We start from the raw sequence: 68,860 nt of genomic DNA, 5'->3' as shown, positions 1-68,860 counted from the left end.
GTTAAGTTTTCAAAGTACTGCATTTACTGAGTTTAAGTAATTCGTTATAATAACATTATTTATGTCTTCTGCATTGAAACAAACAAAAAAGATGATGATACTAATAAACAAACAAAGACACATAATTAAATTGACCGAGCCAAGATAGCCTAAATCATGCTGAGGTTGCAAGCAACCCCATCTCTCAGTGATACAAGAACAAGTTTATTTCCAATCCTGCTACAAGGTTATATTTTTTATTTTTTTTATCTTCTTTAGGACCTTGACATCTGGGACATCTCATTTCTTGGCAGAGGAAAAAGCAGACATAGAAGAGCATGAGCAGCCTCTTAAAACTTCTATCCAAAGGGTCATGCATCATTTCCATCAACCAATTCTTTGGGGAAAGTGAGTTCATGGCTTCCGCCAAGTTCAACACGGTAAGGATGTACACACTTCCTGTAGGAAGAGGCAGCAGAGATTCTGACTGATATTTCAGCCTCTTGTTGCTATGGCTACCCAAAATTTAGGAATCACTGATTTATAGCCAGCAGATGGTAATTATCTTATAAAATTATTATATCAAACACATTCATTTTAATTCTAAAATTGTAAAATATTTCCAACACAGAATATTTCCAGTACAGAGATTGAAATAATCAAGACCTAAGTATTTATACCCCAGAACTAGCAACTATTAACATTTGTCATATTGACTTCAGATCCTTTTGTTAACAAAGAAAAAAAAAACATTATAAATGCATTTCAAGCATCCCTGCCAATCCCATCTCATTCCCTTTTTAAGCACCTCCCTTTCTAGAAGTAACCCTCTTTTGATGCTAGTGTATGTTCTTTCAGCCTATCCCTTAATATATTTATTAGAACTGTTTTAAAATTTACATGATAAAAGTTGTACATATCTTTGGATGTCTTATATTTTACAACCAATATTGTGTTTTAGACCTATCCATGTCAATGCTTACAGATGTAATTGTTTTACTTAGACAATTCAGTGTAGTATGTGATATGAATAGGTCACTCTTCATCCATGTTGTTGAAACTTTGAATTGTTTATAGCCTTTTGTTGTTACAAACAATGGGAATGATAAACACCATTAGAATCTTTGCATGTAAGAGTTTAAGATTTGCACCCTCAAAATGCTTGAAACACTTTACCATTGTGGACCTACGGGAATGAAAAAGTTAATTGTTTTTGCATAGCAAGTTGAGCTTTATCAGTGGTGGCTCCAGAGGCAGACTTAACAGGGATACGACTATGTCCTAGTCTTACCTGAAACCATATTCTTGGCAGAGAGAACCAAAAGCGATCTCATAAGGCTTTCCTTGGCTCCTGAGCTGAACACAAATCAGTTGAAAGATCAACATCCTAGAAAATTAGCTGTTTTCCTAGGCTCTGTGAAGGGTGTGGTGAACATGGGACTGAAAACTAGGAGATCTGGAGATGACTGCCTTGTGATCAAATGAGGAAGGCCCAGCCAGGGATACCAAGAGGGTGGACTCGATATTCAAGGAAGTCACAGTATATGTCAAAGTGATAATAGGGACTAAAGTGTGGAAGAAAAATTGTACATCTCAGCTGATGCCAGCTTGAAAGGTAAGGATTGAGACCCAGCTCTTCCTCATACCCTGATGTCATGTCTGCAGGGAGAGGGGGTAGCCTATAGTGAAATTGCTGTTCCTAGCTAGTGTCTGTTTCCTGCCTTTTCTTTTCTAACAGAACCTGAAGTTTTCCGATTGTATGTGTGTGTATATATATATTTATATATATTGTATAATATATAATATATTATATATAATATTATATAATTCTATTATATAATTGTATTATATTAAATAATTTAGTTATATTGTAATTATATTAAATTATAATTTATACATAAATTATATAAATATATAATTTATAATATAAATAAATTACATAAATAATATAATTATATTTATAAAAAATATAAGTTATATAAATAATTATATGAATATATAATTTATATATAAATTACATTCGATTATATTTATATATAATATATAATTATATATTATATATTTTATATATAATATGTTAATTAATATATTAAATATATATTAAAATTAAAGAGGTAAGACATTAAAATTAAAAGAGGTAATATATTAATACATATTAGTTATATATTTTTATATTAATATATAAATTAATATATTAATTATATATTATATAAACATATAATTATATATAACATATATATGTTATATAATTATATATTATATATTATACAACATATATGTTATATATAATTATATATATAAATGTTATATATGTTATATATAATTATATATTATATTTATATATAAATAAATATTTTATATTTATATATATATTTTTTAATTCAGGTAATGCCCATTTACACCACTGTGTGTGATTTAGGGCTATTGTGTGTACTGTAGCATGCCACATCCACCACAAAGCACCCATAGTCCTTCACCCTAGCCCATTGGGTCCTCTTCCACCTTATTCCCATCTGCACCCTCCTCCTCTGTTAGCCTCAATTCTCCACTCATATTTCTAGGGCAAAACCTGAGTTTTGTTGAGGTGCCAGCCCCTCACATATAGAGCTGTTGTGCTTCAGTTTGGGGATAGAAATGAAATGAAATGAAATGAAATAAAAATGAAATCACAGTAATTCTCTATCTCTTGACAACAACTGGTTTAGAAATGGACATGTAACCCAATCTGGGCCAATAAGAATTAAGGATAGATTTTTCAGGGAACTTTTGAGAAAGTTCTTCTTTTGCCTCTGGAAGAACTGGTGTTTTTCCTTCCTCTGAATTTGGCTTGTGTGGAGCTGTAGTTGGTGCTGACTGTGGATAAACTGATAACATGGAATAAGGCAGAACCCAAAGGAATTGGAGTGAAAATGAGCAGAAGCCATTGTCTTACCTCTTTAATTTTAGTGATGAAGTCAACAAGGTCCCATTTTTTAAATTTTATTTTTATATTCCCCATACAATTGCAACCCCCTTATTTTGACCCCAATTCCTCCTTTCCCTGCCGCCCCCCCCCCCATAGTGTGTCTCTGGTTCATAGTTGTTTGTTGATTTTGATTTTTTCTTTCTTATAGTTAGTCTTTATCCTGGTCCCTTATTTAGATTTTCTAGATTCCTGCTATGAGTGAGACCATCTGGTATTTTTCTTTTTCGCTGTCTTATTTCGCCGATCATGATCCCTTCCAGCTCCACCCATGTTGTTGCGAATGGCATGTGTTTATCTTTCTTGATTGCTGAGTAATATTCCATGGTGTATATGTACCACATCTTCTTGATCCAGTCATCCATTTTTGGGCATTTGGGTTGTTTCCAAAGCTTAGCTATTGTAAATAGTGCTGCTATAAACATAGGGGTGCAGGTGCTCTTTGGAATTGATGTTTCTGTGTCCTTTGGGTAAATACCTAGGAGTGGAATTGCTGGATCATATGGAAGCTCTATCTTTAGTAGGTTGAGGAGTCTCCACACAGCTTTCCATAGTGGTTGGAAGGTCCCTTATTTTTGAAGCCTGTTTGAATTATGCTTTTAAATACTTGGCACTAAAAGTATTGCGTGTCGATAGTGGCAGGAAGTGTATGTGTGTGTCGGGGGGGACTGAATTGATGGATGATATTATGAATAATTAATTAATATTATTCTGTATTGAATAAGATTAATTTCTACCATAACAAGACTGAAGGCTTAAATAGAAATTAATTTCAATCAGACTATATGTAAGCAGTTTCCTTGATTTGCACTGTTCTGATATGTGTGCATATCAGTTACCATGGTTTAGCTAAATATCACCATCCACCAATATCAGAGGTCAAATTTGAATTACTATGATACATGAACTGTTAGCAGTTCCACGAAGTGCAAACTTCACTGCTTCACTCTACAAATCAGGACATAAATAACAGATGCCCTTTGTTACCAATGACCAATGACATTGCTTCTTTCAAAGCAATTCATGGGTATTCATGCAGACAGCAAAGCATGTAGTTCTGTTGCTTCCCTATTTCTCAGTGATGAAAGCACATAGAATTTTGATAAAAACAAATACTCAAAAGAGAGAATTGACCAAAAAGAGATGAAAGTGAAGAAAAGAAACAAAAAGTGATTATGCTGGAAGGGAAATATACATGGAACATTAATTCAGTTAGGAAAAAACAGCTGATAGTGAGGGTATTGACACTGGCTCGATTTGGGAAAGTCTAGAAATGCAGTTAGAGGACCTTAATGAAGGCAAATTTATCTATCTTTGAGTGAGAAAATGAGTTGTGATGAAAAGGGTGAAGATGCCCTCGAGAGCATAAAGGCTGCAAAAATGTTGCATTGATGTTGCTTACAGTTCCAGCTCACATGGCCTTTTTACAGACTCACATTTCTGTGCAAAGACAGACTGCCTGTTTATAAACTCATAACTTTCTGTGTATTCAAGTTTGTGGTCTATAAAATTCATACATCCTGAAAATTGGGTAGGATGACTCCAACATTTTGTTCAAATGTCTTTGCTTTAGCTTGCTAAATGGTGTGGCATAAGGACAAGTGTGTTGGGCAGGGATATTGGAGAGTCTCATGTTCTGGTCTTGGATTTGCTGTTAAGTGCAATTGAGCACAAGCCACTCAACCTTGGGTCTTTGTAAAACAGGAAAATAAATAAAATAGGTTTCAAGTTTCCTTTGGGCACTACATTTCTATAATTCTCAAAGGGGTAGAATGTTCCCCACTCCATTTGCATAATAACAGTAAGTGTTTATTGAGTGACTGAATGACTGACATGACAGGCTAGAACTATGCATGATTTCATTCTGGTGAACATCAATAAATATTTGATTATGGTGAGAAGCTGTTGCTTGCTGTACTCATTAGTTTCAAGCTGCTGCTGTATATTAAACTACAGCTTCCTTGAAAACTTAAGAGTACACTATTACGTATCCTTCTTCTTAGTTGACTATTCACAAACTCATTGAGCACTGTGTTAGTTCCTACATGGAAACAACTTAATTTCTGCCTTGAAGGGTCTTATGGTGTGGTGGAGAAAAAAAACTCATTCTTCCTAAGTAAGGGACATTTGAACTAGATTTTGAAAATGAACATGAAATGGCTTGATAAAAAGAAGTGGGAGTAGGCAGTAGGGGAATTGACTGGTGCAAAAATACATATGCATAAAAGAATATGAAGAATATGAACAATGAATGTGGAGTGATTGACAGAGGATAGAAGGAAAGAGATGGTGGAGTGGTGGAAAATAAGACCGCTGTTTTGTGTAGTAATTAGAAAACACAGATATTTCTATATGAAGGTGTTGATACAGAGAATTAGGTAGTAACTAAGTTCTAGAAGGGATGTAAAGTGGAAGTCAGGAGATCGTTGTGAAAGGTTTAGACCCTGTCACCACTGTTGCTATCTCGAGAAAGGAGCTGTATTGTGGTTGGGAATAGCATGAAACTACTGCCACTGTCAGAGGTGGTCCACAGTCCAAGACTGGATAACAGAGTGAAGGAAAGTTGGTATAAATCTTTCTACGGCTATCTGTATCAGTTGCTCCCACTGTAAGAGGAAGAACACCATGAGTTTCCTTTCTCTCTACCAAGTACTGTGCGAGTATATCTTACTGACAAAATCACTTCTAGAACCTCAAAGCCAGGAGATCTGGGAAAAATAGTTCTCAGGTTCCAGCCCCTGTGATAAGAGAACTTAGAAGGGTAGTGGAAATGAGTGCTGAAGGTCAGTAGACAGCAGCTAACATACCTGCTAGGTCAAGTCAGGACCAGACTGAAGGGACTGGAAAGCCATGCTAAAGGGGTTAAGCAAATGTTGCAAGGGATGCCACTGGAAGTTTAAAGCAGGATTGTGATGATGCATTTTGTTTTATAAGCATATAAAACAAATGTGTGGTGGCACTGGGAAGGCTAGTTTTCTAAACTAAAACAAACAAAATAAAACCAAACAGTATCACAATTATTTACTAAATAACTATTATGTATTTAACAATATTGCAATGAGAAAGCAGTTTTTTAGCAGGTGTACATTTTGTGGCAGGTATTGTGAACACAGTTATAAATCATTGATGGTTTCTACCTTGAAGAAGCTAATATAGAGCCCTTTTCTTTTCAGTGAAGACTAAAAAAGTTTGAAAGGGTTGCTTGGTGGTTTAATTTGTTGTTTTTCATAGTAGTTTCTGCCAAACCCTAGTCTTGTAAACTGTTCTAAGGAAAAGTGGTCCCTCTATCACATATCAGTTTTAAAAATTTGTATATATGCTATATTCTTCTTGCAAACTTAAATCTCCAATGAATCCTATAATAAGAAAAATCAACTGATTTTGTTTCACCAGGATTACCTATTTTTGATTGTATTAATAGTTGCATTCTTTAGAGCAGTTGGGGAAAGACTGGATGCTTGTAGAGAAGAGGCAATCAAACTGAAAACTATCAGTGGGTTATTTACAAAAAGAATTTAGATGTGAGAGAATGAAAAGAAGAAAGCCATTTTAGCTTTACATATTATTTCTTCATTTCAGATGCATTTCCCAAAGGGAAAAAACATAAAATTAATCAAACTGATCTTAACACTAAAAACAAATGAATAGTTTTTAGTTTAACACTAAAAACAAATGAATGAATATAAGAAATCAGTATTGTGAGGATGAGATATGACTGATCAATCACCTAAGAAAATGCAAATCATGGACAATGGACAAAATCAAGCCATTAATTTCTCTTACTACAGGATCAATTAGAGGCTTAAGTTTGCAAGAGGAAATATGGACAATAGACTATTGTAACAGGATGTTAAATAGTGTTCGGCTCCCCAACTTCTGGAACCAGGCCAACCTCCAGTGCAGTTGAACAAGGCCCTGTACTCAGAGCAACTCTGCTGGGTTTAATGCTGTAAGACCGTGTCTTATAGTTAATGCTGCATTCCAAAGAATTGACAGAGGTGTTATACAAACCAATTACACAGCTAGGGAATCCCTTCACCCACAAGACCTTGAAAGTATTTTCTTATAATGATTTATTTTTTTATTTACTTGTGCATACAAGAACTGGGGTATAGTTCAGGGGGGTGGTGTGGGGGCGGTAACAGGATTCACCAGAGACAGAGTGGGGAGCAGAACAGGCAGGTTGACTGAAATACATTGCTGAGGGAAGCAGCAGGCATGACAGGAGAGGTCTGCTGCCCCATGCGGGCTAGCTCCCTGGGGATAAACTCATGCTGCAGTGGCTGCTGATAGCCTGACAGCGCTGAAACTTTAACTCCTGCACCACCAGGGAGACCCAAGACCTTGAAAGTATTGAGCAAATGAAACCAGAAAGGATTTTGTGATGATTCCTTTTGAGTTAGGTGGTGATTCCTGATCTCTGCCACCCTAAAGTCATTAAGGGGAGGTGTTCTCTCTTCTCTCTCCTGCAGTTGGAGACATGTTCTGATATCTGATTCTGGCCTGAAGGATCTGGCAGATAAGGGTGCACTAGCAGCTTTAGCAGCAGAGGGAGAGGTTGTTGAGATTTTGCTGGTTCCTCACTTCAAAAATCAGAGCAACCACAGGTACCAGATGTGGGCTGTCAGCTTCTGACTATTCTAAATCTGGCCTATGAGTCTGTGTTCAGCAGCTGCAGGAAAAACTGGAGATGAGGGAGAATAGTAACAGGAGGAACATGCATTGCTTGCATCATAAGCTCAGGCAAAATGTTTCCAAGCTTCAAGGCTTGAAGTATTGTCCACATAATCAGTTCAAAATTTGCTAGGTCTACCGCATGAAAAGCCTACAGCCTTGACCTCTCCCACTGCCCTGCTTTGTCCTGGGGTTAGAAGTCCAGCCAAGCACATTAAGGGAGGAGAAATGCTCCACAGGAAAGACAAAGGACCATGCCCTCATCTCTCTAAATGACCAGGTTGTAGCAAGTCCAGCTGTATAAGTTTCAAATGCTCATTTTGCATAATGAATCAAGACTGTCTGCAACTTAAGATAACACGAACTTCTATTACTTACAGTAGCCAGAGAAGTCACAGCACTTAACATAATTTTCTTATGAGGGTGAGTGGGTCACCCCATTGGCCAGGCTTAAAGGGACATTAGGGAATAAAATTGCTTTTGTAATTACCCCATGAGTTCTGCTTGTCCAGTGTAATGTTTTCACTGCTATAACAACGAAGATGAAGTGAGTTGATATTGGTAAATGCCTACAATACAGCTGGATCCTGTCACAATGTGCCACTGGATATATGCTAGTAAAATCTTAATCCTGGTGTGTGCATAGAAGCAAGTTCATCCTGTATGGTTTTATGTCTTGTGAGAAGGCGAGAGATTGGGATGAGTGATGTGTTGGAAGAAGCCTCAATACAATTGAGAGGCACAAGTCAAATCAAACTCAAGACTGGCAAATGGGCAAGTCCTGATGGGGGAGGGTCTTACACTTCCTTTCTCTACTCTGGGGGATTCAACAGATACCAAGCACCAGCTTGATACTGGGGTTTTAAAAGCTATTGTTTTCCAGAAACTACCGCCTCACAATTTAGCAGGGGAGCCTGAGAATACAACAAATATATTTGGAGATTACAGCAATTGGGAAATATTAGAACAGTTTGTTAGGAGCTTCATTTAAAAGTGAAGATTAATGAGAATTTGGCTTTGAATTAAAGGTGGATACTTGCTAGACTGAGAGGTATTTAACCTTGCAGACATCATGAAATGTTGGGAAGGTGATCTGCATTCCCCTGTGATGCTCATAGTGGATAAACATCAGAATCTTCTAGAAGTTCCAAGCCCACAGGGATTCTTACTTAGAAATCAGGCTCTATAATATAATCTCTCAAACTTCCCAGAGCCCCCAGGTCTCAACAAAAAGATGACTTGGGTTGATTAGGGTCAGGTTGGCTATGCTGCAATTGTTAATGATGTTACTGAAAAGAACACACGAAGTCCACCAACAAACACAACCAATATCTCTTATTAAATGAATTAATTTTTATTGCTATTTTATAAAGCTTAAAATTTTTCTAAATGGGGCCTCCCCGGTGGCGCAGCGGTTGAGCGCTGGGTTGCGAACCTGCCCGCGGCCTCTGCGGCGCCGGTTCGATCCCCGGCTGCTCCCCGGCCACCGGAGGAGGGTCCCGCATGGCGCGCAGACCTCTCCTGCCGCCCGCTGCTCCCCTCAGCAGTGTACTTCGGTCCTTCTGCCTGCTCTGCTCCCCGCTCTGGCTCTGGTGAATTCTCTCACCCTCCCGCGCTTCTGACTGTACCCAGTGCATGTATAAACAAAAACAAACAAACAAACAGATAAATAAATAAACATGCCTATATAAAAAAAAAAAAATATAAAATAAAAAAAAAAAAAAAAAAAAAAAAAAAAAAAAAAAAAAAATTTTTTAAATGAAAAAAAAAAAACCAACTTATATGTAGTAAAGTTACAAGTAGACACCCATAGAAAATATAGCCATTAGGAAAAAAAAAGAGAACTAAGTAATATGAAAATGAAAGCAGAAAGCAGCAATAAAATTAAAACCTACATAAAACTAGCAGTGCAATAAGATAAACAGAAAGCAGCTTTATATTGGGGAAGAAAATTTATTTAAATTACAGAAATAGCACCTTAAAAAGGAAATGAGAAATGTAAACTTGGTAGGTAGATTCAAGTATAAAAGTTATACCCCCAACTCTTGTACCAGAATGAAAGGGTTTCCGAAACCCTGGAATAGTGTGGGGTACACACACATCCTCAGTGCCAACTCAAAGCTGCATTTCCTTAGCAGGCTAGCTGACAATTACTGTTTTCTTTTACTAAAATTATACAATGATAGACTCAAGATTGCCATTGCTGCTTCACTACCCAAATATCCAAGTCTAGCTCAGCAGCTTCATTCTGTAAAAAAAAGATTCATTTTCGTGACAGAAACAACCACTGCATTATTTATTTTTCACATATCAAAAATCTACATTAAGAAGTGGGTACTGATACAAAGCATTTTGTGTTTTGTTTTCTTACTGCTCAGTATGGTCCCAGAGACATAATATTCTTATTTATGGGGTTGCTTCTTAACAGCCCTCAAGAACCGTGAATTCTCTGAGGTTTATATGGTCATATGAGCAGGATAAAAAGGGACATCAAAGATGGTAAAGTGGAGAGCATGCAAGAACAATGAGGGGAAATTCAGGTTGTGTTTTCATCTAAATATAGACCTCTTTGATGAAAATATTTTGTGGAAGGTCTTAAGCATGATGTATTTAAATTGCATGCGCTCCGTGTAGATTTATGTGCTGCATAGCTGTCATCTACCTGAAACACATATATTTTAATCATTTTCCATAGGGAACCCAGCATATGAATCAGGATAAGTATTACCATGCAATTATTGATAACTAGAAGTACATTTTAATCTTTTTTTACTCTAGAAAATACCTTAAAAAAGCAAAAAAAAAAATCTGGTAAACTTTAAAAGTTTAGTGTTGATAAAAATTTTATATAATAGAAAATTTATTTAATCTGAGTACTTACCTCAAGTTTTAAAAAATCTTGTGGGGGTAATAAGGCTAATATTATCCTGTAGCTTTACTTTAGTCAGACTCCCAGAGTCTCTTAAATTAATATTTTTATTCTTTTTCATATAACATTTCATGGGGTCTAAAAGTAAAAAAAAAACCTATACCAAGATTCCAAATTTAAGTGTTTTTTTAAAGAGAAATACAGAAAGAAAAGAAGAAAAGGAGTGGGGAAGGAAGGGAGAGGAAGTAGGAAGGGAAGGAGGTAGGAAACCATTTTCTTTGAAAGAGATAAGAGTGAGGTAAATACCAAGAAATCTAGGAATACATAGATCTAGTTCGGCTACTTAATGAAACCCTAAAGTAATAAGGTTTAACAGAAGGGTATTGCTTAACAGTTTCCAGAATTGTATTCATGATAGAAAATTGAACCCCTGCACACTCCTTATTTTACAGAAGTACCATTCTGGTTTGAATATTCTTGGTTACTGAGTATTGTCCATTTTCCCTCTGATCCTTCAAACATGAAGGAAAAAAGTAAAAGAAAAAAAAAAAAACCCACCTATTGTCCTATAGCGATTTCTACATCGTTACTCTTCAGAATTCTACAAAAAGGTTCCATCCAGGTTCCAATTTTCCATATAATTATTTTCTACCATCTTGATTTCTTCAATAACCAGCAATTGTCAGAAGGCATCCATACCTAATACTCTACAGTTAACATTTAAATAAAAAGCCACAGGGGCACGTAGTGAAGGGAATCGAGCATGGAAGGATTTTTTGCCAATGCATTGGAAAACTCATTGCTCACATAGGTATTGGAGAGGCAGCTGTTGGGCTGCTAGAATTCATCTTTGCTCTCATGCCCCAATAGGGTTAGCACAGTTCATTATAGCAGGTGTGTCTTTCACAGTTGTTTTGGTCTTGACATTTTGTCATGAATATATGTTTATCCACATTATTACTAGGTTGTAAAGTAAGTGCAAGGCAACTTCTAGAAAAAAGTATAAACATTCAACCCGTCATACCCTGAAAAATATGTGTTTTGCTGTAGCTGTAAACTTCTTGCACTAAATCCCATTTCAGGAACAAAATAAATAATACCATAGGATTCACAACTGAAGTTGGCTTCCTGATGAAGCCGAAGGAAGCAGTAGCTCTTTTAAACCTCAGAAAGGAAGTTTCTCTCACCACAGATGTACTCAGGGTGAGTGGAAATACATGTCAAGAATGCTCACCCTATTTAAGTGCTAGACAGGCCCTCGCCCCCTTCAGAAAAACTGCAAGGCTCCAGCAGCCTGTTCAGATCTACTTGTAGCAGTAAGAAGATTCTTGAAGGAAAACCTCAACAGTCAGTTGGTGCTTTCACTGTGACACCGTGCACGGGCTGGACTCTAACTGGGTTAAATGCACAATTAATAACAATTACTTTCAGGAAAATAGATGATTCATGATAATGGAAAGTTAACATTAGAAACAGTGGAAGACAGATATGGCGGATGTGTGTTGAAGACTGGATAGTGTGCTTTTTATTCTCTGTTGTTCAGTGTTAGGAGATGACCTGTGAAACAGGGAAATTCAGGTGGTTTAATCCCATCTCTGCCTGGCAAAATGTCAGGTTAATCAGCCCCGTTGCTGCTGGGTATTTCGAGTCTCCTCTGTGCTGAGCTGTTGTTTCGTGACTGATTCCTTTCTCTTCTCCTAAGGACAGGGTCTCCCAGGCTGCCAGGCGTCTTGAAAAATGTCTCACGATGTGAGCGTCGGATGCTCTTGGGAGTCACTGGAACTGGTGACTAAAAAAGGGAAAAGGAGTAAATAAAAACAAAAGTGATGCCAAATTATTCTCTGGCTCTCAAATGGAAGCTCTTTCTTGACTTGTATCCCTATGCACCTACGCAGGTGTTCCCTTTTCTTTGCTTTCTATCACATTCTTGCTATTTACCTCCTTTTGCACACCAGGGAATTAGCTTCTTAATTATTTTGTGTGCAGAAGAGCATTTCCAAGTGTGGCAGTTAAGGGCTGGACTCTGCCATGACTAACGATGTGACCTTGGGCAAATTATTTAACTGGTGTGTCCCCCAGCTCTTCATGATTGCAATGGGGATGATAAAAGTACCAACTTCACAGGATTGTAAAAATTAAGCACGATAACAATAAAAGCAATTTAGAGTACACCAAACAAATAATTAGTATAAGGTGTGTTGGCCCTTTTTTGCTTACTTGCTAATATTTATCCTCTCATGTTCAATGTTAAATATTTGCCCACCTACTGTGTCCCAAAAGGGTAGAACCTTATCCTGTTTATTGTTCTCTCTCACTGCCTAGATCAGTGCCTGGCACATAACTGATGATCAAAAAGCTTAAAAGCCAACATGTTTATCTCAATGTCTGGCAAACTTTCGTTTAAAATTCTTTTGTCCACAATATAACTCTTTCTGGGAGAGAAAGTAATCACTGAACAATGTCTAAAGGAAAATAGTTATTCAACAAATACTGCCTGACTGAACTATAAATGGGAGTTGGTCAGAAAAACAGGGTACTAATTTATATTGATTTTTTACACTTATATGTGTACATCTGTATCTATTTTATGAGAGTGTATACATACATATTTCCTCTTAAACAATGCATTCAAGAAAGGACAGATGCTAAAATCCTTTGAGTAATTATCAAGATGTTTGTTTCCTTCAACTGTGTCTGTAGCTGTACAAAGAAAATTCAGGGTGATCTTCTTAATTAATCTAAGGAAATGAAACCCTGGAGAAATCATCTAACTATTAGCATTCATCAAAACCCCCACCTGAACTCTACTTAAAGTAAGTCCTTCTAGATCTAAGAAACAGATTGACAACTAAATATTTTTGTCTTTAAGTACAGGGGCCCTCACCTATATCTCTGTGCTTTATCAAAGAGGTGGGTCACTCTGGGTCTACAATGGAAACCAAAGAGAACCTGGCATAGAACCACCACCTACAGTCATGTGACCCAGACTGAAGCCAAATAAATGCGTATCGCATCACAGAGTGATGAGCCTTTTTGTATCCAACTTACCTGTTGTAATTTTACTACAGAGGCTGGATGTCCCCCAAAGACGGGGGATTCGGGCTGGATGATATGGTGTGATCTGGATATCACTGGACTCAGGTTAAGTGAGCACTGACCCTGAAGCTGCGGGTCCGCAGAAGTGAGTGTGGATGATTTTGGATTAACCATGGCTGCTGGGCTGATGAGAAGATGAGCTGTTGATCCAAGGCCAGGCAAGCCAAAATTCACAGGTCCCGTGTTTGGGAGAGAGCCAGGAGCAGAGGTAAGTGGCCCTGGCACAGTGGGAGAATAGAGAACAGGAAAAGGGCCCAGTGTCGGAGATGGTAAGACCATGCAAGGAACTCCGAGGGACGGCAGCTGACCTGAGGATGGCCCCACAGCATGGGTGGGCTGACTGCCAGATAAGAGCACGTTGAAACCATTTAATCCTGAAATGAAGCACAACATGGGGAAAATCAACACAATGTGAAGATAACATTCAAGCTCACAAATCCCTCATGGCCCTTGCAAATGAGAATCCACATTATATCAACCCCAGAGTACCAGTTCAAGCCTCCTTTCTGGGCTCCAGCCCCACACCACTCCTTCATAGCAACAGCCACAACTGTGGCCCTGGTCTACCTTTTTCATCATTTGGTAGATGCCTGTATCTCCTGAAAGAGTTTCTTTTTTTTTTTTTTTTAAGATTTATTTATTTATACAAGAACCGGGGTATAGGCCAGATGTGCGGGAGGGTGAGAGGATTCACCAGAGACAGAGCGGGGAGCAGAACAGGGAGACTGATGAAATACACTGCTAAGGGGAGCAGCGGGTGAGACAGGAGAGATCTGCCGCACCATATGAGACCCTCACCAGCGGGCCAGGATTGAACCCGAGCTGCAGAGGTTGCGGACAGCTTCACAGCGTGGTGCTCAACTGCCTGCGCCACCAGAGGAGGCCCATGAAAGAGTTTCTTAATATGAGTGCCACTGGAGCCAAATTGTGGAGGAAATTTGGCATCAGAAAAATTATATCTTTATTTTAAAAAACTTCTAACTGAAATTTGTATTTCCCTCAATTATGATCACAGCCAAAAAAATCACAGCTATATTAACAGTACTTCGACGATGTCACTAGTAAAAAGCAGCTATTTCTATCCACATTACAGCTATGGCAGATTTCTTATTGAAGTAACGTTGGTATATATTGTTGTTGGTATTCTGGGAGCATAAGAGCTTCACACCTCCGAAGTGTTACTCTCACTCCTCCCGCTCTGTGTTCCTCAGTTCTGTAATTAATTTTCTAGGGTTCGTTTTTAAGTTTGGCTTTATCTATTACTTTGTTTGGTTTCTCTATATGCCATTTATAAGTGACACCATCAATATTTGTCTTTCTCCTGGCTTATTTCACTTAGCATAGTTCCTTCCAGCTCCATCCATGTTGCCACAAATGGCATGAGTTTCTTTTTTCATTGCTGAATAGTATTTCATTGTGTATAAGTATGTGTTCTTGATTCACTCATCCATTTTTGGGTATTTAGGTTGTGTCCATACTTTGGCTACTGTAAATAGTGCTGTGAAGATGGGAGTAAAAGTTTCCCTCCAAATTAGTATTTTTGTGTTCTTTGGGTAGATACCTAAGAGTGGGATTGCTGTGTTGTATGAAAAACCCATTTGAATCTCGTAAGGAACCTCCATATTGTTTTCCATTAGGCCTGGACTGTTAAACTCATCACAACTTTAAAGTGAGGAGAGTACTGGACTTTTCAGACCTTTTATTACCACAACTCAACAAATTATTTCTTTTTTTAAAATCCCATGTATTTAATTCTAAGCATTTGCAAACATTCTGAGGAGTAATCCATAGTGTCAAAGGGTTCATGGCAAGAAAAAGCTAAAATCCCTGGGATGGGATGTAATCTTCATTCAGCAGAGGCTTAGTCTGTTTTTTGTTCATCAAGGTACCCTGAGTGTTGTGCTTAGAATAAATATTTGCTATAGGAATAAAGAATGTTTTCTAGACAAACGAATAACAAATGCCTACCCTAATATACTGATATAAAGTGAACAGGAATAGAAGAACATCGTTTAAGTTTCTCTGTATCAAGGGTGGTTTTGTTACACAGTGCATATGTTAAAAACTTAGGTATCGCCTCCCTGGTGGTGCAAGGGGTTAAGATGCAATCTATGAGGCTGTCTGCAGCTGCTGCAGTGTGAGTTCAATCCCTGGCCAGGGAGCTACCCACATGGCGCAGCAGACCTCTCCTGACTCACCCGCTGTTCCCCTCAGCAGTGTATTTCAGTCAGTCTGCCTATTCTGTTCCCCACTCTTGTCTCTGGTGAATCCTCTCATCCCCCCATCCTCTGGCCTGTTCTCCAGTTCTTGTATGCATAAATAAATAAATCTTAAAAAAAAAACCAAACAGTTTAGGTATCCATTATATTTTAGTTTTATTTTAAAACTAAAGTTACTAAGTGTTAGTGTCAGGAACTATTATTCTAAATGTTTTAGATATATCATTTTATTAAATTGAATTCAGTTTTCATAGCAGTCCTATGAAGCAGGTGCTATTATTATTTCATTTTACCTGGAAGGAGGGCTGAACAGGTGTCATAAGTTCATGAGACGATAAGACAACAAGTAGTTGTAACATCCTGCCCTCTTCCTATAGACCTGGCCTTCCATATGAGGACATGCTCAGTGTTTCTGGACATTTAAGAGGAGCAAGCTAGCTGCCCAGATTGGCCAGTGAGTACACTTTGATATGGTGAACCAGTGCCTGATTCAGCTAAACTATAAACATTGATTCTTCTTTTGAATTTATGGGGGGTGCCTTTTTAAAAAAAAAAAATTAAAATTTAATGCATTACAAAAGAAAATCACCTGGCCTAATTACTTTTCCATTACCCTTGAAAGTGAAAGAAGCCTCTATCTGCATTTCATAGATGGAGAAAACAAGGAGGCTAAAAGTAAACTGACTCAGGCCATCAGTAGCAGCTCCTTAATGAACCCCACAGACTAGGCCACATGCATAAGAAGTTCTAAATTCAATTTCTTATCTAAGGAGTCTGTGGCCTGATGATGTCCCTTACCGGCAGGTGACTGCACATAAAGATACTGCAGCAAAGAGGGCTCTTTGGCGCTTTCATTTTCTTTGGAAGGCTTTTCAATCTCTGTGTTTCTTAAGGGATCTCCCCAGTCAGAAGAAACGAAGCCGTTTGTTGTAGCCGTTCCTAAAAACTCCCTTGCAGCAGAAAGGTGGCCATTCGTGTGAATATCTTCGAGGGGCGCAGACCCCCTGCTCCCTAGGATCTCGGCAGAGGCAATGTCTGTGGAATCTGAGGGTTTCTAAGCACAAACAAACCAGGCACCAGACAAGCAAGTCAAAATCTTAAAAACAGCTTCCTCAAAACTGCTAACAGATAAACAAAGAGTCCAAAGTGGGCACTGTGCCAAGCTGACTTGTGTATGGCAGTTGAGGAAGGGCCCGAAAATCAGTGTCACCTCACGTGTATCTGTAGACTCATGATTCTTAAGCCTAGAAGTGATGAAGATTTTAATAACGGGAAAAGGCTGTGTGTTTAATACATTTCTGAACTTCCCACTCATAAAGGGTGTGGGTACTACCGTCTTTTTAAGAATCTGATGAGGACTGTGGGGCTGGCTCACATTGGTTACCTAAGACATATGCCAGTCAGTCTTTCACTTCTGTTCTGTAACCCCAGTCTAGATATATACATACACACATGCATACATACATATACATACATGCATATACATTTACATACATACATACGTGTGTGTGTGTGTGTGTGTTGGCAAGAAAAAGTAGAGGAGAAAGTTTCTTAATGAATGGACTGATTTCCATGAAGTATGTGTAGCTGACCTAATTCTACTTGCTGCTGTGCTGCAATGCCATTGCTCTGGCCTTCTGAGAGGTTTACTGGCCATATCTTATTAACCTCTGCTAAGCGGGAGATGTGGACAGCTGTTTTTGTGCTTTTCATAACAAGGGAAATAGTATCTGTGAGCAGTGATGAGGGCAACAGTTATGTGAGCACAAGCAATGATACTACAGCCATGTTCCTGGCCCTGGAACTCAGTGCATCTTGTATTAAGAGGATTATTTCAGTGATCTCAACTTCTTTGAAAAAAATAAGTATAGTCAAAGGACAAAGAGGAAATATACATGCCTCCATGTGGTGCAATAATGGGGACATTTTTGTTTTATCTTTTCAGTAGTTTATGCAAAAGGAGACCTTTATAAAAAATCACTTTTCTTACAGTATACTTTATGACAAGATCTTTGGGGAGAGTCAGTTCCCAGCTCAGTTACACAAGTGATACATGAGTTAGCCTCATTTTCCAGAATCAAGCCGCTTATTTCTATCTGTGAGTCTGTGTCAGGGAGAAGGTCAGAGCTAACAGGAAGTCAGTAAACATGTCCATCAGGATCCCTTACCTTGGGCATAACAAGGGACAGAGGACCATCTTCATAGTCCCGACTTTGTCTTTTGGTGGCCGGCTCCTCCTCCTCCTGAGACTTCCTCTCCTCACTGAGGCGCTTCTGAACCGAGGGTGTGCATGACGACTCTGTTGTTGTTAGGACTTCCGAGCTCCTGCTGTCCCTCTCTGACCCCGACCCCGACCCTGGGGACGGCCCCTCCTGTAGGTTCCCATACAGCATGAACAGTGAGGTGGAGGGCACGTACACCAAGGGCTGGCCGGCCAGCAAGGCTGGCTTCAGGTTCTCCACATCCGAGTTTGCAGAAGTGAGCAAGGAGCCTACTTGTCCATTTAGACCACTGTGTGTGGAGAAGGCCTGCAAGTCCATTTGTGCCACAGAAAATACTTGGTTGGCTAAAGGATTAGCACAATAATCTGAGTCAATAGGGAGGACAGGCATGGGAGGAGCAGGGTCCAGGCTGCTTGATGGAGGCATCACTTTCTTACTGGTAAATGGCTTCTCCCTGGAAGAAAAGGCAACAGTGGGGGCCATCCAGTTACCTACCACATTCTACCACTCCCTGACTCTGCTTTCCTACAGAGGAGTACTAAAACAGGAGGTAACACTAGATAGGTTGATGTGAAAATTCACTCACTGATTGCGTGTTAGCTAAGTGCAGAGGCAGATGATGAGGTATAAGATGGATAGATGGTTCAGGATGGGGTGGGGGAATTGATGTGGGATGAACTCATGCGGGATCTCAGGTTAGAATTAATACTGGCTCCTTTCCTGCCTCTCAGTTGTCAGTTACCCAGCACACACCCCTTACCAGGCATACAGATGCTTTCATGATTAGCATAATATAATAATGATGTAATTATAATAGTTACTCTCATAGCTCCCTGAGTTTACTAGGGAGGAAAACTAAATGAAGCTGAAAAGGTTAAATAACCTGAAGGCCATCCAGCTCAGTGACAGTGACCGGGTCTCACACTGTCTCTGAGGGGTTCTGGGTGGACACCAGAGACTGTACCAAACTGTGACTTGAAGGACAAATCTAGCTCGTCTCAAATTCACTATGAAATTAATGAAGTGGGCAGTGAGTTAGAAAATAAACTTTTCTACAAAATTATTCTTCTCCAGAATTCTTGTCCCATTCTGTTTGGTATCACAACAGAACTTTAAGGCAGCACATTCTACATTAAGTTCCCTCAAGAGATGAGATTAGGGACCTCCCTAGTGGCATAAGGAGTTAAGATGCAGCACTATGAAGCAATCCGCAGCCACTGCAGATTGCTGGCCAGGGAGCTACCCACATGGTGCAGCAGACCTCTCCTGACTTGCCCAGTGCTCCCCTCAGCAGTGTATTTCTGTAAATCTGCCAGTTCTACACCCCACTCTGTCTCTGGAGAATCCTCTCACTCCCCCACACCTCTGGCCTGTACCCCAGTTCTTGTATGCATAAATAAATAAATCTTAAAAAAAAAAAGAGATGAGATTACATACATCTGGACCTTTTATACAGAAAACTTTCCAAATTCAACATGTATATATTCTGGGTATCTTTTTAGAAATAGAGAAGAAAAACCCTTAAGATTCCTTTAGGCACTATTAAGGGGGGACAGAGATTTCTCTCAAACTTTGTGATGAGATTACTGAGGCCTATTTTTTATCTACAAATTTTGTCATCCTTTGTGCTACTGGGAGTAAAATGGAGCGCACTGGGTGCCAGAGATGAGCAAATCTCTCTAACCACAGTCCCCTCTGGGTGAGTAATGGTATTACTCAGCTCTGTACAACTCAGCATGCCCACACTGAGCACACCCCCACCCTCCTACCTCAGCCATCCACCTCCCCACTGTCACTAATAATATCACCATCATCTGACATCCAGATGTTCTTTTTGATGCCTCTCCTTGCTTTCGTGAGTCTGGCTGACTCACGGTCTTACACTGATGCCCATTTCTTTCAATTTTCAGCTGACATGTCTCAGACGAGCACCAGCAGACCAGAATGACTGCTAATGCTCTGCTCTGTGATCTTCTCACCTGAAGCCCTTCTCAGCACCTAATCCCACCTGCTGAAAGCAGCCAGAATGTTCCTCTCCAGGGAAGAGTTCTGTACTGTCTGTGTGATAAGTCCAGATTCTTCTACTTACCTTTCAAAGCTTTTTGCTAACATGACCTACTTACCTCCAACACCCAAGCTCTTTTTATGACTATTTCCTTTTACTGTCCTACTTGGACAAACTGTTACAGCTAACTAATCAGTGCCTTGTCCCCCTACTTCCCATATTGCCTCACAGTCTGTCTTCCCAGATCTGTCATTAGACCTACTCTTCCCTTTCAGCATTTCCTCTGCTCCCTCTGATAAATGTGATTTCCTTCAAAATCAGAACTAAAGTTGGAGGCAGATGGCCTAGGTTTGAATCTCAGCCCTGTCACTTATTAGCAGTATGACCAGGGGCAAGTTACTTAAACTCTCAGGGTTTCAGTTTCCTCTCTAAAATGAGGATTAGTACCAACCTCAAAAAATTACTGTTATACTAGATGAGTGACTATACATCAACTTTTGGAGCAGGGCCTGATAGCTTAACACCCAAGTCTGCTAGGATGATAATGAGTTATTCACAGGATGATGAGCCATTATTCTTCAGTGTCATTTGGTAGCAAACTGTCTTTTTTCAGTGTATTTGTTTCAATTTTTTCTAAGCTTTCATAGACAAGGGTATAAAATTTCCTAGCTTTTGTATCCCTGATGAAGCATCCCATACCATGGTAGGAAAAGTTACAAAATTGTTAATAAGCAAACAGTTGACTTATAAGCAAGACCGCTAAATTCCACCTTTTGATGGATAGCATTTCAATATAGTCCAGTTTAACACTAGGAAATGGAATACCCTTGGTATTTTTAAAGACTACTTACTGTGAACTGTGTTCTATTTTCTGTCTGTAGACAGCTGCCAGACTTCCAATTTCTAAGGAGTAACCACCTGATCCTGAAAAGGAAAATGAAGGTCTAACAAATATAGCAAGAGACTGTTACATAGCAATTATATACAGCAGGATTCATTATTCACAGCTCAGGAGTGATAAGATGATCTCAAATCCATTTTGCTTTTTTGATTTAGAAATTTCCCAAAGTTAGTTTTTCATGAAGAATTCAGGTCTCATAAAGAATCAGTAAGAAAACAATACAAGTGTTGATTTATAAATCTAATAAATTTCTGAGATGCCTCAATCAGGCAAACATAGTGAATTGAGCTAAAGGCTGACTGGGATCAATTTCATGCATGGTCCCACACTGTGACAATAGCAGCTCCTTTACCCCTCACAATAGTTTCACCTGAGGTAACTGATAACAGGCAGGGCCTTGAGAGTCAGTTCATTATAAAATACCAGTGTCCAGGTAGGGTGACAATTATGTGGATTCCAGAGAGGCAGATACCTTGTTCTTTGTAAGGGCTGTTGGGTTCGGAGTTCACTTTTCTCTGAATCCTCTCAGAACTCGGAACTGTGTTAAAAGAACCATGTCGAGCCAGCTTTTGTTTTGCACAGACCTGAATATGGCCATATGATTCTCTTTTCAGTTCTGGTAAGACAGATGCAGAAACATCCACAAGTTCCTCATCTAAATAAATGAGAGAATTGGTAGTGTTGTTATATAATTATAATTCAGGATAATTTTAACTTTTTAAAGATATGGCTTTGAGAACCTATAATTGTAATGGAACTACACTGTAAATTAAAAACTGAGACAATCAAATGATTTTTATGAGCCTTGTCTCAAACCCCAATTTATTTCGATGTACTAATCTTTTTTGAAAGTTAGTGGATTAACTATAAAGTGAGATTGAATCCATATATTCTAAAATTATCTGGAATGCAACAAAAGTAAAGCAAGATGTTCTTCAACCCAAATTAGAACGGACCTGACATTTCAGATGCTTTCTTTGGGTAGAGAATATCAAAAGAAAACCCAATCATGCTTAGCCCAACATGCATATTTTCAGACTTTAACATTAACTGAGATCAGCCTCTTATGCCACAGCTCTAGGACAACGAACACAAAGATCTGTATTTCTACTATGCTTTATTATTTCTTTCTTATGCAGTAGGAGGCTCAGTTACTAAGTGACCAAAGGAATAAGGTCAGCAGAAGCCTCATGGTTGAAATACCAGGAGATCAATGCAGATCAGTGAGAACAGAAGCCTGGAACTTGGAGACCCATTTTAAGCTTACAGGAGCCTATATGAAGTCGGGATAGAACTTTCTATATACAGCCAGGCCTTAATATATTTCTTTATTTCTATGTAGAAATAGTCCCTGTTGCTCAGATTGTCATTTCTACCCTGTTCATCTGTGCTATTTTTACTAAGCTCAAGAATGCGTAACTTAATTATAAAACTAACAATAAACTGAAAGTTTCCTCTACACTTACATTTTCTAAAATTCAAAAACTGTAGAAGAAAATCACCTGTATGATTTTGCTATAACAAAAAACCAATAAATGTTCTTTTTAGAAAGTCAGAAATTACAGCCTCAAAAAGAAGAAAACGAGTCAAGACAGTCACAGGGATGGTATTTACTCATATCCCTGAAACTAAATGTACTGGACAACATATATAAAACAAGACTGTGGAGCAACATCTTCAAAGCACTGAAAGGAAAAACCTTCAACCTAGACTTCTTACCAAGAGGAATTATCTTCAAAAAACAAAGGCAAAATAAAGACAGTTTCAGACATACAACAGCTGGAGGAATTCATCATTGGAAGATATTAACTATGAGAAATGTTAAAGTCCATCAAGCAGCAGAAAAATCAGATGGAAACTTACATTTAGAAAAAGGAATGAACACTGGAAATAGTTATGACATGGGTAGTTATCAATCTTATTAAAACATCTTCAAAATGCAAGTCAGTCTTTTAAGCAAAAGTAATAATTAATTGCATTATGGCATTTATAACAGAGCAGCAGTGTTTGACAACAACTACAAAGGTCAGGCAGGGAGAAATGAAAGTATGCTATTATAAAGTTCTTATATAAAATTAGTATAATGTTACTTGAAGGCAGACTGTTATAACTTATCATAAAGGTTCAAACCATAACTCCTGAAGCAACCATTAAATAACACATAAATAATTACAGCTAATGGAATATGGGTGAGTTGGTGGTAGGTGCACTATGGCAGTAATACCTGATGAAGGTATCTATTAACTCAATTAAAAATGAAAAAATAAATGAAATCAATAACATAGGAAATAAAGGATTAAATATAAAAAAGTTACAGCTAATAGCCAGTAAAGGAAATAAAACGAAAACAAAAACATCCAAAGGAAGGAAAAAGTAAAAACAAAGAATGAGCAGACGAAAAGAGAAGACAAATAGCAAAATAAGGACTACAATACAAATATATCAATAATCACATTAAATGCAAACAGTCTAAACAACCCAATTAAACAGAAATTGTCACATGAGATATTTTAAAAACCCTCAATTATATACTGTCTACCAGAATCTCATTTAAAATAGTTTAAAAGGATGAACATATGTACTATGCTAACTAATGAAAAGAAAGATAAAATGACTATATTATCACTATCAGATAAAGTAGACTTTATTTTATAATAAGAAAAGGTCATTTCTTTAAAAAGATATAAAGATATATTCTAAATGTTCTGTGCACCTAATGATAGCTTCAATTACATAAAGTAAAACTTGATAGAACTTCAAAATGAGAGATAAATCTGCAATTATAATTAGTACATAAAACATATCTAAATAACTTGTGGACCAAAGAAGAAATCAAAAGGGAATTTGCAAAATATTTTGAATTGGAAGACAATGAAAACAAACACACATATAAAATTTTGTGGGGGGTAGAGAAAAAAGCAGTTTGTAGAGGAAGAAAAGTTCTCAAATTAATGACACCCATTTCTACATTAAGAAAAATGAAAAAGAACAAATTAAATTGAAGTAGGAGAAAGGAACTAAAAAAGAGCCTGAATAGTCCTATACCTATTAATGATTAAGAAATGGAATCTGTTGTTAAAATCTCACACAGATGAATCATGTGAATTCTACCAAATGAAACAGTCAGGGACCATTTCAAATCACAAAATCACCATTACAAAGTGCAAAAATATGAAAATATGGCACTACAAAGACGATTAAAAGGATACTTGTTTATGGGCTGAGAGCTGAGACAAGAAGGAAGAGCACACTGCCTTGTTCAACTTCAGCTGGGAACATGTACATTGACCACTAAAATTTTTCACCACTTGGCATGTCCATGAATGAGAAAATGTCTGGAGTATGCAGTATGATTCTGGAGTTACCAATTTTAATGAGGTGAATTTGCAAATATGGAACCTGAGAATAATAAGCATTGCGTATGTGATTTGTTTATAGAAATGTTTAGAAAATACAAGCAAATCTAGAGTGAGAGAAAGTAGGTCAGTATTTGTCCCAGGGATGTGGGTTGGGGGAGGGAAGGAGAATTACAAAGGAACAGGGGGAGACTTTGGAGGTGATAGGTTAATATCTTGATTGTGGTGATTATTTCACAGACAATGCAAAGTTTATCAAATTATAACTTTATTATGTCAACGCTACTTCTACAGAGCTGTTAAAAAGAAAACTCATGCATAAACTGAGTGATGATGGTGGAGAGGAAAAAGAAGTTTAAACTGCTTATCAAACAAGAGGTGAGGGGGGAGAGTGACTTAAGGAATCAAAGGTGATTTGATGTTCCAAATTGCATTGCTGCGTTGATGATGACAGTATTGTTAATGGAACTAGGGAATTCAGAGAACCGTGTATTTGAAGAATAGAGAAAGCAAGTTCCTAACCTTGGTCTAAGGCCTCTTTCCCAGTCAGATCAAAGCTCTCCCCAATTTTATGCAAATAGGAACTTGATTTCTCTACACCACGGTTAAATCCCTCTTCTTTTTTAATTGACCTAAATACCCCTTGTCACTTCTGTTACATAAAGTATAAATTTCATGGCCCAACATTTGAGGCTTTCCAGTCTGTGATGCCAATCAATCGCATTTTGTCCTTATTTTCTATCCTAAGATCTCTCTAACTCTAGTTAGATTCGTTCTTAAGTATATTTCTTCAACTAAAAAGCTCTCCATCACTCCACAACACAACAGCGCATCAGAACACCCCATATTCTCTCTGCATTTCTACAGGGCCAGTACCACCAGGTGTAGTGCTTAACTATTAGCTAATTTTCAAATTCTAGTGATACATCTTCAATAGAAGTTCATTGACCAACCAAAGTAAGTAAGGTACTGATAGCATCTGGACTCAGGTGTGTAGAGCAGGTACAAGGAAATACTCTCAACATCACTAAGTACAACTGATACCGCAATAATGCAGATGAGATGTGCTGCTCTGGATGACAAGTGTAAACATCATGATGGAGATGACCTTTGAGCCAGATCTTGAAGGTTGAATAGAATATTTTAATGTTGAAAAAGAGAAGAGGGCTTTATAGGTAGGAGTAGGAGAAGCCAAAGGCAGAGAAATAGACAGTGGCCAAGTTGTGCGGCAGGTCCTCGAATGATGTCATTTCTTTATAGTGTCAATGAGGAAAAAAAAAAATCCCAGCTCATGCTGAAAGAAATAACATTTTTAGAGACTCTGGTTTCATTACATGCCACTTAAAGTTGCAGTTTCCTGGTCCAACCGCTATGGAAAGCTGTCTGGACGTTCCTTGGTCTACTAAAAATGGAGCTACCATATGACCCAGCAATTCCACTCCTAGAAAATCTACCCAAAAGGACGTGGAAACATTGATTCAAAAGAATACCTGTACCCCTATGTTTATTGCAGCACTATTTATAATAGGTAAAACCTGGAAACAACCCAGATGCCCAAAACTAGATCAAGAAGATTGGGTATATATACACAATGGAATACTATTCAGCAATCAAAAAGATAAACTCATGCCATTTGCAGCAACATGGATGGAGCTGGAAGGAATTATGCTCAGTGAAATAAGTCAGAAGGAAAAAGAAAAATATCAGATGGTTTCACTTATAGCAGGAATATAGGGGACCCAAATAAGACATCAGGGGAAAAAAATAGTAACAATACAAAACACAACAAAACAAAAACAAACAGACAATTATAAACCAGAGACATCCTACAGGGGAGGAGGAGGGAGAGAGATCAGAGGGAGGGAGGGAGGAACACAGGGGACTGAGGTGATGGTGCACAGGTGCACTGGTGAAGGAAACTCTATGGGGACTGCACTTGGGAGGGGGAAGTAAACATTGTTTAAAAATGAACAATGATGTAAAAAATATATAAAAAATTAAAAATTAAAAAAGAAAAGCTGCAGTTTCCATGAGCCAATCCATGACAGTAAATGAAGACCTATGTATATTTCGTGCAGTCAGGGACTGCGTCATATACGTCTTTAAATCTCTTACAGCATTTAGTATAGTAATCATGTGCAGTGCAGTCCACATTAAGTACTTACTGGATTGAATTAGTTATACTTGATTTTAAGTGCTTTCAGCTAGATCCTAAGTGAATAATGTGTTAGGGAGATAGAGAGCTATATCTGTGATATGCTTGGGTTAAATGGCAGGAATTTATATCACTGACACCACAACTGGAAAGATAATTTTAAAATAACTTTAATGCCTTTTTCCCAGGCAGCATAGCTATATGTAAAGTAGTTGGTGCAATAAGATCTAGTCCCCAATTGCTCAGATGTTATCTGTGAAATAAGTAGAAAATAACATTTTCTTCTGCTCTGGTTTAGTAAAATTATGATAGTTGCAACCTTTTAGATCAATTATAAAAAAAATGATGTTCATGACATCCACACTATACTTAGAAGTCATCTTAGCACATACCAGTCTTATGATAGAAAATGCTATAATTTTTACATTATCTGAAATTTCCAAGAAAAACAATGTTTTTAATGTAGAAATAGCCAAAGTTCATAAGAAGTATCTTTTTTAAATCTCCAGGAAAAAACTTCAGAACAAAATAAAAAACACTGAAGAGCTATAATTTAATAGTTACAGAAATTGTGTATGAGCCAACTAGCACATATCATTTGGAGACTAATGTTTGTTGTTCCAAGAGTGACATCACTGGCCTGTTTGAATGCGACATGGGTTGTGGGAAATGGAGATCAACTTCACATGGACTAGATGTATGATTTAGAAAAGGAATGGAGGATTTTAAATAAAACAGGTCCCTAGCTAAACGACGCCGCCTTACCACTAGAACTGAAGTCCACAGGCCCGATCCATTTGAAGGCAGGTTTACGGCCTCGTTCTTCTGTTACATGCACTTTCTTTATCAGGGCCAAGCTGGTCAGAACATTGGCTATGTCATAGAGGCGTCGTACCTTTGCTTGAAGATATAAAACACAATTATGGTCATGCCGACCATAACACCATTACGTTTTAGTTTATATGACAGGTCACTTTTCTTGGCCACCCTGTAAACCTCAATTTGAAAGCAGCGGGTTGGGATAAATAGACAAATGGCTCTGTCATGCAATCACCCAGGATTTATGTATCTGATCACATCAAGGGAAGGTCAGTGTGTCCATCCAGTTCTGCAACTTCACACCTCTTACAAGAGGCACCTAGTGACAAGCAGGAAGCACTGATATGGCAAACACACCAAGGGAGGGTTTTAATTAAAGGCTTAGCAAATGTAATTCTGAGATGTGGCACATCAAAAAGCTTGCCCCAGTTTCTCCCAGCAGGAGGTCGTGGCAACAGCTCTGCCAGGCAGCTGGCCTGTGAAAATGACAGGGATTCTCTAAAGCCTCCTATGAGGTTGCACTCCTGGGTGCACAGGGTGTCTCATGCTCAAGGTTATGAGCCACGACTGTGCCAAAGCCACGTTGTTCTTCACCTGATATCCTGGGGGAGAAGTGGAGATGGACAATCCCTGAATTTTACAAGGTTTGGGAGAGTCATTTGAAAATGCATGTGTTGAAGGAGAAATTCAGATAACACATTAAACAGGCAGGACAACGATGCCAAAAAAGTAATTTCTGTTCAAGAACTGGATTTACAGGTAGGAAACCCACTTGACCTCAGGGCTGAGATCAAGCAAAGGAGCTCTGATTATCATCCAGAAACATCAAGCATTCACCCCTGATGCAATTTTCTTCCCAGTCCTGATAGAGCTGGACTTTTTCTAGTCATTTCTCCCACAGTGTGATTATAATTCCAGTTGGAAATAAAACAAGTGAGAGAATGCTGAGCTCGTGGCTTCCTAGGGCTTGAAAGGGCTAGCAGCAGCAGAAGGCATTTGGCTGGAATCTGTGCTTGAGCAAAAAGGAATATGTGCTCGATGTGAAACCCGGACATGCTTTCCTTGTTCAGCAGCCAAGTCCCACCACCCCTCCCCTACCCTGGCCATTCCTCTGGTTCTTACCTGCAGACAACTTTCATCTCCACCCATCAGAAGAGTATGCAGGGGGGCGAGGAAAAAAGGGGAAAGAAAACTCAGACATTCCATTGTGGATGCAGAAATACTAAAGAGAAATGCAATGTACCTCACACCCTCCCTGACCTGCATTGGTGGGAAATGAATCCTTCCCCTGGAGACTGTAACTGCTGGGAAAAAGATACCTAACAGAATTTTAACAGGAAAGCTAGTATGTGACTAACTTACCTCTCACAACACCAAGAATACCTTTATTATGACTGTAGGGAGAACTTTACTTCTCTCACACACAAACACACACACAAACAAACCAAAAAACATTCTTTTTTTCTGAGTCAGGAAACATGAACACATGAAATCCCACCCTTTTTGTGCTGATAAGAGGGTTTAGGTGAAGATGCTTACTTTTAAATTTGCTATGGTCTGGAGTATCTTGGCTTTCTTCTATCAGTATTTTGGCAGCCACATCAAGGGTAACAATCTTGGTTTTGGAGACAAGGAAGAGCATGACAAACTTCTGGCTCATAATTCTCAGAGACTTGTCTTTTCTACTATTTGCAGATGCTAAAAAGAAATAAAATGAAAGCATCAACACATAGAATTTACCACAAGAAAGACTATGCTTATAGTTTTCCAGAACTAACTCACTCTGCCAGCAGATGGAAAAATCAGTTTTGTTATAGGCAGGAGTCAACTGGACACACATCACAAAAGTTGGCTCATAAAGAACTAGCATGGATTTTCTTGTGGCTCATAAAACGCCCCTCTGGTAGGCACGAACTCTGGAATGCATATTTTAAATCACTATTAATGGCTTACATTCATGTTTTATAGAGTAGACTCCATGAGGCAGGTTTCCTGAATCAACATTTTGAAAAGATTAATGTAGAAGGATAAAAGGATAGGTAGGGTCGGAATCACTAATTGTTTTGTGACTATCAGCTCTTCCTTCAAAGGCAAGGACTTGAGTCTTTATTTATGTGTCCACAATATCTAGAATATGCCCTGTACATAATAAGCACCCACCCCTTACATTTATTTTCAGAAATAGGTGAAGAAATAAGCCAAAAGTAAATAGGAGACACTGATTAAATGTGCTTTGTGTGGATGGCAGGCAAATTATCCCCAACAGATGGCTGTCTCCTTTGGTTATTAGTATAAGAATTGGCTCACGGGTGGAATTAAAAGGAATGAGGCAGGTCCACTTGTATTTTATCATCTCAGCAATGGGAGCAGAATGGGAATGATGAAGATCCTTATTAAAACTTAGGAGAATAAGTATGAGTTGGGAGGGGAACAATGTAGATATAAGTAAAAAAACAATATCAAATGAAAGCAGGATTGTGTTGCTTTCTTTCTAATCAACATTTTCTGTGAACAAAGTTCTTTACTAAGAATTGATTCCAATATAATTTAAAAAATTAATTTCGTCAAACAAAATAACTTCTTTCATAAGTATGTTTTCCTTAAAGACTCAAACAGACAGTATGGGGCTGTCAGTCTAAAACAGGAGCATCGTTAGCCATCTTATGGTCCAAGCACACCAAATTACAAGTGCACAGCCACCAGATAAGGCTTTAGGTGACATCAAGTGGGCAGCCCAGGTGGGGAGCCATCTGTCTCCTTTTCTTCACCAGAGAGGATAAGAGGACATTTCCTTCCAGAGTTGTCAATCTGGTGCTTCCTAGCTTAGCATCATGCTGAGATGACATCTTCGCTAATATCAGATCACTCTTCAGAAGGGACTATCACTCCTCTTTTTACCACTACATGTGGTTACAGTGTACTCACAAGAGGGATAGTCAGGTTCAGAGAACTCCAGTAGCTGTTGATCTTGGGATTCTAGATAGCCATCTTTTTTACGTTCTTCAAATTTATAATCCATCAGGTCTAGCTCTTTCTGTTGAAGGTGTGCCATCTGCTCTTCATATTTCTGCTCCTCTCCTAGTCTCTGGAGGTTCCTCAGGGTTTTGGGAAGGCTATGACGTCCATGCCAGCCATACTGATTCTTGGCTACCCGGCTGACCAGGTGCAGTGACTCCAGCACATTTACAATATCATAAATACGTCTCCTTTCAACACCTGTTTGAAAAACAGAAACCAACAGTCATGCATATGAATATTTTTGAGTACAAATTCCTTGAGGACCTGGACCATGTCTGTCAACTACTTGATACCCAAGAAATTCAACCTTTAAGAATGCACGCAGGGCCTCCATGGTGGCGCAAGGGGTTAAGATGCAATCTATGACATTAACTGTAGACTCTGCAGCACAAGTTCGATCCCTGACTGCCAGGGAGCAACCCACATGGTGCAGTAGACCTCTCTTGTCTCACCTGCTACTCCTCTCAGCATTGTACTTCGGTCAATCTGCCTGTTCGGTTCTCTATTCTGTCTCTGGTGAATCCTCTCACCCCCCGCACCTCTGGCCTGTGCTCCCATTCTTGTATGCATAAACAAATAAATCTTTAAAAAAAAAAAAGAATGCAAGCAGAACTGCAGAACTTAATTTTTGTTCTTCTCAGGATCTAGCCCTCAATAAGATATAGGGCTAGGATAAAACATCCACCTAGAGATGGATGCTCTTTGCATTTGTACCATATAGACAGTAGCATGTATTTTCTTTAGACCTGTCAGTCAAAAACACATAAAAATATTTCAGCGTGTTAAAACTGGTGGGACTGAACACCCCAAGTCACAGGATGTATAATGCTTGATGAATACTGGATGGTTGATTCTGACTTGTATTCTTAATGATGCAGACTATAAACTGTGTTCAATAACTGATACCTTGCTATTGGGCAATACTACCCTTTCCTGGAGTTTGAATGATGTAAAAAAAAATTACCTTGTTAATTCTCATAATAGCCCAGGAAGGAAAAGTGAGGGGGTTTGTTTCCTGGTTTGTACGGGAAACTCATGAGTCAAGAGCTCGGGTGCCATTCTCAGGTTGCTGAAGGAAGCTATATATAGGCCTGGGACAACCTAAGAATCCTTTTGCTCATCACAGCAACCACTGTACTCCCATTTACCATGTCCTGCCAAACTGTCCAGGGATGAAGCACAAAGACCTATACAGAATTCAGGCTGATCCTGATGTTCATTATTTTCCTACCATGTTCTCCTACACTCTCCAACCAGCTTGGCTTATGAGCTGTCTAGCGAATATGCCAAAAATATTTACATGGCTCAGTGTAGAGATTTTGAGGTCATACTGCCTGGATTTGAATCCCTGCTCTATCCCTTACTAGTTGGGTGATCTTGGGAGCTACTTAACCTTTCTGTGCCTTAGTGTTTATCTCGTAAAGTGAAGAGGATTATCTGTGACCATAAATACAAAGGGTGTCTAATAGGTGTGGCTTTAGCTTCAGTGTGCATATTATTTTGAAAATACTTCCTGCACAGCACTGAAGATACTAAAGTCCCTGCTAGCATGATAGGTCACAGTAGATTTAAAATATCTCCATCTGTTACTCATCCTGTTGTGCAACAGGCTCTTAGGCTTTCAGAATCCAGTGGCTCCTTTTGCTCTCATGTATCCATAACAAAGCCTCCAGGCACCTTCCAGAAAACCAGCCCAGCTACAGAAATACCCTTTCATTCAACTGCCGGGAGCTGTTACATTATCAAGGCAGACTCAGTGAATTTAGCTTTGGTCCTTCAAAGATTTAACATGAGAAATCAACCAAATGACAATGAGACCTCTGGAGCTGAGAGGACGTTCTGTCACATGCATGAAGAGGCACTTCACAGTCAATCAGAACTTTTTGGCTCATGACCCTGAAAGGTTCCTCACCCGCAGAAGCTCAGGCTTCCATGCCAGATGCCTGCTGGAAGGTGCTGGCAGGGGCAGTCAGCAGCCCCTTATCCAGATCTGCCTGGTACTTTATTCCAGTCTGTTTTCAGATATTAACACATCTTGTTTAGAGTATAACATTTTATAAACCTTCCCATTAGAAATGTCATGTGAATGCAACTGAGACACCCCAAGGCCAGCCATATGCCCTGCTGTTTTGTTATTTTGTATTAGATACCAGCTGTTACATCTCCATCTAGTGGCTAGACAGGCCAAAAAGGAAAAACAAAGGAAGATCCTGACCATTTGGGAAGGATGACAATGCTTAATATGCAATAATGGATGCTTAGTTGGTGGTGTTGACAAAAGTCAATGTAAAGCCAACGTAGGATAATCACTCACTTCTTCAATATGGACTGAGCTGAACTGTCCATTGGCTGCTGTACTAGAAGTAACATTTCACAAATCTGAAAACCTGCAGGTTTCCCTGTGGCTTGCTCTGTCTGGAAGGTTTTCTCTGGCACTCACTTTTTCTTTTGTATGAAGTCAATCCTATTAATCTTAGTCATGGCATTAGTTATGCCCTCAAGGATTTACCCAGTTGTTACCATGTTTTCCTTAGTCCTGGATGGAGCTTATCCAGAACATCTCTCAGCCCAGTAGTTTCCCAGTTGGTGCTATTTTCCATGTACTAAAGTCATTCCCATTCTTATATTCTTTTTTTTTAAAATTGAAGTAACACTGGTTTACAGCATCGCATGTGATTCAGAAGGAGTCTGTATATTCTTGTCAATAATATCCAAGTCAAATCTACATGAAGCCAGAATCTCAGAAAAATGCAGTGTGCATGCTCTATACATCCTTTGTTCAAATATGTTCTTATGGCTATGACCTGAGATATAGCAGAATTTTAGATTTAACCACAAGAGAAGATCACCACTGAATTTACTCCCAGGAAGGGAGCCCATGGGTAAGCATATGGTAGTAGGAAGCTGTTGCAAAAATCTATGAAGTTCTGCTCCAGGCAATCATAGCAGAGGATCTGCACCCATTGAAAGTAGGAGTTCACTTTTCTGTCCTTCTTGGAGCTGTAAAATAGCCTTCTCACATGTAATTCTTTATCTTTACATTGGTAACAGTGCAAGGTCCCTGACGGGAACTGGTTTCATGAACCCCAATGAGAAGGACCCTACATGATTGCTGCTTAACCTTAATCCTCTATAAGACTCGTTCCCAGGACCCTATGCCTCAACTGGGGTCACATCAAGCGTTTTCCATCCACCTGGGTCACTTTCACCTTCTTGATTCATTCCCACTGATGCCAAACACCATGTTCTGCTTCTGAATTCCAAGATGGCTTCCCAATCAGAACACACTACTCCTCCCCTCCTAACTATAAAGGTTGACAGGACAACCTGTGGAAGGGGTGACAGGTCTAGTAAGAGCAAGAAGAAACTATTCCACCTAATAATTAAGAGTAACCTATGCCAGGCCCTGAGTTAGGCATGCTACTGCCATTATCCCCAAGTTTGCTAAGTTTCTGCAAGGTAGGTACTACTGTATCTGTTATAGATAAGAGAAGTTATATAATTTTTAAGAGTTCTTAGTCTGTAAACTGGAGAGATAGGTTTCAAATACAGCCCTGTCAGACCCAAAGCTGAGCCGATAATCTTTCTTCCATCACAGCCCACTGATTCATCATTATCTCAGTTTCTAGCAACTAAAATCTTTTAAACCATCTGTTTATATAATCCACACTGACAATCATCTACTGGGGTACATATCTCTGAGTGACAGGAAGAAATAGAACTAATAAATGAACTGAAAATATAATCTACCATAAAACCTATTTAGCTGATTTCTTTGGGACTTCTTCTTTCTGTATGTAAAACCTCCTTGCTTTTCAAGGGGATATCCTGAAACCTTCAATTCATTATGATTTCTGCTTCAACATTGTGTTAACATTATTTTCCTCCTGAAACCAATAGCAATCCAAGCCCACTAGGGGTCTCTATTCTGAAGCAGCTTATGGACAGCCCCTACAGCACTATACATTATATAGACCATGCCATAAAACACATGTGTTTTTCTGTTTTAAAGTTTACCTGTTTGACTTATGGCTAGATGTGCTTTCTCTAGTCTCATAGGCTTGCTGTTAATATCACAGTATACATAATGCTCTTGCTCTTGAATCTTGATTTAAGTCAACAGAAATAATACCAGTTCTGAACTCTTAGATGTATTCTTAAAAATAAACAGCAGGCTATTCCTAATATTTTTGAGTCTGTCTGATATTAGATGAAACTAAAATTTGAGGTATTCACTTGCAATTTGAGTCTTTTGTAAAATATTTTCATTGTCAATATTTTTATTGGACCCTTAGGCCTAGACAGCTCACTGGAATCTTATGCATAACAATGAGGAATTTGATGATAACAGAAGGAAGCTCTACCTACTCCTCTGTCCTCATGTTTTTGAAGTGTCCACTCTTTATTTAAGAAAAGAGGCTATCTGAAGTCTTCGTTCTGTATGAGGAAGTCAGTTTCCGACTGTAACTGCAGGTAATCTGATTATACATACCAAGACTGACAGCAACTTCATCTAGGGAGATGGTAGTTTTCTCAGTTGACAAGGGATAACTTGGATAGCGAGCTAGAAACTTCTGGCACAGGAGTCCTAAACTTTTCTGTTTTCTGCTTGGCCTTTGCTTTTCAAATTCATCCACAGCACTGTCCCCAACATCAAGCTACAGAGGGCAGACAGAAGGGAGGGGAGATGTCACAGTTAATCCAAATAAGAGACTGCAATGGGCAGTACTGGGACAACCAATTCATTGGGGTGGGAGGGGGCATCCCAATTCACAGCATCCTAGATTCTGGTTAAAATATACACCTTAATCTAATTTTCTTAACGTTTTAGCTATTGTTCCCTCTATATTGAGTTCTCTTTTGCAACTTGAAGTTGATTCTACTGGTTAAAAGCTTTAAAAATGAAAAATGCAGTCATTACAGGTAGCTACGTTCTTGCCATTAGTGTACATGTTGGACTGCTGATCAGCATCATCAGGAGCTTGTTAAAGAAGTAAAATCTCAGAACTGATAGGTCTGAATCTGTCCTTTTATAAGATCTTGGGTGATGCTTATTGACACGAGAACTTCGAGATGCACTGGCCTGCATTGTGTCATCAAACTGCTTTATTTTTTACAATTGACTAAGGATTGATGGAACTGAACAAGGGCAGATAAATCTTATTCTCGCTTTCTGTAATTACAATAAACTAGTGTCCTTGTCTCATCAACCCACATTTGAAAAGGGCTCAATTCTAGTCTGAAAAAATAAAAGGCTTTTCAATGAACACATTCAAGCAGAAAAGTGATATGATTATCTCAATAGCTTCAGATAAAGTATTTGATAAATTTAACACCCATTCATGATTTTCAAGAATGCTTTTGAAAACTAGGAATGGAGAACTTCTTGAATAAAGTGTATTCATAAAATCCCAAGGGCAAACATCTGTCTTAATGGGAAAATCTTGGAAGCATTCCCTTAAGCTCAGGAAAGTGATAAGGATGTTCTTATCACTTTTCCTTTTCTATATATCATATTGTAAATCCTAGCCAGTGCATGAAGAGAAGAAAAAGAAACTGAGGCACAGAGATTAGGAAGAAAAAAAATAAAAATTTTCCCTTTGTTAGAACACTTGACTGTTTACATGAAAAACCTCAATAAAATCTCACACAACTTATTAAAAATAATGACAATTTAGTAAGGTAACTGGAAAGAAGAGACAATATATTTTAGAAAATCGGCTATACAATAGTAACAACATAAATTGAAAATATATCATTTGTAAACCAATAAAATTTTTAGGTACAAGTCTAACAAAAATCTATTTGCTTAAAATTCTAACATTTATATCTCAAAATGTAGAGAAATATATTATCTTCATAGATAGGAAGACTCAGTACCATAAGGAAATTAATTCTTCTCATATTAATCTGCGCTGGGTTGCAAGGCTGCCCGCAGCCTCTGCGGCGCCGGTTCGATCCCCGGCTGCTCCCAGGCCACTGGAGGAGGGTCCCACATGGCGTGCAGACCTCTCCTGCCGCCTGCTGCTCCCCTCAGCAGTGTACTTCCGTCCTTATGCCTGCTCTGATCCCTGCTCTGGCTCTGGTGAATTCTCTCACCCTCCCGCGCTTCTGACTGTACCCAGTGCTTGTATGTATAAATAAATAAATCTTAAAAAAAAAAAAAAGTATATATAGAGGAACAGAGAGTAAAGAAGAGGCCATGTGACAGAGGTAACATTGTCAATTTGGGGGCAAAGGAAAGCCTGAAAAAATGGCACAGGGGGGCCTCCCCGGTGGCGCAGCGGTTGAGCGCTGGGTTGCGAAGCTGCCTGCAGCCTCGGTAGCACCGGTTCGATCCCCGGCTGCTCCCCGGCCACCGGAGGAGGGTCTCACATGGCTCACAGACCTCTCCTGCCGCCCACTGCTCCCCTCAGCAGTGTACTTCGGTCCTTCTGCCTGCTCTGCTCCCCGTTCTGGCTCTGGTGAATTCTCTCACCCTCCTGCGCTTCTGACTGTACCCAGTGCTTGCATAAATAATAAAAATAAATAAATAAATTTAAAAAAAAAAAAAAATGGCACAGGGAAAATTAATTTCAAGAAGCAACATAAAAGTATCCAATTGAAAGGTAATACATATAAGTCAGTAAACATGTGAAAAGAAGCTTAACTTCCTTAGTAGTCAAGTAAATAAATAATGTAACTGCACATCCTGTAGATTGGCAGAAATTAATACATTCCACATTTCCAGTGTCATAGAGGATTCTTACATGTTTATACACATTTATACACATCCACCGCACTAGAGAAAGCAAATAGCAAGTGGAAAAGCAATTTAGTATTATCTTGCGATCATCTGCATATATAATAACCTAGCAGTTCCACAACAAGGTATAGACCCAAGAACAGCAGTTCTCAAATTTTCTGGCCACAGGATCCCTATATAGTCTTAAGAACTTCTGAGGCCCCCACAGAACTTTCTGGTTTTTGTTTTCGTGGATTTTTATCTATCATAATTTAATGTATTAGAAAGTAAAACTGAGACACTTAAGTGATTAGTAAAAACGGGACAGTGTTTTATATAATTTCCAAATCTCTTTGTGTCTGCTTTAACAGAGCACAGCAGGATTGTCATGTTTGCTTTTGTATTTGTTACAATAGTCACATCATGGAGCCACTAGAAAACTCATGTATATTCAGAGTTCAAGAGCAAATATTTAACTATATATTATTATGAAAATTGTTTTTACTTCCTTGACCCTCTCAAAGAGTTTCAGGGACTTTAAGGTCCCTGGACCACACTTTGAGAACTCCTGGATATGCACCCCAGGAGATGGGAGCAAGCATAGGCCCTATTGATCTGAATTGGAAATAATCCAAATGGCTTTAAACAGGAAAATAGATAAATAAATCATAGTACAGTTTGGTGTTGTTTAGGAATGAAGATATATTCTGAGTCCTGCATCATTAGGCGATTCTGTGGTTATGCAAATATCAGAGAGTACAATCACACAAATCTAAATGGTACAGTCTTTTGGGGTTATCACATGTATGTAATAGGTAGTTGACTAAAAAGTTAAGTGATACATGGCTATATAGTTATGCAATGGAATATTATACAACATTGGAAAAATGGGAGGATTATATGGAAGAACCCAGGTGAATCTTAAAGGTCTAAATTTATTGAAAAAGTAAGATCCAGAAACTACGTAATTTTAATTTTACAAAAGTTTAAAATTCAAAAGATCTAAGTAATATATAGGAACACACACATGTGTGACAGAGTGATTTAAAAATAGCAAGGAATTGATAAATATAAATTCAGGAAAGTTACTCTGTGGTGGAGGCAGATGTAATTAGTAGTATTGTTCTGGTTTGGGGGTTGGGAGGTAGATTTATGACTATTAAAAGACCTTACATATATGATAAGTATATTTTATATAACCAGATATTCCATTAAATGGTAATAAAGAATCAATTTCAAAAAGATATTAAAAGGTTGTTTTAAGACCACTCAAATTTTAGGCATTTACTTCCGAGGAGGAGGGAACATGGCTCATGACTGATCAATTAAAAATATCCCTGTAATGTTTGAGTAGGAAAACAAAAATTGAATTGTTTTAGGTGCAAATTAAACAACTTGTTCTGCCAAAGAAAGTTATTGATAGTGTTCCCTTCTCAAGAAGTGAAAGAGGTCACTAGCAGTTTCCCATTGGGTGATTTTCCTGTTGCTGATTTTTATCAAAAAAATAGAAAAGCAACTAATATTAACATAGTTTGGACAACAAAATACAAATTTGATTTGATTGATTCTTGTAACTCTAATGGGACCAGGGCAGGTACCACACTATTTACAGAGGTGCAGAGATTTAAAAACCTTGAGCTATCTACTGATTTGAACCTAAGACCTCTGAAACCAAGTCCCTGTGCCTTCCACATCAAATATAAAACAGAAAGGAAGTCAAAGAATGATTCAGACTTAGAAAAGAGAAATTGTGAAATTTTTCTGGCTTAGGAACTACTCTCAAAACTGCATACTGTGTATTTAGTTACATGAAAGAATCAGTTGTATCACTGCAATGAATATACTGCAGATTCAATTCATTGTGTTCTACTAATTTCAAGCTGTGATACAGGACATCTTTTTCACTTCTTTTTCAAATTCTTAATTTTGGCAATATGTATAGCTTAAAAAATCAGCCAAATGGAGGAAAAATAATACTCATCTCTGAGTAACTTTCCTTAGCAAATCTGGGGAAGAGTTTTAATAGAAGAATTAAAATTATTGACTATGAACTATTTAAAAGAGAATAATTATGCTGCTTATTCAGCAGCTGGTTCACCAAGGTCAGATAATTTAAAGATGATTTAAGTTTAAAGCCCAAAACGAAGGAACTGAACATATATGAGGATAATAAAATTTCAGAAGTTAAAAATATTTAGATTAATAGTACCCTTAAACTTGGAACAAAATTATAATTCACAACAGCACTTAAAAATGGATTAAAAAATTCAAATTTCTTCAATATATTAAAATTATCAAATATTGCTTAAAAATATCATTTTCAAATTTGCTGTCAAGGAACTATCATAAAGAAAAGAAAGCATTCATTATGACAAATGAGATACAGTTATTTAGTACTGTTTTTGGTTCAAAAATAACTGGAAAATTGAGAAGCCTATGACCTTTCAATAATCAAGTAAAATTTTTAAAATTCTCAAAAAGCTTAGCCTGTTTACCTGCAGAGAGTCTGTAAACGCATCATCCTTGTTCTCGATGGGTCTGAACAGTTCCTTTTTCTTCTCCCGGTCTCTGATGTCTGGGCTGGCAGCACTAATGAGCATCTTCAGGTTAGCGGTAGGCGTCCACGGTTCCACCTGCTGTCTGTCAACAAGCTTAACTGGAGTGATGGGATTTCTTTCTGGAGTGAAAATTTTTTGCTTCGATAAATCAATTGGTTCATTTTTTATTGGAGTCTTCGGGGTCATCCTTGATCGATCAACAAATATATTTTCCTATTTAAGGAAAGAGACCTTTTAGCACAAGTGAGAACAGACCATTATCAGCTAAGACTATACTTTATTTCTGCCATTCACCAAGACATGGCAATCACACAGACCATATCTGGAAAATATCAGTAAAGGGCTAGTCAAAATCAGAAGGATTCCTGGGAATTAAAGAGTGGCTCCAGTGACAAACTGATGATAATATGCTACTCATTAAACTTATTTTTCATAGCATCTCTGAAAGAAGTCATGAGTGTATCTCTGTTGGATTCTTGAAATAGTTGAGGATGATGAGTAAATTGAACCATATTGCTTCTAAGTGCCATCCATTTTTTTTTAAAGATTTATTTATTTATGCATGTAAGTACTGGGGTGTAAGCCAGAGGTGCGGGGAGTGAGAGGATTCACCAGAGAGAGTGGGGAGCAGAACAGGCAGACTGAATGAAACACACTGCTGAGGGGAGCAGTGGGCCAGATAGGTGAGGTCTGCTGTGCCACGTGGGTTGCTCCCTGGCCAGCCGGGGGTCGAACTCATGCTGTAGTGGCTGGTGATAGCTTGTTAGTGCTGTCTTTAACCACTGAGCCACCAGGAGGCCCAACCATCCATATTTTTAAAAACACTATTTACAAGTTCATACTAACTAGTGAAGAGCATTCCGCTCTGTAGTTCTCCAGTTCTAATGTTCACCAATTTGTAGCAGGAATTAATGGAAGAGCATCGAACAAAATGTCACATTTATGCTGGAGCTATCAATATTATCCCCGCAAAGCATGCTTCTCAAATTACCCATGGTGAATGACCAGGGATTTGAATTTCCAAATACCTATATCCTGTTCTTTGTGGAAGACAAGATTGCAAGTGCAGCAGAGTTCCTGCCCTCTGGCTCCTGCTCCTGACTCACTATTCTCTCACCTAGGAACAAGTAGGGCAGGAAGCCACAACTCAGTCATGACTTTAAAAGATACCAGGAAGACATCTGGAGCCCGAGGTGGCAAATCACTGAATTACAATTACTCTAACCAGCTGCAATGTGAAATCGTTGGAGCTATGTGCTGACTTGACCAGAGAAGCAAAGGAAAAGAATCTCTAAGTGAAAGGACCAGTTTGGAAGCCAACCAAAACTCTACGAACCACCACCAGAAAAACTCCACATGGGGAAGGTTCTAAGACTGGGGATCATTTTCAGATGAGGATCCAGGGAAATGAGTTTTACTGGTATAACATGGGAATGTGTCTTTTCAGAGCTCCAACAAAAGATACCCAGCAGAGCACTGATATCCACTAGCATCGATGAAGAGTCAGTATGGGAAATAGGTCTGCACACACTCTGAGGCCAGCTTACCTGCTTCTGCTGCCTTTCAAACATGTGATTGTGGGCAAGTTTCTCCTCTTCACTATGTCATTCATAAAAATACCAACTTTAAGGAGTATGAGACTAGTTCCTGGCATATAGTGTCCATGCAATAAAACTTAGTTATTATACCTTTCCCGTTCTCTATTACCATTTATTCAGGCGCTTGGAGTTAATAATATAGCACACTGTACTGCTATTTAATTTCCTGGGTGTGTGTCGTATCTCCTTAGTGAGACTGGGCACTTAAAGAAGCCAGGGAGCAAGTTCATGTGTCTCTCTTCAGTTTTTAGTACAATGCCTTGCTCCTTGTAGGTGCTTGGAGAACACTGTACCTTGGTTACCAGCTACTTCAAAAGGTATCCTCATGGAAGAGGGTGTGGTCAAAGCTTGCTAAAGTAGAAGAGAGAACACTCTCCTTCCCAAGTGCCTCCATTGTCTCTATAATTACAGGGAAGATGAGTTCTTACTTTTTTGTTACTGAGGGAGCAATTCTGAGGGATTATTTCCTCCTATACTTTGATCTATAGCTCACTGTAATTTAAGTAACTCTTAAAGTAGGAGGGGAGTTAGGTTACCTGGTAGGTTATGGCTGTATCTGATCCTCTACATGAAAAGAAAACTATGCCATGCAAATTGTTTTCTGAGGTCTCCAGTGGGCAGGTCAACTGTAGTCTAGCTACACTCTGGCCCACTCAGCTGTCTATCCCCCCAATCCTGACACTTTGTAACACAATGGGGAAGGGAAGGCAATGAGAATTTGGAATCCTGGTTTTCTTTCTATTTTATATCTTTCTGATACCGGACAAGCTGTTCATTATGTTTGGGTCCAAGTTTCCTGATCCCCAAATAAGGAGTTCAGACTATCTCCAGGGCTTTCCAGCAAGGCCGCCTAACTGTGCAGTAAACACTGGGATGCACCCAGATCTCTTCAGGAATGAATGACTCATTCCCCTAGCTGTTGGAAGTAATGTCCCCAGAAAGCCTTTTCTTGGCTTGGTTGAAGAGGAATCACATCACTTCCAGGAAGCCTGTGCTTACTTAAGAGCTGGTAGAAGTAGCACTGACATGTAAATGCCTGACCCTTTTGTCCCAACTCAAAACTACTTCCAGAGGTGATCCTAGAACTCCCCTTAGGATAAAGTCAGCCTTCTGCTGAGACTAAACTCAGCTCTGTCTTTTCTTTTCTCCTATTCTGCTCCCTTCCCTTTCCCCTTCCTAAGAATCAACCCCCAAAGCACTCCCTAAAGGAACAAGTACACTAGACTTCCAGTCAGATCTGCTTGCCATGAAATCTAAGTTGGAAACCCTTGGAAATCACTCCTCAGTTAGGGAGAGCCTCGAGAACATAACCCATGAACAGGTTCTCCAGTTCTCATATGCAAATGAAGTAATGTACCTTGACTTGTCATAGGAGGCTATTAGGATCAGATCAAATAATGAAGGTGAAAGCAGTTTGTAAGGTAAGTGTTATGCACATGTTCCTTATTACTATTAATTTTATTAGCATCATGACCATGCTCTCTATGTCCATAGAAAGGAATTCATAGCTACAAGACTAAGGACTAGGTTCTACTTCTGTTTCTGTCTCAGATGTAACTTTGATCACGTTACTTCAGATAACACAGTCAGTCATTGGTCTTGTCAAGGCCCTTAGCAATATTCTGATGAGTTCTTTCCAAGTTCTCTCATGCATATCCAACATTTTGCCCATACATTCCACACTGGCTTTTCTTCAACCTGCTTTGCTCTTCATCATGTCTAAGCTGTTGCTGACATCACCTTGTTTTTAATGCCATCACCAGCTAAACTTTGCCCATTGAAACCCTACCTATTGTTTAAGTCTCAAAGACGACATGTTAGGGGGCCTCCCTGGTGGCGCATGGGGGTTAAGACACAACCTATGAAGCTGTCTGCAGCCTCTGCAGCACGAGTTCGATCCCTCGCCGGCCAGGGAGCTGCCCACACAGCGCAGCAGACTTCTCCTGGCTCGCCCGCTACTCCCCTCGGCAGTGTATTTCAGTCAGTCTGCCTGTTCTGTTCCCCACTTTATCTCTGGTGAATCCTCTCAACCCCCGCATCTCTGGCCTGTACCCCAGGTCTTGTATGTATAAATAAATAAATCTTAAAAAAAAAAAAATGGCGACATGTTAGGAAGTGTGTCCTTCTAGAGATTGACTAACAACTTTGTCCCCTTCATAGTACACTTTCTAGAATTAGTAATCCACACTGAGGGTGCCCCCCACAATTTCCCAGGAGATTCTCAAACCACAATTAGATTCACTTAGTTGCCTCTCAGTTACCATGTCAATGGCAAACTATCTCCCTTGACCTGTCTGCAATGATTAACACTACTGACTATGTTTTGCTCTGTAAAATGCTCAGCACTGCTGAGATAGCACTCTGTCTTTTTGTTCTCTTCCTACTCCTCTGTTCCCTCTTATTGGTTCCTTTTTCCATTCTTATAAACCTAAGCCCTCGCCTCTCAATTTGTTCTTTGGGGTAGCTGACCCAAGGTTTTTAAACATTCATATGTTGATAATTCCCAAGTTTATATGTGGCTAGGATGTTCCATCAATTCCAAAATAAGGGAACCAGCTGCCTCCTGCACATAAATATTTATTTACCTATATATATCTCAGGTGCAGAATCATGTGTCACTAATGATGTTTTGGTCAATGACAGACTGCATAGATGACAGTGGCCCCAACAGGCTGCACACCACACAGCCTAGGTGTTGTAATAGGCTGTGCCATCTAGGTTTGTGTAATTACAATCTTGACCTTCACACAACACTGAAATCACCTAGTGAGGCATTTCTGGGGACTTCTGAAATTTTACTCTTAATCCCTCTAACAACTTTAAAAAGTAGGTAGACTTATTCTCCTTTGCCACTGCAGAGAGGGTCTGAGAGACTGAGTAATTTGCAAGAGTTGTCATTGTAGTGCTGTGGACAAAAAAGAATGTTTTTTAAAATTGTGGTAAAATATATATAAGATAAAATTAACCATTTAACCATTTTGGTTGTGTAATTTGTGGCAGTAATTCTATTTGCATTGCTGAACCACTATCCTAAGTGAAGGTTTTTTTTTTACTTCATCCCCCTAACTTATTTATTTATATTGAGATAGCATTAGTTTACAACATTGTATATGATTTAGAGGTATAAGATCACATACTTCAAGTGGATGTTACCACACCACAGCCACTAAGTCACTTATAGCTCTCCACCATAGTCCATCATGCCCCCTCAACACTTCACTCTCCTTTCTTCCTCACCTCCTCTGGTAGCCCGAGTTCTACAGTCAGATTTCTAGAGTTTGTTACCAGTTTGTTTTCATCTGACCCTTTGTTTTGTTTCTCTGTATTTCACATATAAGTGATACATCCAGTATTTGTCTTTCTCTTTCTGACCTATTGCACTTAGGATCATTCCCTCTATTTCCATTCAGTAGAAAACAGCAAGAGTTTATCTTTTTTATGGCTGAATAGTATTCTATTGTGCATACACACCACATCTTTCTAGTCCACTCATCTGTCTTTGGAGCACTTAAGTTGTTTTTCTATAACTTTACTATTGTAAATAGTGCTGCAATGAACACAGGAGCAAATATATCCCATTGAATTTGAAACTCTTCTTTTTCAACTGCTCCCCAGGGAGATAAATGACCTTCAAAGAAATACCCACTAAGTATAGACACTGTCCTCAAATATACCATGTTCATTTCTACTTCTTTACTAATTCCCATCCTCTTTATCTACATATATCTTGGTATTTATTCCTTCAAGCTGTAGCTCGTGTCATCTCGTTCAAAGAGCCTTCCCAAAGCTAACCCCTTATTTTTTAATTTATTCCAAATCATCATTTTCTACTTCTATCATTCCCAAATGCACTGTAAACAACTTAAGAGGAGAGTCATGTTTATAATCCCACAACATAGCAGAGCAAATTTGGGTAATGAAGACGAAAACACCTTCATGCATGCAAAAAGTTTCTCCATGCGTGGAAAGAAGATACATGCATAATATATAGTACTTATAGATCTTGAACAAAGTAAAGACAGTCAAGAAAAAGCCTCTAAATACCAACTGACTCAAAGGGCACTATTCCAGATATCCCTCAAAGAGATTTCAGAAACAACTCACAATTCCATTTCTGGCCACTCTGGATATTTCAAACATTTCTTGTATCCTCACACCTCATGTTCTTTCTTATGCCTACAACATCCATCTTCCCTCTTTTTTTCCTCATAAGTTAAATGTTAAACATCCTTAACTACTGCCTCCATGTGAAGCTTCCTGATGCTTTAAGAACGCCCCATGAATTTATTTCTTCCTTCTCTATTCTGCTAGCTCCAGAGCTGGTGGAGAAGTGGGAACTGGGGTAGGGGAGAAGGGACATCTCCCTCCCTATTGCCAGCTTGCCACCCTCGGCATCCCAGGCTGGTGGGGAAATCAAGTTGTTTCTGCCACCAAAACAGGTGCTCTTGGGCCGTCCTGCCTCCGGCTCTCCCTACAGCACTTACTAAATCATAGTATAGTTGGTTAGTTTTACACCTGACATCCTGAATATTTCTCAGGTAACTCAGAGCAGGGCCTGCATCATATTCATCTTTGGGCTATCAGTTCAACTAAGTATAGTGTGAACAGTTGTGTGTTGCTGAGTGCTTTACAAAAACCCAGAGGGAAGCGCTACTTATTAGCTCCAATATGTGAGAAAAAAACAGGCTTAGAGAGGTTAGGAGACTTATTAGACCACTGAGGCCCCAGCATCTGTGACATAAATAGTTGCTGAAAAACTGAATAAATATCTATGTCTGAGATTACACAGCTACTAAATGGAAGAGTAGGAATCAAATCCAGATTTCTGACTCCAAATCCTATGTTCACCTTTCTTTGCTTCAGAGCAATGTGAAAGAGAGACAAACTTCATAAAATTAACCATTTTAACCATTTTTGGTTGTATAATTTGTGGCAGTAAGTCTATTTGCATTGCTGTACAAAATCACCACTATCCTAAATGAAGTTTTTTTTTGTTTCATCCCCATAACTTATTTATTTATATTGAGATTGCATTAGTTTATAACACTGTATATGATTTAGCGGTATAAGATCACATACTTCAAGTGTATGTTACCACACCACAGCCACTAAGTGTATGTTACCACACCACAGCCATTGTTTATGTTGTGTATTCCAGTGTATGTTACCACACCACAGCCATTGCTATCTCTGCTCTCTCATCCCTTGTCTTCTCTTCAAGAGGTGAAATAAGACCTGCTTGTATACTGTATTTCAAACATTTTAACCACGTACCCAATTTCTTTTGAATCATTCGATTTTCTCTCCAGACCCATTAAAAACGTGAAAGCTTAGCTGAACACGGCACTTACTGATGCTAAGTAGGGTAGAAGTGCCCTTGTTAAAGGCACTTGACCCAGAAGGAAAGAAGTAGACGCTGACTTAGGTTTTATATAAATGTATACACATACTTTCCAGGTGGTTCCATCCAAATTATAAAGGTAAACAAAAAGTTTTGTTCTGAAACGCCTAAAGATTAAACTCTGTCTATATACTTTAAAAGTCTGCACATTTTCATCCCCACAAGGTAATTTTTTCAAAAGTCATCTTTAAAATTAGAATATTCTTTCCTTAACAAAAATAAATTCAATGTTAGGGAAAAGAAAAAACCCTCCTTGGAAAAGTATAAACATTTCATTCCTATCCAAAATTAAAAGTTGTCAAGTATTCTTCAAAGGGCCACATAACAGGTGCTTCATAAACAGGCAGTTTAAAACTAAAAATAAGAGCAGAAATGCAGATAAGTTCAGTGACCAAGGAAGCTGCTGGGCACAGATTGGCATTCTGAGTTTCTAATCGGGTTTGTTATATCTACTTGTCTCTGCCAAAAATGTGTAGACATTCGCTACTAACAAGCTATTATTACACCTTTCCGGTAGGGTACTGGCTGGGAGCACAACTGTGCTGATGTGGGTGCTGTGATAGTTTAGACATTGCTACAGCCAGTTTCCTTTTGTAATGTTCTGTGAAGATAACACCATGGTCTTAAAATCACAAGGGGCACAAAAAAGGGAGAGGATGACTCAGTGCAAAACTGACCATAACACTGTAAAATATTCAAGGACTATGCTCGTTGTCTTAAGGTCCATATCTCCCTATATGGGAGTCTCACAGGCCATACTCGTGAGTTACTGAAACAACCTGTGGGAGCTGGTTCGTTGGTGTCAAGAACATTTTGTAGGATTTTAATAATTGAGCACTTATCGCAAAAATGATGGTCTTTTCATGGGAATTGAGGTTTAACATTCAAAAAAATTATTATGCAATTCCAGTCTCAACTATAAGTATTATAAACTTCTGATTGCAGTGTCCAATATATTTTTGATTCATATAAATTGTTTCCAACATTACTTCAAACCTAGCCTCATTCTACTGCACAATGACTGAGAATATGAACAATATGGTTTTAGTTGCCTCCATTTTATAAAAAATACAGTTCTATGCTGCTCATCAAAATTGTTTATACATCAAACACCAGTGGCATGATGGAACAGTTCACTCAATTAGACATCATCATAAATAAGAGTTAAAGGTATTTAAGGGTGCTTACCTTTTGTGCATTTTCCCCATCTTCAATTGCAAAATCTAGTCTGGGTTGCCTGGGGTTGATCAGGTCTTTTAGTGTTAAACAATTTACCTCCATCTGCAATACACAATGTACATTATTAGAACATGATTTTACAATTGGGCTCTGTTCTTCTCGAACAACAATATCCATTTCTTGCTCGTGAACATGAACTTCCCCTCCCTAAATCTTGGCAATTTACTAAGAGTGTAGTCACCCCCAACTCCCCCTAAATAGCACATGAATGAACACAAACACCTAAAATGTGTTTAGCAATACTGAAAACCTGGAGAGAGAAAAAAAAAAAAATCGACAAAATTAATAAGTTTTTTTGAGCAAAGCAACAGGGCAAAATTAAGTTACCGATTCAGAATGTGTAGGGCAAATCTGTCAGCAAATACAGGGTCTCCTAGGTCAGTTAATTTTGGCGCAAAGAACTGGAAGGAATTCGGCTTTGAGGGGGTAGAAGGAAACCTGATCGCTAGACCAAACCCACCCAGCACTTGGCGCAGCCCCGTCCCCGGCCTCCGAGCAGACCCCCCAAAGATAAACTCTTCCATGAACCCCCAATCGTGTCGAAGGGCAAGTCTCCTCCCCAGACAGGCCGTAGGAAGAAATGCATGCAAGACTCCCCTCCAGCCGAGGATGGCAGAAGGGGCAAACTGGCAGCCAGGGAGCGAGGGAGAGGTCGCCTTCCCCCCAAATTCCCGCCTCTCCGCCGGCGCCGGGGCTGCACGCTACTTACTCCCGCTTTGCAAAGGGTGTTTCCTGCCTCCTGGGGGACCTCCACAGCCCCACACCCGCGTGCGATCAGCAGGGCGAGGCGATCAGCATCCGGGCGGCGACATCGGGTGGGGAGAAGGAGGCGTGCAGACCCCGGTTCCGCGCGCCAAGCGCCAGCGGGGACCCCGAGGCCACCAGGCTGCCCCAGCGCCCCGGCCCCTGAGCGTGGCTGCAGCCCTGGCCCGCGGTCCCCGCTAAAACACCTCCTCTGGCGCCTAGAGACCGAATTTCAGAATCCACCAATCAGCGGCGGCCGGGGGAGCGGGCCCGGCCAATCGCGGGCCGCCAAGGCCGGAGCTCGCCGCGCCCCCGCGTCTTGGCGCTCCTGGCCGCGCGTTTCGGCCGCACCCGCCCAATTGTGGCCGCCGGGCCCCCTCCCCCTTCCGGGTACCTGGAAACCTCGCGGCCCGGGAGCCAATTCCTGCCGCGGACGCGGGCCCGGGCGGCCGCGGGAAGCCTAGGTGGGGGCGGCGCGGGGCGGCGGGAGGAGGGGGCGCTTTTGTTATGCAGAAAAGACCAGCTCAGGTCCGCCCGGCTGGCCGCGCCGGGAGCCCGCGGGCACCGCCGCCAGGGGTGGGGAGAGCAGATGGGGTTTGGAAAAACGATCTGCACACGCTGGATGCTGCTGCCCCCCACCCGGCCCCCCACCTGCGCGCCAGCGAAGTTGTCCAGGCTTGTTGGGACAAACTTCCTCACCCCGATCGCTGGGGTGACACGTGAACCATGGTTACCAGGGTATGCTGCGAGCAGATGGCACGCCAGTTAGCCCTGGAAACTGGGCTGCAGAGCCAGCTGTTTTGTTTTTTCATTCCTTTTTTTTTTTTTTTTTTTGCATATCTGGAGACGTGTCGTGGTGGTGCTCCCTTTTCAGAGCATCGCCAATTATGAGAAGAAAGTAAAAGCCTGATTGAATAATCCTTTGCAATATGGTCTGGCATTCTGGGAAGCTGTCGAGAGAATTTCCTGGACGTTGCTGATTTGTATGAAATGTTTCACTTCTTTCAGCTTAATTTTTCTTTTAGAATATGAATGTTGATAGAGACAGCCGTGCAACTCTGTGTGTGTGTGTAACAGGCATTTTTGTGAAATAGTTTAATATTTACGGACAAATGAGAAGATAACAGTTCCCACCTCTGGGGGGGGCCCCCATTTTCACTTATTAGCATTTTACAAGGTATTTTTGTTGCAATCAGGGAACCAACACTGATAAAATAATTTTTAACTAATGCCATTATTTTATTCAGTTTCTTTGATTTTTGCCTAATGTTCTTTTTCTGGCCAGGGTTATCACTTTACATTTCAACCGCATGACTCCTTAGACTCCCTTTTGGCAGTAAGGATTTCTCCTACTTTGTGCTTTTTTGATGACCTTGACAGGTTTGAGGGATACTGGTCAGTGATTTTGTAGGGTATCCTGCTGTTGGAATTTGAGGCAGCCTTTTCCTAAAGCATGTCTAGCACATTTTGCTATAAACCATATACTTTCATACTATCTTTTCTGTAGCAAGTGCTCCACTCGCCACGCTTGCCTCCCAAATAGAAACATATACATAGATGTATGTGTGTGTATTTAAACAAACAGACTGTCTGCTGAACTTGGAATACTCAATCAAATCCTTCAGTTTTTACTCTATTTAGATTGCTAATAAATGTAGCCTAAAAGTCAAACCACTGCTAGATCACGAGTTAGAAAGACAAAAAAGCATGGGAAACATTGGAGTTAAAGAAAAATAACACTAGTAATATGATTTTGACATACCTTATAATAGAAATAATATTTTGAAATATTTCTTGTAGGTAGAAACATAAGGACAAACATGTAAAGAATAAAATTGCAATTTATTAAATTTTTCACTTATGTGGAAGCAGAAAATTTCTATGAGGGAATCCCCCCACCCACGATTACTAATTACCTGTGGCTGCTCTACTATTACTCTGAACTAGCTGGTTTAAAACAACAGAGATTTAGTGTCTCCCTGTTCTGGAGTCCAGAAGTTCAAAATCAAGGTACAGGAAAAGCCACATTCCCTCTAGTACCTTAGAGAATCCTTTGCCTCATCTGGCTTCTGATAGCTATTAGTAATCCATGGTGTGTGGCTGCCTCACTTAGGTTATCTGTTTTCGTGGTCCCTTGGCCTCTTCTTCTTCTCCCTGTTAGTGCTCTTCTGTGTGTCCCTTATAAAGACCCTTCCAGTAAATGTAGGTCCCACCTGTATAATGTGGATGATTTCATTGTAAGAGCCTTACGATGAAGAGCCTTAACTACATTTGCAAAGACCCTTTTTCCAAGTGTATCCATTTTCAGTAGATCCTCAGGGCCATTGGTGAGGACAAAAGAGCTGGTCACCCCTGGAGTAGGTGCAGAAGTCTCCAGAGGCTGGGTCTCACTGGATTACAGCTACATCAGTGATTGTTAGGAGTCGAGATTTCATTGAGAAATCTGACAGAGGTATAATAAGAATGAACAGTAAGATATACTGCTGTGATTAGGAAGATATACACAGATGATGTTGGATATTCCTTTAGCCAAAGGGCTTACACTCCTGCTTCTCAAACTTGAAAATAGTCCTTTATGTTTTTTGGGTTCCAAATCCCAAGATTTATCACACTTCACAGAAACAAGAGATTTCCCACACTTTTTAGAAAGTATGCTCTGCGGTGGTCTATAGAACTCATATAAGTCAAACTGAGCACAAGATAGTCTGGGTTGTCCAAGGTCCTCAAATATTTTTCTTTTCTTTCACTGCTGCAAAGAGGGTCATCTTGCACGGCATCTCTTCTCAAAAGTGTAGTCACAGAAGGGAATTACAAACTTGTTTTTTTCACTACACGGTTAATAGAGGTATCTTGGTAATTCTCAAACCTTTTTGGGTAGATGGGTTTCACAGTTCTTAAACTGAAAGTTGTCGTTTAGAATAACTTTTATCTTTAGCCATTCATGAGTCTGGGAGTGGGATACATTTGCTTCCCTAACCCATAGCAAGTTCAGAGAAGGCATAAAATGTATTCTTGGCTGGCCACAAATAATGTAGAAGGAGAATTAGTTCATGACTAGTTCCAGCTCATGACCTAGCAACAACAACAACAACAAAAAGAGATTTTATTAATAGCAAAAGATAGTTCTTGCCCCCATCTCAAATAACATCCAGATGTCTAACTGTTCAAAAGGAGGTGCCTGAACTGTGATTACATGTCCCATAAGGAGCAGAGGGAATCCATTCTTTCGCTTTACAGACTTCTAGTCATCCTTAGGACTTTAAAGTGGGGTAGTTTTCTCTAATGATTGTGTGATGTGTGTACTCACTAAGTGGTAAGAGGATATTTGGGGCTAAGAGGGGATATTTGGTGTGCATGTACTTGTGTGTACACTAAAGGCCACCATATTGGGAGGGGATTATGCTGTAGTAAACATTTCAGATTACAACAGATAGGATGGATTTTTAGCAGGGCTGGATGTTTATGGAAAAAGTGTGATACTGGAGAATGTATAAATGGCACTTCTTTAGTTGGTGCCACATTTATGCTTCAGGCGGGGACTTCTAGTTTGGGTGGGACAGTGACCTTGGGGATTAGTCACTGCCCAGGAACTGAAATTCTGTAGAAAATAGGAGACAAGCGCCCCCTTAATCTCTCAAACTTTACCCAGAAAAGGAGGAATTCACTTTGAAGAATAGAGAGCCATGGACACTAGATGTAGTCCATGAACTTGATGGATGACCTGGAAAAGGTATTGCATGCCTAGGTCTTAAAGTGGCGGGGTTGCTTTGAATGAACTCTGAAGGATATGCTAATTTTGTCATTCCAAATACTTAGGGGATCCTTAGGATGTCCTTTAAAACTATTTGCTACTGACTTTCAATCACTTAGTGTGGATATGTGAGAATATTGCTGAAATAACTCTTTTATTTCCATATTTGGTAAACTTGAGCTCATATCTACTTATTATATGATATACATCCATGTATGTACATACATACATTAATAATGAGAATGTTAAAAAAATATCGGGTCAAAGACTAACCTTTGTCACCTTCATTTTTCTAAGCTTAGAATTAAATTGCTGAATGTCACATTTATGCCTACCCAGTAGCATTATTTTGATAGTATTTATTCATTATGATACTTTGTCAGATCAAATGAAAGTTTTCCATGTGCGATGTGGAAAGAGGAGTTTGGGTTTAGGAGATCAGGGACTGAAAAGTTAAGTTTAAATATTCTGAGTACTACTGTTTCCTAACCCAGGACCTCTGCATTGTACGTGGGCTTTCTACCTTGGCAAGACTGGAAAAGTAGGCTCAAATGGAGTTCATTACCCTAGGCCTCTGTTAAACAGTCAGGCGGAAGTGCTTATGTACAAAGGTTAAGGCATTGTTTATAGGCAGTCAATGATAAAATGCTAACTATTTTTGGCAGGAGTAATCATTTACCAGCATCACCCACATAGCGCATTAACATATCATTCCTCTGGGGCCTCCCCGGTGGCGCAGCGGTTGAGCGCTGGGTTGCGAAGCTGCCCGCAGCCTCTGCAGCGCCGGTTCGATCCCCGGCTGCTCCCCGGCCACCGGAGGAGGGTCCCACATGGCGCGCAGACCTCTCCTGCCGCCCGCTGCTCCCCTCAGCAGTGTACTTCGGTCCTTCTGCCTGCTCTGCTCCCCGCTCTGGCTCTGGTGAATTCTCTCACCCTCCCGCGCTTCTGACTGTACCCAGTGCATGTATAAACAAAAACAAAGAAAGAAAGAAAAAGAAAGAAAACATGCCTCTATATAAAAAAAAAAAATAAAATAAATAAAATAAAAAAAAAAAAAACTTTAAAAAAAAAAAAAAAAAAAAAAATATCATTCCTCAGATTATACCTGCAGTGAAAATGGGGCTAACCTTAAAGTACAAAGCATTGTTTCTCTGTAATACCCTATGTAAAATACTGTCCTTTCTAACCATGGTCAAAGACTCACCTTTGCCTCACCAGTGATGCTGGGCATCCCATTACACATACTCTCAAACAAACCCTTTCTTTCTTTCTTTTCAAAAATTTATTCTTTTAATTGTGGTAACATTAGGATTTTTCTCTATCAGGTATCACCAACATAGGGTACCCACCACCAAATCACCAAGAGTCCACCACCATAGAAATTGTGTTTCTTTCCCTCTTTATTTCTACTCCTTCCCAAGCCCCTCTGCATTGGATGCTCCAGTTCTATAGTCAGTTTTCAAGGGTTAGCTTTTAAGTTTGTCTTCCTCTGGTTTTTTGTTTGGTTTTTCTATATTCTACTTATTGGTGACATTATCCAGTATTGATCTTCCCTCTGAGGTATTTCACTTAGCATTATCTCATCAACCTCCCTCCATGTTGCAACAAATGGCATGCATGAGTTGATCTTTTTGATTGCTGAGTAGTATTCCATTGTATATATACACCATATCTTCATGCCCCATTCATTTGTGAAACAAACCCTTTCAACATTTCCTGACTCTGTGACTTCAGGCATCTCCAGGTAGTCTGGCTACCTTCTGCCAATGAAACTATCAGCACTTGGTAGCTCGGGTAGTTCAAATATGGTGGCCATTCCTTGAGCATTCCCTAATGGCCTCACTGTCTTTAGATCAATGTATCCCTGTGGCTATATAAAATAGGACCCAGAAATTTCAAGGTCCCAAGAGGAGAAAATTCATGGCAGGTATAGTTGAGGGGTCAAATGTGAGGGGAGTCAGGTAAGTTTTGGGGGCAGAAGTTGTTCCTCAGGGAAGAAAGCTTAAATGGGAGTGACTCTACATTGTAAATAACGTAGGAAGAGAAGGAGGCTCCTGATGGAAGATACAGAAGAGAATATGGAAACTGAGGCTTGCACAACCAACTTAACAGATTTGCTTGGGATTCCTGGATTATTAGTCTTTCAAAAATTTGAAGGATATAAACAAAATCTTCAGTGGATTAAAATCTCTAATTAGAGCTTGACTATTAAATAAACTGCCAGTGCCAAGATGGTAGAACAGAGATTTGTTTTCTTCTACTATTCAGTGGCTCACATATATAAAGAAAGAATGATACCATCTAGCACAGAGACCTACAAAGTTCTACAAATAATACATTCTTCTGGTGTGTACTTTGAGATATAATTACTTTAATTAAGTTTTCATTCTGTCTTCTCCAGATGATTTCTGTTATAAAAATGCCATAACAAAGGGTTGTATTTTGGACCAAAAAAAGTACAAAAAATTTGGTATTTTCTCTTTAGTGACATGTTAAAAGTTCTAGACATCTCTGGCCTGTACCCTAGCTCTTGTATGCATAAATAAATAAATCTTTAAAAAAAAAAAAAAAGAAAGTAGCAGAGTTTTCCACATGCATAGCTTCCCAGACTCACCTTGATTTCTAGATCTACTTTATTATCTTTCATTTCTGCTTTCAAAGCTGCCCATTGTTTCCTGAACATTTTTTTTTTTTTTCATGGACTCTGTTCAATACAGTGGAAGCTTCAATATCTTCTATGGACTAAAATATCCACCTCCTCCCCAATTCAATCTCTAACATGCCCGAATTTGGAGATAGGGCCTTTAAAGACACAACTAAAATTTAAGGAGCCCATTAAAGCAGGCCCCTAATCCACCAAGACCTGTGTCCTAAGAAGAGGAGGAAAAACTAGGTGCGCACATGCACAGAGAAAAGGCTGTTCGAGGACAAAGTGATGCAGCCATCTGAAAGTCAAGGAGACAGACTCCACCAGAGAACAACCCTGCCGACAACTTGATCTTGAACTTCCCAGCCTCCAGATCTGTGAGGAAATAATGTGAGCAGTTATGTCAGCCATCCAGTCTATTGTATTTTGTTATGGCAATCCTAGTTAACAGACAAATACAACATTCTGGATCTTTCAAACCACTAACTTTAATGTTGTAGGATGGCCACAGCTACTTGTTCTGGCTTACAAGTGTGCACATCTGCCCAACATGGGCCTCTGCTCTCCAGCTTGTAATACATATTTTGTGCTACCTGTTACCTGATAGCTAAGCCAAATGCTCTACATTTCTAGTTTTCAGTTTTTGTTTTTAATATAAAACTTCAAAGAATTAATTTCTGTAACAAATGAATCTCTGAATTTCAAAAGTTTAACACAAAGGAAGTTTCTTTTCTCTCATAACAAAATGTGGGTTTCTGGTTGATGGGTGGCTGCCCTCCATATGGAGATTTAAGGACCCACTTCCCTTCATCTTATGGTCCACCATATTCTAATCCAAAGCAGTTCTAGATGTGACTATTAATTATTTGAAAAGAGGCTACAGCACTTGAAATATGCTGTAAGTATAAAAAGCATGTTGGGGTTTGAAAAAGTAAATGTATTTCAATATTTTTAATGTTTAATACATGTTGAAATAATTTTTGCAAACCTTGGGTTCAAAATGCATTGGGTTCTAAAATGGATTTTACCTATTTCTTTTTATTTATAGTAATGTGGCTACTAGAAAATTTAAAATAGGAAATATAACTCATATTCATTTCTCTTGGGTAGCACTGTTCTAATGCCTCAGGGTCTTCTGCTGTAGTCTGCAGAAGGGGAAAGAAATGGTGGATATGGTATTTCAGATTCATAAAAATCCTGGCTCAGAAGTAAGATAAAGCACATTTACTCAAATTCCATTGGGGAGAATTAGTTATGTGGCTCCGTCCAGAAGCAAGAGAGGATGGGAAATGTAATCCCGCCTTAGAGGCTAAGTCTTAGCAGTCATTCTACTCTAAGAAGGGAAGCCTGAATATTTGTGTTCTGCTAGTCCTTTCTGACCCACAAGGTCTGGTGGGTTTTTCTGACCCACCTTCTCACCTTCAACCCCAGCCCCACCAGCAGAATTTGCTTACTTTCTTCCATTTTGTTTTCTCTAGAATATTTCTACCATCTGGCAATATGTTAGTTTTGTTTCTTTGTTCACTTTATTGCATTCTCACTATATGTAAACTCTTTAAAAACATTATTTTTTTCAAAATTTTTATTATGATACAATGCACCATAACATAAAATTTACTATCTTAACCATTTTCAAGCATATTGTTCAGTGGCATTAAGAACATTCATAAAGTTTTGCAAAACCATTTCCACCATACCTTCAGCAGCTTCAAGTGTTCCATGGTTCATTTAATCTTGCACAACTTTGTGGGGCTAAAAAAAGAACTTAGCGCTGGAAAACAATTACGTTTAAGCTAGGAGGGAGGATATCAGAGTCATTTTAAAACTCCTGTCTAGTTTGAAGGGACTTAAAATGTTTAATGTATTATTAAACATGTGTTATTTCAAAGATAACCAATAAAGAGTAGATTGATTGTCTACTTGAAGACAATTGAAGATTGTAATCTTCAACCACTAGAAGGAAAAGTATCAAATAAGAAAGCAAATTCCACTCCTAATTATTTACCCCCAACTTGAAAGCAGGGACTCAAATGATATTTGCGCACCTATGTTTATTGCAGCATTCTTTGGAATAGTCAAATGTTAGAAACAACCCAAATGTCCATGAACAGATGAATGGAGAAGCAAAATGTAGTTTGTTCATATATTTAGGATTAAAAAACAAACTTTGGGAAACTCTAAGTAGAAGACAGCTTCTTTAACTTGGTAGAGGTTCTGAAGAAGCTGCAACTAACATCAGACTAAATAGGGAAAAGTTGAATGCTTTCCCACTAAGATTAGGAACAGGCAAGAGTGTTTTTCACTCCTTTTCATCTCCTTTAATCGGTCTTGTCTTGGAGATCCTACTTGTTGCAACAGGCAAGGAAAAGAATAGCAAGTATACCGATTGGCAAGGAAGGACTAATGTTTTCAATTTGCAGAAGATATGATAATATATTTTAAAAAGTCCTAATGAACCTGCAAAAAAGCTACTAGAATTGAGTGAATTTAGCCAGATGACATGATACAAGTTCAATATGCATAATCCTATTGAATTTTTGAAAAAGATTTATGTATTTATGCATGCAAGAACTGGGGTGTAAGCCAGAGGTGTGGGGGTGGGGGTGAGAGGATTCACCAGAGACAGAGTCGGGAGCAGAAAAAGTAGATCTACTGAAATACACACTGCTGAGGGGAACAGGGTCAGGGCAAGAGAGGTCTGCTGTGCCATGTGGGTCAGCTACCTGGCCGGGGATAGTGCTGTCTTTAAAACCCTGTGCCACCCAGAAAGCCTGCTAATGAATTTTTTATAGTAGCAATGAACAATTAGAAAATCAAATTTAAAAAGTACTATTTACAGTGCCTAAAATAAACTCAGCAAAATATATTTAATTTCTATACATAAAACATTACCAAATCTTGCTGGAGAAAATAAAAAGAAATCTGAAAGGGGGGATATTTGTCATTCATGAGTTAGAGGAATTAGTGCAATTAAAATTTCAAAATTCCCCAAATTGTTCCACTGAGTCAACATAATCCCAACCAAAATTCCTGCAGCCTTTCCCTTGTAGAGCTTGGCAAATTTATTACTAAATTTATATGGAAATACAGACTATTTAGAATGTCAATACAATTTTGAAAAATGAAAACCAAGTTAGAAAACTTCCACTGTCTAAATCAGCAAAAGACTTGAACAAATACTTTGCAAAAAAATGATAAACAAATGATAGTCAATTAACATAAAAAAATTCCCAGTATTATGCTATCAGGAAAATGCAAACTAGAGCTGTAGTGATATACTATTACTGACCTCCTGGAATTCCTTTAAAAATGAGAGAGATTTACAGTATCAAATGTAGGTAAAGATGTGGAGCATCTATAATTCATACTTACCTGGAGGAAATGTAAAATGGTGTACACACTGGAAAAGTTTTGCTGTTTAAGTTAAGCACACACCATAATCATATTATCTAGCATTTCATGCATAGCTATTTCTTGAGGATAAATGAAAAAAATATATGTCAATATATATTCTCATGAAATTCATAGCAAACTAATAGCACCAAAGTAGAAAAAGCTCCAAGGTCCATCAACAAGTGAATGAAGGAACACATCATGGTACAGCCACACTGTGGGATATTGCCTAATGCAGAGGAAAAGGAACACCCAACAATATGGAAGAATCTCAAAAAATATGTGCAACAAAGGTAAGTATGTACTGTGATTCCATTTGCTTGAAATTCTAGAAAATGCAAAACTAACTTCCTGGAGCAGAAAGGTTCCGGGAGTGAGATAGGATTGGCTGCAGAGACATATTGATCATTTTTGGGTGAGGAGATAATCTATATCTGCATTGTGATAATGACTACAAAATCTGGTAGTTATAAATTATCAAAATTCTTTTAATCCTATGCTTAAAATAAGTATAGTGCACCGTGTAAATTATATTGTAATAAAGTTGATTAAAATGATGGGCAGAGATACCAGAGTCAGATGTCCTCAGGTTAGTTTAACACTACTGTACTGCATTACCAGGGGACACTGTCTCCTAGGGAAGATGGCTACTAATATGGGTGCCACAGTCAGGAACACTTTGGAATTGTTGGTAGAGCTAGTCTCTTCTAGAAATTTCTCTGTTCTTTTTATCGCCATCCTTTTTTCTGTCAGTTAATGAAATAACTCCTAAATTATCTGATGATGCTGACTGGAATTTTATGAAAACACCTTAATTCTCTGATTTATCTCTATTTCCAATGGGTCTGTAATGATAACACAAAAAGAGTAAATACTTAACTAGTCAGGGTTTTTCCCTTTCCTCCATCGACCTGCTATTTAAAACCTTGCCTTTATTTTTTTCCCCATTTCTTTTCTTATTTTATTTTTCACATTTTTAGATCATTTTTTATTTTTGCACAATGTATGCATTTTCATCTTGGTTATATTCCCCATACAATTCCCACCCCCTGCCTTGTTTTGATCCTACTCCCTCCTCCCCACCCTGTAGTGTATCTCTGGTTTATAGTTGCTTGTTGATTTTGATTTTTACTTTTTTATAATTGGTTTTTTCCTGGTCCCTTATTTAGGTTTTCTAGATTCCTGCTATGAGTGAGACCATCCGGTATTTTTCTTTTTCTTTCTGGCTTGTTTCGCTGAGCATGATCCCTTCCAGCGCCATCCATGTTGCTGCAAATTCCATGAGTTTATCTTTTTTGATTGGTGAGTAATATTCCATGGTGTATATGTACCATATCTTCTTGATCCAGTCATCTATTTTTGGGCATTTGCGTTGTTTCCAAAGCTTAGCTATTGTAAATAGTGCTGCTATAAACATAGGGGTGCAGGTACCCTTTTGAATGAATGTTTCTGTGTCCTTTGGGTAAATACCTAAGAGTAGAATTGCTGGATCATATGGAAGCTCCACCTTTAGCAGGTTGAGGAATCTCCACACAGCTTTCCAAAGTGGTTGGACCAGTTTGCACTCCCACCAGCAGTGCAGGAGAGTTCCTTTTTCTCCACATCCTCACTAACATTTGTTGTTGCTAGTTTTTTTAATATGTGCCATTCTCACTGGTGTAAGATGGTATCTCATTGTAGTTTTGATTTGCATTTCCCTGATGACAAGTGATGTTGAACATTTTTTCATATGCCTGTTGGCCATTTGCATTTCTCTTTGGAGAAGTTTCTTTTTAGCTCTTATGCCCATTTTTTGACTGGATTATTTTCTTTGTTTTTGTTGAGTCTCATCAGCTCTTTGTAGATTTTTGTGATCAGTCCTTTATCATTAGTGTTGTGTGCAAAAATGTTCTCCCAATTGGTGAGGTAAAACCTTGCCTTTAGATGAATGATGAAAAAGGATCCCCACATATTTTCAGATAACTTGGAATACAAAAATTGTTTCTATGGTCAAATTATAAACCCGAATTCAAGTTCTAGAAAGAATAGGGGATATGAGAATGCTTTATCCCTGCATTGTTTTCTAGAATGTAAAATAATCACATATTTTACATTTCTATTTGAGCTGTTCTGATATATTTTTATCATCTGCCACTACTTTTATAACTAATTTATAAATAATTAAAATGTTCACAAATAATTTCTAAGAAGATCTTGCCAAATTAATCATGAGTATAGTTTTCCCATTTAAGTTTATTTAAATTTTTAAACAGGTAATATTTTTAGTTTTCACTTTTAATTTCAATTCTGCTAAGATTTTTCTGTGCACTGAGGCTAGAACCAAAGGAGTCAAGAAGATAATTGAACCTGTCCTCACAGTGGGAGACATGTAAAGAAGTAATTTAATAAAATGCAGTCCTGTCTCATAGATGTATATTTAAAAGTCTGTGAGAATGAGTTGAAGGAATGATTGATTCTTTTTTTGAGAGAGAACTAGAGAAGACAAATAGCTACCAAAAATTTGAATTATCTAGAGGTGGAAGAGAAGGAAGCATACTTTATGTAGAGGGGGATGGTGTAAGCAAAGGATTAGGACAAAAGGATTATATGCCTGTGGGCTTTCAGAGCTCTTGAGATAAGCCTGTAAGAGTGTATCACTCATACAAATGTCAATCCTTATGTGTATCTTAGTGGAAAAAATGGAGAATCTTGGATTTAGGCCATCTAGACAGTAATTGTTGAAAACATAATAAAAAAGCATCTTATAATGTGGGGAAAATGAAAGGAAAAGCATACAAGGTGAATGTAAATAGGCAAAGTGTAATTAACATTGGCAGAGGATTTACTTTTTTAATTCAGTACCCACGCTCTGTGTTCCTTCACAAAGAAAAGTTCATGAGTCTTTTGTGAGAGATGACTTAGATTCACAATATGGACCATTGCATTGTTCACTTTATACATGGCAAGCATAAGTCTAGGTAAGCGGTTCCAGACCTAACCAATACCTAGCAGAACCACTTGTGCTCAAACTCAGAGGTGTAAAACCCTAATAATTTATGATTTCTCAGTATTGATTTCACTTCAGCTGTACTTTTCTTCTGATTCTTGTGATTATATAGGTCATTCATGAGGTTGAATTCAACTGGGAGCTCAGCTGGAGCTGGGACATGCAAAGGTCTTTTGTCTCTAAAGACCACCTTCTACGCTATTCTGTGTTTAGCTTAGCCTTCCTTATGTCACAGTGACCAGATAATAGTTTGGTTCATATTGTCATCCATTATTGACTTTATGCCTTCAGTCTATTCCCTAAACACAAACACATGATGTATTCATGAAATTCTCCTTTGTTATTTTCTGTCCTTTAGTGTCCCTCTTGAATATTACTACGCCCACCTCTACTGCTGCTTTCTTGGAGAAACCTGTGTGACATCTTTCTTTTCCACTTGCTATATTATGTTGACCTGAAAGAAATAGTCAAGCTGTCATATACTCAGGAAAGGGATTGTTTAAGAATCGGAATCATGGTCTGGGTTAACAACCAAGACACAGTACCTAGGTGTGTACCAATAGGTTCAGGCATGAGGGTGTTTCATAGGATCAGACCAGAGAGTGGTCTGAGCTTGGGTCACTTGTAAAACTTTTGGATTGGTTTGTAAGCACATTTGTCTATCTATGATTAGAGGGCAAAAGTCTTCAAATGAAAGGCTGTAATATGGGGTCTATTGTGGTAGTTAGCAGATGACTCCTGCTTCTTCATAGTTGCCAATTGCTGCCTCAACAATGTATCTGAAAGTCTCCAGCATGGCAGCTAAGAGACAAGATTGAGTCTTTTTGACTCAAAACAGGTTCCATAATCCATACTCTGTGACTGCTGCACTTTACTTCCTTCAGCATTTTAAAGAATACTATTTTTCATTCTGTCTTGTGTCTTGTTCAGTTGTTCTGAGAAAAGCCTTGCCCTCTGCATGCATTCTTACTCCATGAACCCACTTCTGTGTGGTCCTGAGGACTTTCCTCTTCAGACATGGATCCTATTTAGGTGTCGCAAATTTCTTAAGAGAATGTCAACTCTCTCCATTTTGACTGACCAATGACACATATGAAATTGAGCATGGTAAAAGAAGTTGTACTCCCAGTTCTTGTCAGAGGTTATAACACAGACGTCTAAGCTGCCCAGTACCTATCAAAAGCTCAACTGTGAAAAGTAATATAGATTGAGAATTGCCTGAAGGATATGCAGTTCATTCATTCTCCAGACACACTCCATTTTATTTCAGGATTAAGCCAAACTGAGAGAGAACTGCAACCTGAAATACTTTTGTTTTAGATTTTTAGAGAATTTCTTTTATGGAATTGCCTTGGGCACTATGTCATTCCCTTTCATTTTGATGGATAATATGAGGAAAAGTGTTCAACTTTTTGCCAATAGATTTGAAAATCTAGATAAAATAGGTGATTTTCTAAAAAAAATACAAATTTCCCAAATTGACTCAAGTTAGGAAAATCTGGATAGACCAATCTGGATAGATCTTGGAGAGAACTGGAAAAGGTTGTCAAAGGATTTAGTCCCACCCACCCCTGAGCTAAGCCCATTCTGGGGGAGTGGTTATTACCTACTGTGTTTATTTGCTTAGCAAATGTCTCTCTCTCTCTCTCTCTCTCTCTCTCTCTCTCTCTCTCTCTCTCTTTCTCTCTCTCTCTGTCTCTCTCTCTGTCTCTCTCTCTGTCTCTGTCTCTCTCTGTCTCTCTCTCTCTCTCTTTTGTATATCGGTCAGTGCTACTCCTTTCATTGGATATGGCTCTTCCCTGGCCCCTTTTAAATAATGCTGTGATAGTGTTAAATAATCACTGTTCAAGTGTCCCCATTTTTGAAAATTCAAGTTTTACCACTTCACTTTTATGAAAGACCTACATTAGTATCTGTTTTCACTAACCAATAGAAATCCAAAGAGGATTTTTGCTTTTATCACAAAAGGTGAAAAGCTAAGCTAGCATTTAGCATTTGTTTTGCAGCACCTGTTCTGGAAGCAGCTGGCACCCTGAGCAGTAAGAGTAGTGCTGCTGAGTTCTTTATATATAGGTGATATATTTATTATTATCACTCCTTATTTTTGCTATATGTTAGTGTTATTTTTTTTTTTTGTGTGTGTGTGTGTGTGTCTGTGTGTTATCTGGTATGTTTTGGTAGGTAAATTTTTGAATCTGGAATACTCAAAAAATTTTCCATACAAATTAATGGTAATTGCTTCTTCCCTTTATGTCTTTTTTGCTTACCAAAATTTTCATAGGCGTACCCTATTTTTGTGTAACAAGGGAAACATGTACAAGAGTCAATACATCATGTTGAACCATGTTTGCACCTATTCTTTTACATATTGATTCAAGATGAAGCATTGACCCATATAGAGTTAATTGGCATCCTTCCATGTAATATGTGTCCACATCTGTGGGAAAATGCTCCTCTGGTTGCTAAATGGGGATGATGTAAGTTTAGAAGTGAGCATAGTCACAGAGAACACCTCCCACATAAATTTAGTCCATCTGCAATGCGAGGCAAGTGAGAAGGGAGAGGAGGTGGGAGCTTGTGGGGACACAGAGATGTGGGACAGACAGACACATAGAAACTCTCTGAGTGATGGGACTGAGAAAGAGATGCACATACAGACAGACTCCAAAGAGAATCGACATAAATAAAAGAGAAAGATTCCAATGTTTTTGAGTCCCTAATGCTCCTCTATCCCTTGCATATTTAACATGCACAGAATTGGGTAACAGAAAAAGAACCCCTTTCTGGATGTGAGGATTATTCCTTGAGTAAGTCCTGATTTGACTCCCTTGACCTTTCATTATTCTCCATTATTTCTAGCATATACCAATAAAAGATTCATCCTTTTCCAATGTCTACCTTGGTCATATATGAAATGGAATCAAGGACTATGTCACTTATTGGGGCAATATCTTTATCAAATAGACTTCCTATTCACTGGAAGATTGGGACTTGTGTTTTTAAGTCTAGAATAATCATAGTTATTTTCAGTAGGTGTTACTTTTGCAGTATAAATCATTCAAAAACGTTGATGGCCTCTTTCCTATTTTATGTTAGTCAGCAGCAGGTACCAATAGATGCAACCATGATTATTTTCTGGACATAGTTTTTATACATACTATATGTCTTTGTTTTATTTACCTTGTACCGATTTCCCACTGTATAACATAGATTTACATCTTTTCATGCTCCAACAATTTTTTTTTTACCACCCATCTCCCATTCCTTAACCAAGTGTCAAATATTTTTGTGTCAGAAATACCCCATTACAAGATATAAATTTCTATATCAGGATAGACCAGATTGCACTGCTGTAACAATCTAAAACTTTTAATGGCCTAAGGTGAGAAAGATTTATTTCTTGCTCACACTATTTTCATCACAGTTGACTATAGACTATGCTGTATATACTCCTCATCTGGGAACACAGACTGTCAGAGAATCCACTACATGGAACCAGGCCAGTGGCCATGGGAAAAGGAATGTGGAAATGAACCATGGGCACAGTCAGCTTCTGTCTACAAATGACCCAAATTACTTCACTCACAATAATTTGTCAATGCAAGTCATAACTTTTAATTTAAAAATATTGAGGAAATAAAATACCACCAACATTTCTGGCAGGATATAGAAATAGAATATTTGTGAATACATTCAATAAACAACAACATAAACACATATACATACATGCCACAATACTAATGATCTTTGAGGATGGCACTGAAAATTTGTGGAGACCAAAAATTCTCTTTTCCTGGTTCCTTTCCTATGGAATTACCCAAACCATAGTTAATTTGTTTTGCTCTCCTTCCCTCATGCAGTACTCAGCCTTACTGGCTCCACTCTGTCCCTCTCAGTTTATCTGTTTGAGACTTAAAATTCCATACTCCTTCATTATGGAGAGCAAATTTCATTATCCTTGTTATTTGCACAAACCCTCAAGGTCTTATATAGCATCCCAAGAGGCTTATGAAGCATTTCTTCTAAACAAATATAGTGCTTTCTCTAATAGGAATCTTGGTGAATGCAATTTTCTCTTACTCCATAAATAATATATTAGCAAGTCAAATCTAGCATAACTAAGTAGATTTTGTTCCAGAAATGAAAGGGGGTTTAGTATTACTCTATCTATTATTTTAATATCATGTGTTAATAGATTAAAGAATACTAATATGATCTGGGTCTGCTCTGTCTAAAATGGTAGACACTAGCACATGTAGCTATTCCAATAGAAATTTGAATAATTAAAATTAAATTATTTTAAAATTTTGTTTTCTCATTCCTACTAGTCACATTTTATTTTTTTTAAATAATAAATTTTATTTTTATATTCCCCATACAGTTGCAGCCCCCCATTCTGACCCCAATCCCTCCCCTCCCACCCCCGCCCCCCAAAAAGTGTCTCTGGTTCATAGTTTTTTGTTGATTTTGATTTTCACTTTCTTATAGTTATTCATTTTCCTGGTCCCTTATTTAAGTTTTCTAGATTCCTGCTATGAGTGAGACCATCCGGTATTTTTCTTTTTCTTTTTGGCTTATTTCGCTGAGCATGATCCCTTCCAGCGCCATCCATGTTGCTGCAAATTGCATGTGTTTATCTTTTTTGAATGCTGAGTAATATTCCATGGTGTATATGGACCACATCTTCTTGATCCAGTCATCTATTTTTGGGCATTTGGGCTGTTTCCAAAGCTTAGCTATTGTAAACAGTGCTGCAATAAACATAGGGGTGCAGGTGTTCTTTGGAATTGATGTTTCTGTGTCCTTTGGGTAAATACCTAGGAGTGGAATTGCTGGATCATATGGAAGCTCTATGTTTAGTAGGCCCAGAAATCTCCACACAGCTCTCCATAGTGGTTGGACCAGTTTGCACTCCCACCAACAGTGCAGGAGAGTTCCTTTTTCTCCACACCCTCGCCAACATTTGTTGTTGCTAGTTTTTTTAATATGTGCCATTCTCACTGGTGTAAGATGGTATCTCATGGTAGTTTTGATTTGCATTTCCCTGATGACAACTACTAGTCACATTTTAAATGCTCAATAGCCCCTATGGCCAGGGGCTACTGTAGTAACACAAATATGAATATTTCTATCATTGCAGACATTTCCATAGAACAGTACTAATGTGAATAAGTGCTGAAAAGTCATTTGATAAAAGTAATATTCATCTCTAATTTAAAAATTTTGTAATTTGGAGTTAGAAGAAAACTTTCTCAAGTTGAGAAATAGTATTAGATGAAGCCAATGATAACTATCATAGTAAATAGTGAAACACAAGTGGTATTTCTGATTATGTTCAGGAAAAAGGCAATCACTGTGACAGTGATGTCTATTAGGAATAGGATTTATTTCATTGCTCTGTCTTCTCATGGTCAATAAAATTGGAGAAAGGCAGTTAAGAATGTAAAATGGGTCTGTTCCAAGGCCTCTTCAGTTACCCAGAATAATCCTATCACTCCTAGGATGTGGCTTTCATTTTCATATTTTAAGATATCAGCTCTTATTCCAGATATCATATCTGTAATTAAGCAGAGGATGAAGAAAAGGGAAATAGGTATAGAAGTTTTGTATCTGGAGACCAATTTCATATCTGCTCTTTTAAAAGTATGCTCAAGCAAGTTGCCACACGATGCTTGTGCTGACTAGCCAGTAAATGGTCACATGGCCACACTTTGCTGTAAGGAATGCTGGATTTTTTTTTTTTTTATTCTGAGTAAGCGTGTGCTCATCTATGAACTAATATTCCTCATAGATGAAAGAGAAAGTAAACTCCAAGAGATGATTAGCACTTTCTGCCTTACCACCTTATTTCATGGTGTTCTGGATATTTTAATCAAAGCAATAAAATGGCAAAAATAAAAAGTACAAATATTAGAAAGAAATGGACAGTTACTTTCTCTTCAATTTCTTCCAATTGAATCATCTCAAAATGTATTGGAAATGAAGGAGGGAATTCATTAAGATGTAAGAAATCAAATATAAAAATCAAGAGTTTTCCAGTTGATAGTTTAATCTGCAAGAGCCAGAAAATATAGTAAAAAAACTACGGAAATAAAAATATAATACCTGTGGATAAATTTAACAATGTTATAGATAAATTTATGAAGAAATGTATGAAAATATGAAGAAAACCATAACATTTTATTGAAAGGCATATTAAGATGATGCAGATAAAGGAAGAATCTTGGCATATTCCTGGAGAGAATGACTCCTTTTTGTAAAAACATTAATTCTCCCCAAATCTGTAAACTTTCTGCAATTCTATTCAAAATATATTTTTTAACTTGTCAAATTTATGATGAAATTTATATTAAAGATTGACTGAGCATAGCAAGAGACTAAAATGAATAAGGAAGACGTTCCCTAGTAGATGTCAAAATGTACTATAAACTACAGTAATTAAATGTGTGATATCAGCTGAGGGATTGATCATGGGACAGAATGATTTTGGGACAAGATATATATCATAGACAAGAGCAGAGTAGTGTGTGGTGGATTGCAAGGATTATGGAATCACACTGCCAATTTTCACACCATAGCTTGGCCATTTAGGAGCTTGTGACCTTTGGGAAAATTGTTAAGCCCTATGTATTTCACATTTCTCACCAATAAGGTGCAATAAAGTGCTCTGTATTGCACGGAGTTGCTATAAGGCAATATGTGTGCAGTATTTAGGAAACAATCCCTGATCTGTTATAAGCACTACAGAAATGTAAACTGTTATTTATGCTTGAATTATAGATAGATAGATAGATAGATAGATAGATAGATAGATAGATAGATAGATAGATAGATAGATCACATTTTAAGTGCTCAATAGCCCCTATGGCCAGGGGCTACTGTAGTAACACAATGGACAGATAATGGATAGATAGATAGGTAATGGAAAGGTGCCATTAAAATCGCTGGAGAAAAAATATTTAACGGGTCATTGGACTAATGGATTTACATTAGGAAAGACACAAATGAAGTGGGAAGAAAGGAAGAAGAAATGAATAAAGGAAGGAAATTAGAACTCTACCTCACATTCGTTATTAATTAAATGGCACAGGTTACATGTTTAATTATGAAAATACCAATAAAAAGTATTAGAAAAATTAAAAAGAATTTTAAAAGTATTCTTGGAGTGTGAATGGTCTTTTTTGTTATTTTTAGTTTTAGTAAGATACCAGTACAGGGCCTCCCCGGTGGCGCAGCGGTTGAGCGCTGGGTTGCAAAGCTGCCTGCAGCCTCTGCGGCGCCGGTTCGATCTCCGGCTGCTCCCCGGCCACCGGAGGAGGGTCCCACATGGCGCGCAGACCTCTCCTGCCACCTCACTATCTGCTGCTCCCCTCAGCAGTGCACTTCGGTCCTTCTGCCTGCTCTGCTCCCCGCTCTGGCTCTGGTGAATTCTCTCACCCTCCCGCGCTTCTCACTGTACCCAGTGCATGTATAAACAAAACAAACAAACAAACAAACAAATAAATAAATAAATAAATAAAACATGCCTCTATAAAAAAATAAAA

General features: G+C 38.7%; 1 protein-coding gene across 1 annotated transcript; it reads right to left on the bottom strand.

Moving 5' to 3' along the window:
• Nucleotides 1-9,406: 9,406 nt before the first annotated feature.
• On the bottom strand, nucleotides 9,407-48,693 carry E2F7 (E2F transcription factor 7). The gene is made up of 13 exons (XM_037513941.2): nucleotides 48,505-48,693; nucleotides 47,745-47,837; nucleotides 39,495-39,770; nucleotides 34,768-34,933; nucleotides 30,183-30,473; nucleotides 28,797-28,955; nucleotides 27,204-27,338; nucleotides 21,400-21,582; nucleotides 20,878-20,950; nucleotides 17,968-18,475; nucleotides 16,598-16,853; nucleotides 13,533-13,954; nucleotides 9,407-12,273 (listed from the first exon to the last, which is right to left on the bottom strand). Exons 2-13 carry the CDS (start codon nucleotides 47,835-47,837, stop codon nucleotides 12,100-12,102), a joined length of 2,736 nt encoding a protein of 911 aa, XP_037369838.1. The 5' UTR covers nucleotides 48,505-48,693; the 3' UTR covers nucleotides 9,407-12,099.
• Between the last annotated feature and the right edge of the window lie 20,167 nt (nucleotides 48,694-68,860).

This window comes from Talpa occidentalis, unplaced genomic scaffold (genome assembly GCF_014898055.3).
Source record: "Talpa occidentalis isolate TD23 unplaced genomic scaffold, MPIMG_talOcc4v2.1 talOcc4.16, whole genome shotgun sequence".
Taxonomy (NCBI): Eukaryota; Metazoa; Chordata; class Mammalia; order Eulipotyphla; family Talpidae; genus Talpa; species Talpa occidentalis.
Note: the sequence above shows the minus strand (reverse complement) of the source record. Positions and strands in the feature narration are given on the sequence as shown.

Coding starts and splice junctions, on each gene's coding strand:
- E2F7 (XM_037513941.2), bottom strand. CDS start 47,837: ATGGAGGTAAATTGTTTAACACTAAAAGACCTGATCAACCCCAGGCAA. Junction 39,771..47,744: donor ATGGGGAAAATGCACAAAAG/GTAAGCACCCTT, acceptor TTCCTTAAATAG/GAAAATATATTTGTTGATCG. Junction 21,583..27,203: donor TGTGGACTTCAGTTCTAGTG/GTAAGGCGGCGT, acceptor TCATTTATTTAG/ATGAGGAACTTGTGGATGTT.